The following is a 60,528-nucleotide window of genomic DNA, read 5'->3' on the forward strand; positions in this document are numbered from 1 at the left end:
GGTCCTAGGGTGATGCTATATCTCAGGGCCTCAGAAGGCTTTCCTCTGGGGAAGCCAAGCTAGGTGGTGTCAGAAACCCAGGCTGATGGCTGGGAAGTGGCAGTCTCCAGACATTACCTGAAGATGTCCTGGTGGGATAGGCTCTGCAGGTGGGGCTGGTCCCTGGGGGCTGTCTGCATGTCTGCTAACCGGTGGGCTTCCTGGGAGGAGCCTGGTTCTTTCTGGGGTCGGGGGTGGGGACAGGGATGGGGACATGCAGGGAAGCACAGTTTGGGGTCACCACTAGAATCCATTCTCTCACCAGACTCCTTGGTCTCCACCTAAGCTTTGCCCTTTAAACCACTGCCATCTTCTCCTGCTCTTGTCAGCACTTGGAAGACTCTGATTTCCACAAGGGCTCCCACTCTTGTCCTTGGCCAGTCAGGACCTATTTCCAGAACCTTCCAAAAGTGCTAGCCCACCCAGAGACCAGGGCTTCCCCGGGGGCTCCACAGTAAAGAACCCGCCTGCCAATGCAGGAGACGTGGGTTTGATCGCTGGGTGAGGAAAAATGCCCTGGAGGAGGAAATGGCAACCCCCTCCAGTATTGTTGCCTGGAAAATCTTATGGACAGGGGAGCCTGGCAGGCGACAGTCCATAGGGTCACAAGAGTCAGACACGACTGAGCAACTGGGCAGGAGCACCCAGAGACCAAAGAATGCCAAAGAATGTCAAAGAGTGTCAAAGAATGAAGGCATCTCCCTCTTTACCCACACCGTGGTCCCTGATTCTGTGATTATGTATTTACAGAAGCTTGGGGAGGTCCTGGGATGAATGCAAGGAGGAGGGGGGGCTCTGCACACATCATCCTACTGAGAAACAGGACCCAAATTTGCCTTATGCTCAGCTACTTCCTCACTCAGCTTCAGGGCTTTTTAGGAACAAGCAAATCCAGCCCCCTAAGCTCTAAGGGATGTTGTTGGGCAACAGGAAAGTGTGGTTGTTGTTAGGCAACAGGGAAGGATGGGGCTGGGTGCTGGGGAATCAATGGACTTGCGGGATAGCCAGACAGGAACTGCACAGCACACGGCAATATTTAGAGGAAGCCTCTTAGGAAGCAGGACGCCATCATCCTGATATTGGGCACAGTGGAGCTCCGGCTGGAGGGGAGCAAAGGTGCTTCTCAGTGGAGGGAAAGCTGCCAGAGTATCGGGGTCACTGTCCAGCCTTCTGTGGGTGAAGAGTCCCAGGGAGGAGCAGGAAGAGGGATCTTGAAGCTTCTACTGGAAATAGCCTTGGTCCTGAGGGATGGAATCAAGTCCCCTATCAGTAATCTTCCACTACAGCCTCAGTTAACCCCCTGACACTCCTCTGTACAAACCGCAGAAACCAAGGCAGTGAATAGCTTAATTAGGAATAGCTTAATATCACACAAAGAAACAAAGCTGTATAGAAATGGATTGTAGATATTTCACCCACCCCCATGCTTCCAACTAGTTCTGCTGGGCTTTATGATCTGCTTTTGTCTCTCGCAAAGCCCAAGGGTCTCCCTGCCAACCTCTGACTCTTTGACCTGGGATCTCACCTCAGACAAACAGGATATTACTCACTAAGAGGCTCTCTCCTCTCCTCCTTCCCCCAACCCATCCTCCTAGTACCCCACCCCCAACCCCTCCCATCCTGACCCACTCCTTCCCCGGCTCACTCAGTCTGACCCTCACTCTCACTCTTCTTCTCCCCGACACCACCCCACCCAGCCTTGGTCTTCCCTGACTCACCTCCAAGTCCCATTGACACAAACAAAAATTTCAGCACAACCCACTCCAACCGGTTTGGCTGAGGTGTGCAGCCTTCTGTGGAGACAGACACAGGTTACAAGCGGATGCTTGGACGCATTAGATGATGAACATCTGAAGTTAGACACAGAGAAAGCCCTGGGCATGGACATAGAGAGATGTGCAGGGAACGTGGGATGGAGGGATCTGGCGTGTTATTATGCATCTGTCTCTCCTAACTGAGGGCTCCTTGAGGCAGGGACCACGTGTATTGCACGTCTCTATCCTCTGCCTGCGGCCTGGCGTGAGGAGGTGCTCACTAAATGTCTGTTGAATGAACTCAGGCATGCAGGCATGCCTGCAGTGATGCCACTAGAACAATACACATGCTGAGAAGGCCACCTTGACTTGAATTATTCCCATTCTTAGGGCCCAGAATGTGGGTGGGAGGAGGGTAGGTAGTGAGGCATGAGGAGAATGGGGATTCAATGAGGGAGAGAGAACAGAACTCAAGAGACCACGCACTTGTTTGCAAAGTCTTCTCCAAAAAATATTTCCTTCTGGCCCTAACCCTGGAATTTGCCTGTTGCAAGCTTCATCCCAGAAGAGTGCAGGCAAGGCCTAAGAATGAGGGCGTGTTCCCCACGAGCATGGCCTATGTGAAATATACAGGACTGAGGGCACAGCGGGAAGAGGGACTTGGACTTGTTGGAGGAGGAGGAGAAAGATCCCTACCTCCAGCAGAGGCCTGAAATGACTTCCTGGCCCAGGTGCTCCCTTTCAGGCCCAGTGGTAGCCTCAGTCCTCCTTCCAAGGCCACCTCTGGTGTTTACTAGGACCTCAACATACCCATGAAAAAATATTTGGCACAGCCTGGCCTTGACAGCCCTGGTAAGTCCAGCGGGAGCCCAGTGTTCCATATGACTGGAACTGCAGGTGAGTGATTGAGGGTCCTAGACATCTTGACCGGCCACACCATGGATGCAGTGTGAATGGAAAAGGTGAAAGGGGTATAGGGACTGGGTACCCACCTTGTGATCATACTGCTTTCCCACCACTGTGCCTCAGTTTCTCCTGGGGTTTCCCGGACCAGGAGGGGTGCGTCCGTGGGAAGGAAAGGAGCTCCTCTGAAATCGTGCGATAGGATCCGAAGTGTGATAATTATAATTATAACACAGGGTGCTCCTCCCTCTTATTCCCCCCGGCTTTACCCCACCCCTGCCACTGTGGATCTCAAAGCAACATCGGGGTGGGGTTGCTCCCCTGGCACAGGTGAGTCCAGAAGAGGGGAAGGGGTTCACCCTGGCAGAGGTGGAGAGAAACAGGAGCTTTGGCATTCAGCCTGGTCCTCGTGGGAAACAGTTCTCTAAGAAGAGGTCACTGCCATGAACATTGTGAGATTTGGGATCTAGAGCCCCTAGCGTCATGGTCCAGAGTTGGGCTCATGGTCCAGAGGCAGGGTTAAAGTCTGGGTCGCTGATCAGGTTCAGGAGAGTCAGGATCTCCACTCCGTACCTGACCACCTTTTCTATCCATAATATCATGCCTTCAACAAAAGTGCATCCAGTCCCCGTTAAGCGCTGTGGACTGTGCTAGCATGGATGATTGAGGCAAGATTACAAAACAAGCCTGACTTTCCAGGAGTTCACAGACTACAGTTCTCATCCTGTCCCTCATTTAACACATTTACTGAATCCTTGGCACACAGCAGGCTTCAATCGATGCTTTTTGAATTGAAGCTTACAATTTAGTTAAGGAGATAAGATGTGCACAAATTATGAGTACGCAAGGTATAATAAAGGGACTAGCAGAGGCTGAGGAAGAACAGAAGGGAGAAAGATTAATTTTAGGTGGGAGGAACTGAGAAGGCTTCATGGAAAATGTGGCATCTGAGGTCAGCTTTGAAAGATGAGTAAGATTTTGACGGGTGGAATCAGGAGTGTGTGTGTGTATGTGTGTGTAAAATATTCTACATGAAATGACCCCCAATCCCGCACCTTGCTGTCCTTGACTCCTCCTGCCTGCCCCTTTCCAGACAAAAGGATCCTGCTGCAAGATTTTAACCCATATATATTTCCTCCTCTCTCCTGTCTATCTGTATATATATATATTTTTTAGCTCCAGTATGTCAATGATCTTGTGCCTCCCCTTCCCTTAGTTTTCAGGGAGTTGAGTTTGCCCCCTTCTCTGGCTATCCCAGATAGGTCAGTAAGGTTTCATGTAACTTGGCAGTTACATTATAGGCAACATGGAAATAGACGGACTGACCAGTAAGAGTATACTTATAGGAATACAAGGACAGAGTATTTGAAATCGATTGTCCTTGTGAAGTCCAGACATGTGGCTTTGTTCAGTAACCACGGGGTAAATTGTTAAAGCAACCACAGAGATTGTGGAAAGGGGCCCCTTTCCACTCAGGTGGTGCTGGTGCAGTGTGGGGACTCCTGACCAGTAGTGAGAAGGTGTTGATGCTGATGGAGAGTCCTGCTAGGGAGGCCAGCAATCTGTGGGGTTAATGCTTTGGTCAATCCCTTGGCTTCTATGTCAAGGGGGGAGGCTTGGGGGAGGGGGGTCACTTAAGTTCCTTCTGAGGGGTCTCTGGGGCTTTCCCCAGTGGCTCACACAGTAAAGAACTGCCTGCAATGCAGAAGACCTGGGTTTGATCCCTGAGGTGGAAAGAGCTCCTGAAGAAGGGAATGGCTACCAGTGTTCTTGCCTTTGATCTAACTCCCTACCTCAAAGGTAGAGATGTCTCATACTACCTAAGCGGTGTCCTCCAGCAAGCCCCTTCCCCACTCTGGGCCTTTGTTTTCTCATCTGGTGGATGAGGTATTTGGGCAGTACTGTCCTCTGTTCCGGTCTTCTCTGATTCTGGCTCCAAAGCTGAGCCCCTCTGGGAAGTTGGGGAACTCAGCAAAACCCAAGGGAAGGCAGCAAGACCGGCCAGGGTGAGGGACTACTGGCTTGCTTTCCACCCACAAGGGCCTTGCCCTGGTTCCTCCTGGCCAGGTGCCTCCCTCTTTGAGCCACCCTGGGCCTTTCCTACCCCTCCCCCCACCTGGCCCCTCCCATCACAGCCCCTTCCACACACTGCCAGGTAAAGCCTGCAGCTGATGATGGGATCCCACACCCCCCCCAGGTCCTTCCCTTATTCCCTCCCTCTCTGGCGCCCATTAGCCAGCCCGGGCCGTGGGGGCGGCGGCTGCCTAGTCTCCGTGCCAGGCCCAGCCCCCGGAGACGCACCTGTTCTGACCTGCTGAGCAGGTTCCCAAGTTTCTGCCTTCGTTGTTGGCCACGGCGTGGGAAGCAGCTCTGCGGGAGCTCGGCGCTCCCGATCACGGCTTCTCGGGGGGTAGCTACAGCTGGGTGGGTGGAAGGGGGCTGGATCCCCTAGCGGAGACCCCAGAGGGGCAGGCAGGTGCGTCCCTGCCCGAGGACTCTGTGACTGCCTACCGTCTGGGTCGATCCCTATCCAGCTCTCGAGCGGCTCCCAGGGAGAACTCGGTGGAACTTCAGAAACACTGGGCAGCTCTGCCTCCCGACCAATGCCTCTGTCCCTGGGAGCCGAGATGTGGGGTCCTGTGGCCTGGCTGCTGCTGCTGCTCCTGGCATCATTTACAGGTAGGACTTGCTTCAGGACCCTTGTTCCTGAGCCCAAGCCGACCAGGCACACACACACACACGCATCCACACGCATGCACACGCATGTACACATACATATTCCCTCTGAGCTGAGGAATCGGCCTCCCTCTCGCATCTCCAGCTGCTACCAGTGCCCTCAGGAGAGCCACCGGAGCTCCTCTGTTTCATGCCCCTTTCCAGCCCCAGGCCAGGTCTCTGGGTCTGGGCTCCCTGACCACCTTAGCCAAAAGGCTGGAGCTGCCTCTGGGGAAAGAGATGTGGTAATTCAGTACAGGTGGCCGGGGAGGTGGAACTGCTGGGGACCCTTTCACCCCAGGGTTTCGTAGAGATACCCTCGCCTACCCCCTGGGCTTCAGAATTGCTGACTGGGGCTGCAGCTGACTCAGGGCTGAGCTGGTTTCCCCAGTTATCAGGGTGTAGGAAGCCTGATGTCCAGAGAATGGACAGGGTCTTTCTCTCACCTCCTCTCTCCATGATGGCCTAGAATACCAGTACTGTGGCACCTGTTGGGGGACTATCGGGGAGCTGGAAGCTCTCTTCACTCCGGCCCCCCATCTCTGAGCACACTATGAGGGGTGCTGTTCCAAAGTGAGACGGCTACTTCCGTGAGTGGGGCGTCTAGAGTAGGGCACCTTCTAGAGAGGGCATGGTCCTCTTTTCTTTATCCCTTGTCCTATTTTCTCAAGTAGATGTCTTGTATCACTCCCATCTAGCACTATGTACAGAAGATTAGAAATTATAGGAACTTATAATCTTCAGAGTCGGGGAGAGTGTGTGTGTGTGTGTGTGTGTGTCTGTAAGGGTGCATAGGCACAATGAAACCAGGGTAGGATTCCTTAGGCTGTTCCCAAGGTAATGGACAACTGAGATATCTTCCTCCTTAGAAAGACAAGGCCTCACCTACATACAACAGTTTGATTCCAAGTCCCAGGAGCAGTGGTGACGGAGCCGCAGTTGTCCAGCAGTGATTTTCCCCAACCTCCATCCGCACCTAAAGCTGTCAGGAGGAGAGTCAGACCTAGATGTGTGGATGGGTGGGGGTCTGCTCTTGCTCTGATCTTCTAATAGAAGGGTCGTTGGCCCAGCCTCCAGCTGCAGGATACTGAGTTTCAAGCCCTGCCATCGCTCCCTCCTCCCCCCCACCCCCCATCTTAATTCCCATCTTCCAGACAACCCTTCTCACTTGCTTAGGCCAAGAGGGTGGGGCCTGGTTGCTGGGGCTAGGGAACTCGGCAGTCACTTTCCTGTAGGATCTACCCACACCTAAAGGATCTACCCACATCTAGAGAGTGGAGCCATGATGTCTCAGGACTCGGAAGGGATCAAAGAGATCCAACTCCCTCAGGGAAGTTTCCAGGGAAAACTGAAAGAAATAGAAAGGCCAGCGAGATCTCAAGATTACTCAGTGTTAGAAGCATAATCGGGGTTAGCGTCTTGGTCTTCCAACCCCTAATTCATCGGCGCAAAACACCTCTGAGTGCTCACTGGGGATAGCCAGGGCACTGGATGCTGGACACGCAACGCTTAGCAAGACATAGTCCCTGCCTTCTTTTTCCAGGACACAAAGCTGTTCTTTCTCAGAGAAGCCCATGGCAGGGAGAGGAGACCCCTTATAGTTAGGGCATCACCCCAACCTTGTCCAGTGCCTAATGGACGGGTGCCATGGCCAGGGAGGCAGCCTGGCTCCAGGGAAGCTGGCACCCAGGGAGCCACACTCAGCTGCTATAACCTGCACAGAGTGCTTGGAGGGCCAGAAGTCAGACCCCGGGTTCCCAGCCCGAGGAACAGGTGGGTCCACCTAACTGCCACCCCCATTCTGGCTCCCCCGTGGGCATCTCCTCAACGGCCCCCAGGAAACTGGAGTGTTCTTGTCTCTGAGAAAGCCTTGGACAGGAACCTTGGGAAATCAGGAGTTTGGGGTTCTGGCCCCATTTCTGCAGTTAATTTGTTGCATGACCTTGGGCAACTAAGAATCTAGACTGCAGGAGACCAAGAAGTAGGATCAGATGATCTTTATGGGCCTTCTAGCTCTGAGAGCCTATGGCTGCCTAAACGTCCAGCCCCTGACTGAAGGAGGGTGCTGGGTGCTGGAAGAGGCACTCCATCTGGCTGTGGCGACAGAAGGGGGAAAGGTCCTGACCCCCTTTCTCAGTGGGGACCAGGGGTGGCTTTACCCTAGATACTGCCTTCTGCCCCTGGACTGCTGCAGATTTGGGTCCCCACCAAGTCCTGGGTCATTAGTGCTCTGAGCCCCAGGGCCCTGCCCCACCCCTGTTAGGGAGAGGAGCCCAGGCTGGGGAGGCACCCCAACAACCACAGCTCTTTGTCTCTCCTTAATGGGATGAGTTTCCGGGTGAGGTCTCCTCCCTTCTCCTTCCCATCTCCTGCCCTGGGGCTGAGGGACCCAAATCTGTAGATACCCTGCCAATAGGGTCCTGGTTCCTAATCTTTGCGTCCAACTGAGTCCTGCAGGACCCCAGAGAACACGGGGTTCTCTGAATTCTGAAGTCTGGCTTCTGAGGGTTAGGATTAGCTTTCTGTCTGAAGTTAGTTTTCTAGAAAGGGAGGGACCCCATCCCTGCATCTCTACTCCTTTTTACAGAGGTGGGGGCAGGCCCTTTTCTGAAGGACCTACCCAAACCCTGGGGGAAGCCCAGAAAGGGAGGCAAGCATCCCTGCCCAAGGTAGGGAGCGCTAGGAGGATCCCAGGGAAGCCCTGTGGCCCCCAGTGACCTTGGTCCAACCCCAGTGTTTCAGGGAGCTGGGCCAAGGGGACCCCAGCCACAGAGATGGCAGTAAGGAATTCATAGTAGAGTCCACGGTCCCAGCCTCTAGACCTCAGCCTTGGGATCCTAGGGCCCTCCAGGCAAAGTGAAGGGAGGTCAGCCACGGTGGGAGCAAGCCTAGTGAAGAGAGAATGCCTGGGCTTTCTGAACCCCCAAACTTGCCCTTCTGCTGACCAAAGTCTAGGCAGAGAAAAGGGATGGGGTGGGGTGAGGAGCTGAGTCAGGAGGGAAGGGAGGAGAGAAGCCTAGGGGCTGAATCTGGGAGCAGAATCTAAACTGAGAAGGTCAAGCTCAGAACTGGGGTCCAGCCACAGAGCTGGAGGAGGAGGGCTCTGCCTGAGGGGGAGGGGACAAGATCACTCTTTCACTGGAGGGGAGCCTCAGGCTTCAGACGCTTTCCCCACAGTTCTCAGGCCACCCCCCCACACACCCCCTTGCCTTTAAAACTGGTTGGTTGTCCTGAGAGCTGGGTTGAGGCTGTGATTTGGGGTGGGGCAGAGCTGGCCACACTTGCAGAGGTGGGGGGAGGGGTGGCTGGCTGGCAGGATTGGGGAGGGGGTTAGGATCCCAGGGGTTTGGGAGAAGTTGAATTCTGGGTCTCCCACCCACAGTGTGGCTGTTGTGGTGACTCAGCCAGGCTCAGACTCTGGCTCCGGGGGGTTTAGGGGACTTATCTGTGCTGGGAGCCGTGTCTGGGCCGGAGCTGGGGCTGCCTCAAGGCCTGTCCTCCCCCATTGTTCTCACCTCCCTTTGTGATTGGTGTGGCCCCCCTCCCCAGACACTAATCTGTGGTGGGCGCTTTGCCCGGGTTGGGAAGCTCTCACTAAGCTGAGGGGCTTAGGACAATGGAGGGTAAGTGAGGGAGGTGGAGGAAGGCAGAGAGACAATCTGCTGGTTTTCAAAGTTCCTTAGCACTCCAAGGCCAAGGTTACAGGGGGAGAGGGACAGATGGAAAGAAAAAAAGTGGGGTTGTTTATATCACCTGTCCTGAATAAGGGGCTTCAGGGGTCCCTTCCCAGGTCCTTTCTTACCCCAAACTCACCCACTCATTCCAGCTCTTTCTTGGGGAGGCTGCTACTGTGGGGTGAGGGGAGGCAAGAGTTAACAAAGGAGAATGAGACCCTAGACAGCTCAGCCCCCTCCCCCTAGCCTCAGGCAGGATCCCCCTCCTCCTTCCCAGCAAACTTCCACCAGACAACCTTCACCCCAGGCCTGCAGCGAGAGCTGGTTTTTCTGGTGGCGGCAGCAGCAGAGACGTGACAGAGATTCCCAGGGAGAGGCCTCCTTGAGGGGCCAGAGGTGCTGGGGGGCGCTGAGAAAGGTGGGGGTCCTTCCAGTAGGAACCCGAGGAGCAAGGTAGAGAGAGCTTTTGTTTTGTTCTGTGGGGTGGTCCTTGATGAACAATTTCCCATCACCCCAGAGGGACAGTGACCTCATCTCTGGGTCCCTCTGCCTGAGATGAATCTGCCTCAAGTCTGGGGTGAGGAGGGGAGGGGTGCCTGGGCGACACTCCAGTGGGTGCAGAGACAGAGGCCCTGAGCCACACAGCACTGACCAAAGGCAGCTGAGACAGATAACTATGCGGAAGCTAAGAGAAACCAATATCAAAATATTTACTGTGTGTGCACATTCACAGACATGCCTTTCCATGGCTTGCTCTGATGCTGACCTGCACACATGCACTCCTGAAGAGAAAAAGCAGACACATGTCTGTGGGAAACACCCCCAGGTTCATGCAAAGAGGCAGCCTTTCCTGCAGGCGAGCCAGCACTGAGACACAGCAGGCCCTCACCCAAAGACGGGCACGCAGACACACGGAGCTCACACTGCCTCCCTTCCTCCTCCTCAGAGACCCACCTCCAGGACCCCATTGTGTGCCCCTAGACGCACTAGCAGTGGATGCTGACGGAGAAAGGCTCCGCAGAAAGAAAAGCCTCCTGCCTGAGAGATGCCATCATCTGCCACTGCCAGCCTCAGTCTCCCCTCCGGAGATCAGAGGCCAGGCCTCGTGCAGAGAGGAGAGTTGGGGCACAGGGTAGGGAGAAGGCAGCCAGCCCAGGCCGGGAACGGAGGGCCTGTCTGGGAGCAGGTGGGGTACACAGAGGGCAGGGCCCCAAAGAGGCCCGTGGGGGCCTGGCCAGGGGTGGGGGAGGACCAGGGCAGGGATCCCGTCCGGCCAGTCGGGCCTGTTCTCTGCCTTGCGCAAGGTGGTGGCTGGTGGCGGCTGTGGCTAGGCTGGCTGTGCAGCAGAGGCTGAATCACCAAGGTTCCTGACCAGCGTCCTGGTGCTCCCAGGAGGAGGGGAGGGGAGGGTCAGAGGGAGGGGTGCCCAGCCAGCAGAGTCCACCAGCCTCAGCAACTAGTCTGCAGCAGAAGGGTCCGTGGGCTTGGCCTGGCCACTACATGCCCGCAGGGTGACCTCACCAGGCAGGCGGTGTGTCTCCTTTGCTCTGGTGACATCATCATGCTGACGCCGGGCGGGCACTGGGTGGGGGAAAGAAGGAGGAGGCAGTCCTGGTCTGCCCTACCCTGGGAGTCTCAGCTTCTGGGTCTGCCTACTGGGCCCAAGTTCTCTTTTCCTTCTCTTGCAGCCTGTGTGTGTATATGTGTGTGTGTGTGTGTGTGTGTGTGTGTAAGTGAAGGAGGGTGTTGCTCAAGCTGAGATGCTCCCAGTAAATAGTGAATTGAGGACAATGGGGAGATGTGGGAGAGACCCAGAAGGGATTTTCCGGTTTAAGTGGGTTCCTCATCCTGCAAAGTTTGGGTTTATCACTTGGTATCATGAAGCCACAGGTAGGGATGTGGAGGATCGGACTCAGACACGTGCTAGGGACTCGATGCATGTTGTACGCTAAGAAGGTATTTTTGGTGGGGAAATGTGATTAGTGGTGGGGAAAGGCCAGTTGCTTGACAAGTATAGGAATGAGGATGCCATCGGACATTGTTCCAGAAATAGGCTTTGGAAGGGTTTGAGTGTCTCCCAGTGGAGCAGGGCTTGGATTCCCTGTGACCTGCTTGGACACTGGGATTAGAAGCAGAGGAAGTACCAGGGAGCCCCAGTCTCAAGCCCACCTTCAGCCCTTGGCAGCCCTGCTCCCTCTGGTGTCAGGAGGAGGTGCCTGGGAGGGGTGACAGGTGGTTAGCTGGACTCCTTGGCTGGGCTGGGTGGGACCAACATCAGCTTGGGCAGGTCAGGGCCCTGGTATCTGGCCCTGCAGGTCTGTCCTGTCCCATTTGGGCCCTCCCGGCTCCCAACAGCATCCTCCCTTCCTCTTCCCGTTTGCAGGGCTGTGGGATCCCCTTCCTCTGTCCCATGCTCTGCCTCACTGGGACCTCTGGCCACTCTGGTGGGGCTTCACTTTCGCCCCCCACGTCTGATTCCCTCCGCCCCCTACTTTCACCCTAGGTCTAGTCTGGAGGTACTCCCTTTGGCAGAGAACCCAGCTGGCCAGCCTATTGTGTCTCCACCCTAAGGTTGCCATGCTAACCCCCTCCCTGCCCAGCCCAACCAAAGACTGCACATTCCTCCTCGTTCTACCCTTTCCTTCTTCTGCCTGTCTCTCACATTCATTCATTCATCCACTCATTCACTCATTCAGTCAGTCAATAAATAATAATTGAGTACCAATTATATGCCAGGAATGCAGACCACTGAGCACTGAATCAGAAGCCATGTTTGCATATGTGATGTGAGATCCATTTTATACCCTTGAGGTTCTCAGTCTGGTGGAAGAGGCAGACGAGAAAACAGCAAATACAATCTGTGGTATCAACAAATGCAGTCTGTGATGGGTCAACGCAGGATGCTAGAGGGAGAACAGAGGAAGGGCACCTCACCCTGCCTCAGGTGGGGGTGGGGGAAGGGAGGACTCCGGGAGGAAGTGATGTCTAAGCAGAGTCTTTAAGGATGAGTAGGAGTTACCCAGACAGTGATGAGTAGGAGCTACCAGACATAGGGAGGAGGGCATTTCAGGCAGGATCACAGTATGAGCAAGGTGAAGGCCAGCAGGGTGTGTGAAATGCTGGCCAGAGGTAGGAGCTTTGAACTTTTGGGAATTACTGGACATGCATCCCCAGGCAAGGCGCTCTCACCATTCCAGAGAGCCTTCATTCTGCCCGCAGCCCTCTGCCCCCAGCCCTGTTTCATGCACTTTATTCCACAACTTCAAATCTCTTTCTTTCCAGCCTCGAGCTTCTCTAGCCCTCCCTCCCTCATAAGTTACTCATTCTAGAAACCTAGGAGTTGTCTTTGAGTCTTTCCTCTTTCTGGTCAGTGACCAGGTCCTGCCAAGCTTCCCCTGGAACTGTCCCCTCCTCTTGGCAGCACAGTGCCGGATGGCAGCAGGGTCCTAGTGTGTCTCCTGCCGCAGGCTCTGCTTTCCAGTCGGAGGGCACATGACCACAGGCTTAATGCTCTAGTGACTCCGTATTTCCCCTGGCCAAATCTGAATTCCTTTCCCTGGTGTGGAAGGTCCTGGATGATTTTCCTGTGACCAGATGTCCCACTCCCGCTCAACACACGCCCCTTGGCTTAGTTGTGTCCTCTCCTCTTGGCTTCCGGAACCAGCCAGACTCCACCTCCCTGGGGTTTGCCCACCTTGGGATCCTTACCTGGGATCCCTTTCCAGGTCTCACCCCCTCCTGATTCTACCCACCTCATGCATGAGGCCCTCCTACCTGAATCAGGACCACTGTGACTAGCCTATCCCATAACTAACGTGCAACACACCAGTAACCACTAAATAAGAAACCATCACACATATTTCCATAGATGTTTCCATACATATCTCTTTCCCAGAAGATCTCAGATTCTATAAGTGTGGGACATGCATCCTTCTTTGCTGATAAGGCTACATGATAGATCTCCCTGAGGGCTTCATACTGTTCTTTATCAATACACATAGCACTCACCTTTCAACACTGGTCCCCACCTTCAGTCCTCTGCTTCTGGTTCATGGTTCTAATCCTGTTATATATCTGTCCTGACCTTTCCTCTCTGGGCCTCTGACCCTGGGCCTTTCTATCTTCAGTGACTTGCTCATTCCTGTCTCTGAGTCGTGGTTCATGCCATTCCTCCCACATAGCATAACTTCTTCTCTCTGGGAACCCAGGTCTCTCATCCGCTTATCTTCAAACCATGAAAAGAATGTTCCAAAGGGCCTGTTGGGATGGACCCTTCCTACACCACATGCCGCATCCCAGACACCAACTCTTCTTAACCCTTGCCTTGGCTCCAGGTCGCTTTCTGAAAGCATTCTCTTTCCCTCTCTTGGTAGGTTAAGCCTTCTGTTAAAGTCTGTCCATGGCTTCCAGGTCTTTGTGGCATAAAATCCATTTCCCTGAGCTCCCAGAGGGCAGAGGCTGGGTCTCTTCTCCTGTTATAGCTGCCCACCTTACAATTGCTCAGGATAGGATCCAGGGCTGAGAGAGGGTGTGACTCTTCCATACACCATCTGTGTGGCCTTAGGCAAGTCACTTCCTCTCTCTGGGTCTCAGTTTCCTCATCTGTTAAAGGGCGATAATAACACCTACCTCTTGGGAATGGTTTGTGGATCTAATGAGGTAATGGACTGAACGCGCTTTGCAAGCAGAAAATGCTCCAGGAGTTCTGGGCTGCCTTTGCTGACATTATCATTATGAATAAGTGTTCCCCAGCTCTGGCAGCGCCCCTAGTCCTGGCTGCTTCTCTCTGCCCCCTGCAGGTCAGTGCCTTGCTGGTGAGCTGGAGACCTCGGACCTGGTGACCGTGGTGCTGGGCCAGGATGCCAGGCTGCCCTGCTTCTACCGAGGGGATCCGGGCGAGCAGGTGGAGCAGGTGGCATGGGCTCGCGTGGATGCGGGCGAGGGCGGCCGGGAACTGGCACTGCTGAACTCCAAATACGGGCTGCACGTGAGCTCAGCCTACGAGGGCCGCGTGGAACAGCCGCCGCCCCCACGGAACCCCCTGGATGGTGCGGTACTGCTGCGCAATGCGGTGCAGGCTGACGAGGGCGAGTACGAGTGTCGCGTCAGCACCTTCCCTGCTGGAAGCTTCCAGGCGCGGCTGCGGCTCCGCGTTCTGGGTAAGGCCAGTTGCCAGAGACGCCAGAACCTCAGGCCCTGGGTCTTGGAAGGCAGAGCCAGAAGCAGGGGAATGCAGAGATGAACGGGGTGGGGTCGAAACAGGAAAAGGTGGGGTCCTGTGGGACTGAGAGAGCTTCATTTAGCCCATCCAACCCCCACCCCAATCCAGAAATTCTTTTCAGGTGACCCCCAAAGCTTGATACAGCTTGATCAGCCTTGGGGAAGAATCCATTTATTAGGCTGGTCTTCCTTCTGTGGACCTGACATCTCCCTGTTGGTTACTCGCACCCTCTGCAGCGAGGTGACACAGCCTTCTCTCTTCTGCACAACAGCCTCTCCACTAGATGTGATGCTCTGTCATGCCTCACTCAAATCTCTTCTTCAAGCTAAATTTACTAGTTTCTGCAACAGTTCTACCAGACACACTCATTCAGAGCCTCCCTCATCCTCCTCGGCTCCATTTAAAATACTGGGCCTAGACATGGACACACAGGCCCAGCTCTGCCCAGAGTGGCTGTGCATGACCAGTGAGGCTCATGCCTGCCCTGATCCTGACCTTCAGTGAATGCGGTCCGGAGCCACAGTTGCCTTGTAAACCACCTCTTGGCACTGTGGACTCTCATGGTCAACGGATACCCTGGACTTGGACTTATGGTCAAGTCCAGTCTTTTCCATGCTGGGTTTGGACTGTTAATGTTATGAAGATAAAAATAAAGACCTTTATAGTTTTCCTTTATCTACATGGAATTTAGTAATACCAGCCATGGTAGAAAAACCTGAGTGTGAATCTTGGCTTCACTACCCCATAGCGAATGATCTGGAATGAATCATTTAACCTCCTTGAGCTTCAGTTTCTTCAACTATGAAATAAGGATAATAATACCTACTTCATGTTTGTTGACAGGATTAAAAGAAATAATGTTTGTAAAGTGTTGAGCACAGTACTGGGCCACATAGTCAGTGCTTTAAAAATAGTGGCTATTATTATTATTATTATTATATAGATGTTATCTGGTTAGTTTTTAAATTACCTCATTATTTTTATTAAAAAAATGACCCATACTCATTGTAAATAATTCAAACAGTGGACAAAGGTACAAAGTCAGCTGAAGTTCTACCACTCATTTGACATCTCTGTTGATAGTATAAAAGAAGAAAAAGCTAGACTGAACTGGGATGGGGTGGGACCTCCTAACGGGGGTTATGAAGATGGTGCTCTCTGCCTCCCCTCATCTGCAGTGCCTCCCTTGCCCTCGCTGAATCCTGGTCCAGCGCTAGAAGAGGGCCAGGGCCTGACACTGGCAGCCTCCTGCACAGCAGAGGGCAGCCCGGCCCCCAGCGTTACCTGGGACACAGAGGTCAAGGGCACAACATCCCAACGCTCCTTCACACACTCCCGCTCAGCTGCCGTCACTTCAGAATTCCATCTGGTGCCCAGCCGGAGCATGAATGGACAGCCACTTACCTGCGTGGTGTCCCACCCTGGCCTGCTGCAGGATCAACGGATCACCCACACCCTCCAAGTGGCCTGTGAGTACTTGGGTAGGGCACCCCCATGGGCTCCAGGAAGACGGGCGCGATCCTGAGAGACCCTGAGGCCCGCCAGTCTGGATCCTACAGCTCGTGCTGTGTGGCCAAGAGCACTAGTCCAAGGTGTAAGACCTGGAGCCCATCCCAGAGGACCTTGGCAAACCACTCCCTGACCTTCAGAGTCCTCCTGCTTACAAAGGAGCTTGCCCTGATTTTCAGGTTTCAGGGAGGTCAGATATAAATATGGAATTGAAAGGATTTTGTGAAATAGTTTAGGATTTGAAGACAGATGGACTTGGAATGCACCCTAGTTCTGCTATTTACCAGCCGTTATTCAGTCAAGATTCATTTTCTTCATTAGCAGAAGGAGAGTAATTATATCAACTTTACAGGGTTCTGATGGGAATTAGAAACGACAAATGCAAAGCCTCTCACACGGCACTTAGTGTGTGGATGGTACCAGGTCAATGGCAGATGTTGTTTTCCTGGCATTAGACTTCACGCCTCTGTGAGGGATGGCACTGGTTTCTACTCATACTAACACAGCATTTGGCACAAAGTAGGTCCTCAACAGATGTTTGTTAAAGAAATGAACGAGCTGGAAATTCCCTGGTCATCCAGTGGTTAGGACTGCACAATTTCCCTGCCGAGGACCTGGGTTCGATCCCTGATCTGGGATCCCCACAAGCCATGCTGCACAGTCAGGGAAAATAAAAAAGAAATCAAGGAACTAGGAGGATGGTTAAACCTTTGAAGAATCAGAGAGGGGTTTTGCTTAGCACCTGTTTTTTGACTGGCGCTATGCTAGGGCCCACAGGGGATTCAAAAGGTGTTGCCATGCTGCTATGCAGAGAAACACATAGGCTCGCTGCACAGGTGAACCAGCACGGACTCTGAATGCAGGGGATGGAGCTGTCAGCAGAGTGGGGCTGGTCTAGGTTGGGCTGCAGATGGGCAGGGAGAGGCCATTCCAGGCGGGGTGAGGCCTGGGACTGGGGGTCTTCGAGGAAGAGCATCTCTCCCATTCTCTCTCCTCCCACCTTTCATTCCAGTCCTTGCGGAAGCCTCTGTGAGGGGCCTTGAAGACCGAAAGCTGTGGCAGGTTGGCAGAGAAGGGGCTATGCTCAAGTGCTTGAGTGAAGGGCAGCCCCCGCCCTCGTACAACTGGACACGGTAAGGGCCAAGCTTGAGCCTGGGATCCTTCCCTCGGGACCAACACGTACTCATCACGAAATGGGACAATATACTCTGAGCCCCAAATAAACTGGGGCACATGTTCAGACCAATACAAGAATATGCATGGTCACCAAACATTATTATTGGCTTATACCTGGGAGTGTGGGATACAGGGTGATGCATAGGGAGTTAGCTAACATGTGCTTGGCTTTTTCCCTTAACTTTAAAATTATGAAATGTAATACGGTATTTAAATGTTAACACTTTTTACGTCAGTGCCTGAAGTGGATAAGACAAAAAGATACAGCTGACTGCGACTGTTGTTAAAGCAACACTTTTTATAGCCACTGTCGCATCGCCAGCACCTTAGAAGCAGCCTCCCATCTCTGCTAGTTCCCTGGCTTTTTTCCAGGGTCTGAGATGTCCAGAGAGTCAGGGAGGGGGTCAGGGGTACATGTGTGTGAGCCCATGACAGGCATGCTCTCACATATGAGCAGATGAGCCCTGTATGCGGCCTTGTGCCTGGGGCTCTGTTCATGAATCCTACCTTGCAATGTCGGGGGTATTGGGGCATGCAGTCACGTTTGCCAAGTACATCTGAGCCCAAATAGGAATGGAAAGTCCTGTGGTACGGACTTTATGCCATGTGGTCCTGGTGCTCAGTGCTGAGTGACGTGATGCCCACAGGAGCATGTGAGATGTTGTGCGTGTGGATCTTCCCTGTGCGTGTTGGGGTGCCCAGGTCAGGCTGGGCGGCAGGGAGCAGGGGCCTCTGCCTAGACCTGCCTAGAGGAGGGAGGGGCACCGTGGGAACAGCCGGTGGCTCTGGGTGACGTCATGGGGGAGGGAGGTGGAGAGCTGCCCGGGCACGTTGGATGGTGGCAGCCTCAGCCCGCCCATCAGCTTCCCTGTCCTCCAGGCTGGACGGGCCTCTGCCCAGTGGGGTACGAGCAGAAGGAGACACCCTGGGCTTCCCCACACTGACCACTGAGCACAGTGGCACATACGTCTGCCATGTTAGCAATGCACTCTCCTCAAGGGATTCTCAGGTGGTGGTGGACGTTCTTGGTAAGCACTGGGGCAAAGGCTGGGACCTGGGCCAGGGGCCTGGTGGGGGGCAACGGGAAGCCAGACAGGGAGTGAACTGGGAGAGTGTTTATTTGGAGGGGGCGGGACTGCATGTATTTTGCAGAGGGTCAGGCTGAGGGGGTGGTTTGGGAATGTGTTTTGAGAGGACAGCGTGGGGTGGGCCAGAGATCTGGACGTCTGCCTTAGACCTCGGCCTGCCCACAGCAGACCCCGAAGACGCCCCCGGGAAGCGGGTGGACCTCGTGTCGGCCTCCGTGGTAGTGGTGGGCGTAATTGCCGCACTCTTGTTCTGCCTTCTGGTGGTGGTCGTGGTGCTCATGTCCCGATACCATCGGCGCAAGGCCCAGCAGATGACCCAGAAATAGTGAGTACTGGCCCCTCCTGGGCGGGTGAGGGCAGCGGGGAGCAGAGAGGAGACAAGCAGGAGGTGGGCCAGGACTGAGGAGCGAGAGGAGGCTGGGTGGCCCCACGTCTGAGGAGCTTGTGGACCAGAGGTAGGCAGAGTCTCCTGGGAGGTGAGAAAGGCCTGGGGGCCTGGACCACAGCTGGGTGTGGGGAGCCACACTGCCCGAGTGCGGGCAGAGCCACATTCGAGGGTGTCACACGCACGGGCACATACATGGCACCAGGCACACACACTCTGCAGCCACACTGCCACCTGCAGCCACGCGCTCACACTTGCAGGGACGGCCCAGTGCCCACACCCTCCAGCCCCAGCTCATAGAGGCGCCGCCAGCCTAGGTTGGCCTTGGGAGGCTACCACTACCCTCAGCTCCTGACGAGGGGGTGTCTTCCCAGTGAGGAGGAGCTGACCCTGACCAGAGAGAACTCCATCCGGAGGCTGCATTCCCATCACTCGGACCCCAGAAACCAGGTGTGTGCTCCAGGGTCAGGGGTGTTCATGGGGCCGGGGCCCCTCTGCAGGTCAGGAGCATAGGAGGGTTGCACTGGGGGGAGGGGACAGGGTGGGGCAGCGTGGGGCGGCGCTTCTTTGGGCTGGCTCCTTTAGAAAGCCCTCTTCATCGCTGGCCTCAAGGTCGCTTGGGGAAGCCATGGTTAGCACTGGTTTCAGGGTGGGGTCAAGGTCAGGGTGGGGGAATGAGGATGTCTGTGGGGCGGGGGAAGGTGACTAGGGAGGCGCCTGAGCCCCGTCCTGACTCCTCCCCATGTCCGGGCCCTGCAGCCGGAGGAGAGTGTAGGGCTGAGAGCCGAGGGCCACCCCGATAGTCTCAAGGACAACAGTAGCTGCTCTGTGATGGTGAGGCCCCCGGCCCCACCGGTGTCCCCAGCACTCTGCTCAGGCCCCTCTCCCGGCCCCCGATGTGGTGCGTCAGCAGCCCCTCCACCAGCCCCCTTGCTGAGACTCACACTGCCCGCCTGCCTCCCCCGACACCCCCAGCTATGCCCTTACGCCTTCGTTCTCCAGTCCCCCCTTCCCCACACCTAACATTCACTCCTGCCTATCGCTGAGCTGCTGAGCAACTGTAACCCCTGCTTGTGCCTGACCTCTGGCCCCACCGTGCCCCAGCCAGCCCCTTCAAGCGTGGCCGCCCTGCCCAGGCTCCTGACTTGGCCCCTTCCCTTGGTCTCCAGAGTGAAGAGCCGGAGGGCCGCAGTTACTCCACGCTGACCACAGTGAGGGAGATTGAAACGCAGACCGAGCTGCCATCTCCAGGCCCTGGGCGGGCAGAGGAGGAGGAGGATCGGGATGAAGGCATCAAGCAGGCCATGAACCATTTTGTTCAGGAGAACGGGACCCTGCGGGCCAAGCCCACGGGCAATGGCATCTACATCAACGGGCGGGGGCATCTGGTCTGACCCAGGCTTGCCTCCGTCCCCTAAGCCTGGCTCCCTCTGCTGACAGGGAAGCCTTCAGCTCATCCCCAGGGGGCCTCCCTGTACACTCTTTGCTTGAGGAAGATGCTCCCCACGCCACTGACTGCTTGACCTTCAGTCCTTCCAGTCCTTCCGTTGGAAAACGGAAGGGCTCTGCTGGTTGAGTCTCTCCCACAGTGTGTGCCAGTCACTGTGTGTGCGTGTGTGCTTGAGTGTGTGCTGTGTGTGCGTGCAGGGGTGATTGTGCCTGTGGTGTGCGTCATGCTGTCACAAGTGAACTGTGGTACGTGTGTCAACCCGTTCAGTGGCAATGTGGAGTGTACGTCACAGGGATGTGCTTGTGTGTCGTGCAGCTGTGGGACCTTTGCCTGTAAAATGCAGGTGTTTTCCTCAGACCCCAGAGCAGTATTAATGACGCAGAGCTTCGAGGCGGGAGGTAGAGACTTGGGCCAGATCCAGGTGTGCGGGCATAGCTGGAGCTGGAATCTGGCCTCCTGAGTTGGGGAGCAGGGCTCCCACCACTTGGGACCCGTGGGGGCAAGTGTGAAGTGGTGGGCCGGGGTCCGCCAGAAGCTCAAACTGCCCTCTGGTGGCCTCTGGGCCTGCTGCATGTACATATTTTTCTGTAAATAAGCCTGCACAGGGGAGCTTCTTTAAGGAATATTGCCCCAAACTCATTAAGAGAAAAGACTTTTCAAAAAACTTTGGACTCATCTGGATGTTTATCGTTACGAGGATTGCTTAAAGAGTCATCAGCCTACACAGGAATCCAGCCAAGCTAGACCTTGCTCGGCCCGACCCCAGGAGGTTAATTCCTACGGTTCAAGGTGCTCCTTCTGAGGCATCTTAATCTGGAAAGCCTCATGGGAAGGAGACTAAGATCTGATGGAGTCTGAAGGAGGCGCGTGTGCCCCACAGTTACTGGTAACGGGAGGACAAGTAAGGTCCTTGGCCTCGCGGTTCCTCGGCTCTTCCCCTAGGCTCATGTTTTCTTGGTTGCGTGCACGGGTGTTTGTGGTCCCTTGGTGAGGGGGTCACTAGGACTTGGTGACAAGGCTGGTTTAGTCATGGTGTAAGGGAGAGAGAATAGTGATAATAGAACCAGGGAGGGTAGGAGTTCAAGTGAGGTGAAGGAGCTACTGGGAGCAAGAATATCCCCTTTTCCCCAGGGGTCTCAGGGTCACTAACTTGGGGTTCTTTCAGCAGTTTCGCTGGGTAGGGGCTGGGCTTAGATGAAGTCCATTTTTGCCTGCCTGACCCAAATACATTCAACCAGGATACCTAGATTTAGTACCAACCCTGCTCAGCCTGAACTCTACTGGATTTCTGACCAAAGGAGGGTCTCTCATCCCCTGCTCTGCAGCCAGCCAGGACTTTGCATGTGGAACCTGAAGATATGGAATTCTAGTATGTACATTTTGTGTAAATATGTGTATAGTTGTACATAAATGATATTCTGTTTTTAAATAAACAGATAAAACCTGTTCTTTCTGGTTCCTGTCTCGCTCCCTGAACTGTGTAAATCCTGAACCTCAATACTCTGCTGTCTAAGGACATCCCCGCTATGGTTCCAAGTTGGGGAGGAGCTAGGATGCCTGGAATTGGGAGGGACAGGGGGAGAGATATGATCTCCACAAGACCTTGAGCCATCTCTGAGAGTCCCCAGGTAGGACAGTGGAAGGGAAGACCCCTTCCAGGATAGGCAGTAACTCAGTTGGGCAGTATTTTATATCCTATCTTTTATTGGAGTCTTACTACAACAGGCCTGGAAAGTAAACAGCAGTGTAAAATATTTATGGTCAAAGAACCCAAAACTCAGATGGGTTCCACAGGATATTAGAGTTGGAAGGATTTACAGGCCATCTTAGTCTCCTCTTCATTTTTTCATGTGTGGAAACCGAGGTTTGGCGCGGTGATGTGGCTCGAATGACACTGCAGGCCTGTGAGAGTCGGAGGCTGGGTCTCCTGCCTCCTTGGTGTGCCCTGCAGAGCCCTGCGTTGCTCTGCTCCCAGGCAGTTCTGGGGTATCAACCTCAGACCCCAGGATTCTGGTCTCTAAGAGTGCCAGTCACCTGCTTGTGCCCCAGGCGCTACCACCCCACCCTAGGGCTCTGACATCACCTCCTCTTGACCAATGAGCAGAGGCCCAGCAATGGGTGAGGATGTGAATCCCGCTACCTCCCCCACCCCAGCCCTGTGGTTGCAAAGATGCTCTAACAGGAAGCGGGTTTAAGGAGCTGCACGGCTTCCTGCCGCCCCAGGGCTGAGCAGGGCGAGAAGGGCGAGTGCCCGTCTCGGCCACGAGACACAGCTTCTTGCCGGGGTCCTAGCAGCTTCCTCTTCCACAGCTACTTCCGTGTGGCCGGGGCCCCAGAGGCAGGAGCTGCTGCCCATTGCCCAGGCCACCCTCCACCCCCAGTTCTGAGCCCTGCCCCCCTGGGGCCAGGCCAAGCCCAGAGGCTGGCTTGGGATCCCATGGGGGACTAGTAGGGCAAAGGTCTTGGGGGACCGGGGTGGCTGGGCCAGGGCCCTGGGGCTCCGGCCATGAAGTCTCGGCAGAAAGGAAAGAAGAAGGGCAGCTCAAAGGAGCGGGTGTTTGGGTGTGACTTGCAGGAACACCTGCAGCACTCAGGCCAGGAGGGTAAGGAGGCCAGCCCGGAGCTGCTGTTGGGTGGACGGAGAGGCACGGGGCTTCTCCAGCCTGATCGAATTTGAGGGTACAGAAGCAGTTTTTCCGGGAGCTCGTGGAGAAGGGGCAGAGGCATGGGGTCACCCCCAGGAGGCTGATGCGCAGGCAGGGCAAGAAATGTGGCTCGGTGAAGAAGGCTGAGGAGCTCTTCTGTGGGACCGCCTAAGGTGAAGAGCCTGGGGATGAGAATGAGGACACTTGAGAGGGGAAGGTGGAAAGACTGGAAACCCAGGAGAGGGAGGAGAAGTAGCCGTGAGAAGATGACAGCTGTGGGACAGGAGGGGAAGGCGGAGGGGACAGGGTCAGAAAATGAGCGGCTGAGGAGCATGGACAGTCCTTGGGTCTGAATGAAAGAAGGCGTAGAAGGGCCCCTGGAGAGGGTGAGGGTGGTACATGGGAAGGATGGGGATTTCCTGGTTGGAGGAGAAGAGGTTACGGGCCTTTGGTCTCTTTGCAGCCTTGCTGGGCCACAGGTGAAGATGTGGGGTAGGGGTGGTCCCCTCCCCCAGTCTCTGTGATTCTCTGGTTCTCCCTGTATAAAGGAGAAGCAGGTTCAAAGTGGAGGGTAAGGCGAAAAGCTGCTAAAATGGAAACACCAGAAGAGTAAGAGGGATGGCCTGAGCCTGGTTTGAAGGTGGGGGTGGAGGGTACAAAGGAAGGTGGGCCTGAGGACTGCCCGGGGACAGCACCCTCCCTGGATTGCCTCGGAGGGGCTTGGGAACCAGCAGGGCCAGAACAACACTGGCCTCCGACTATGCCTGGTGTGGAGGAGACACTCAGAAACATTTCTGGATTTGACTTGGAATTGAATGCATATATTCTGACTTGCCCAGCCCAGCTTGTTTTTTGGTACTTTGAGCTCCTCCCAAAGAAGGACACGATTTCTATCGCGCCCCCCCCCAACCCCCCCCCAATCTGTCATTTCCTCTTTGTCCTCTTCTCTGCTCTGGGCTGTGGTGCCTGTAGTGGGTCCCAGCTCATTTCCTGCTCTTAGGCCCGCCCCTGTGTCTCCAGACGCCTCCTTCCCCTTTTCTCCTCCCCTAGAGGCCCCCATCCCCACAGGCCTCGCTTAAGGGAAAACCCGGGCCCCCAGGAAGGGTGTACAACACTGAAGTGGTTTCTCTGCACCTTTGTCTTCTCACGGGGCAGAGCCCAGCAGCCAGCGCAGGGCTAACAAGTGGAATCACAATCTTGAGAAAGATGGCTCTTGGCCAAGGGCCACATGCTTTAGCTGGGTCTGATGTTCTTCTAGTTCTCTGCAAACCCTCGGTTCAGCCCCCTCATCCTGGCACTGTGTCATCTCCTGTTGAAACACTGACCCCACAGCCAACCCAGATCCCACTCCTGTAACCTTCCTGGCCTCAGATGGTGCGGGGCATGTTCTCTGAAAGGGACAGACAGGTTGCTGGGTCCAGATCCTAATGAATCCCAGAGAGAGAGAGAAGCACCTCCTGCCCTTCACCAAAGCCACATCTGAATCTAAGAGTGGAGGAGAATCTTAGGCTGCAGGGCAGCAGGGCAGCCTTCCCCCCTCCCCCCAGCTCCTCCTAGCGCAGACTGGTGGAAAGTTGAAGGATAGAGAGAAGCCATAATCGGCTTCTCTCTTTAAGCTAAGACCCAGCAAAAGTGAAAGTCCAGGCCAGTGGAAAGCTGTGTTTCTGGTTAATTTATCCTGATTATCTTGGGTTCCCAAATCCTTGCTGCTCTGCTCCATTTCAGCAACCTCTCCCAGCTCTTTGCCTCAGATAGGTCTCTTCCTTCCTAAGCCCTTATGTGTGTTGAGTTCTTCCTTTTTCTAAACTTTAACCCTTTGAGATCTTGCTCAGGTTTCTGATTCTCCAGGTTTCTAAGCTTAAGGCCCTCCTCCCTGACCCACCCTTTGACTCTCTTTGACTCTACCACTCCAACTCTGAGTCTTTTATCTCTGACCCCATTTCTCTTATCTCTGTCTCCTTGACTCCTCCATCACTCTGATCCTATTATCTCCTCCCCCATCTCCTTGATCCATTTCCTCTATGGCTTTGACTCCTTAGGCTCTCGAATGTCTTCTTTCATGGCCTCCTCTGGAGGTTCAAAAATCAACAGAGAAGGATGGGGAAGACCTGACTTGGTTGCAGTTCATGTGAAAAGAGCTTGGGATTTAGGTGACAGCAAACTATTTATGAGTTAACAGAGTGATGGCTAAAAGAGCTGGGCTAGCATTAGAGTAGAGCGACAGCTTGAAAGAGGAGGGTCTGCCCCGTCTCTGCATTCAATGCTGGGAACCTGAGGCTGGGAGACCCTGGCAAATGGGCCCGGATCCTGAAGCGATGGATGTTGAACTGCAGGGCCAGGACTAAGATGAGGCAAGAGAAGTGACTAGGGCACAAAATTTAAGGAAGCTCTCACGCTCAGGGCCAGGCAAGTGCCCTAGGTGCCTCTTTCTTAAGGAGGCATTCACTCTCAAGATCATTTATGTGCACAGCTGGCTCTGGCATGACCCTAAGAGTGAGTGCTTCCTTAAATTTTGCAGCCTTCAAAAAAAATGTGCAGCCTTGGTGCTTTCCTTCTCCTACCCAAGTCCTCATTCTGGGGTGCACGAGGGTAAAGGGTGTGGACACCAGGTCATACAAGGAGGGTTTAAAATAGTGCTTGATGGATTTATTATTTTCTTCTGTATTTCTAACTTACTTAATTCCACAATGAGCTTGGGATGCATGACTTCCAAAACGCCAAATAAAAAGAATAAATGACTGAAGGAATTAAGTTGGAGGGAAAACAAGAAGGGTGAGCTCAGTGCCCAGAAATGCATTTCAAGTAGTTCCGTATGGTTCCAAGATATGGGCTTCCTGACAGTTAAAAAAAGGTAAACATAATCAGATATAAAATTCATAATGCCCACATGAAAAATATAGGTGGCTTAGGAGAAGCACATCTTTTTCTGACACACACAAGACAGGATTTTCTCTGCTGAGTCTCAGTTAATTGGGCCCAGTGTTTTGTCTTAGGCAATATTCTCTATTAAATCTCCAATTCATTGACTAATTCATTGAGTAATTTAATAAACATCTGTTGAGCACCTGCTCTCTTTCAACACTGTGCTAGATACTGGGGAGGATGTTGCTATTTGTCAGAAGGTATAGATACAAAATATACTAATCATAACAAAGTACAATAAGTACTATAGTACAGATAGAAACAAAGGACCGTGGGAACTATAATACAGATATCAGCAAAGAGTTCAGAACTGGAAGTGATGTCTGAGGTGTGTTTTGAGGAATGCATAGGGATTCACCAGGCAGAGACAGAGAGGAAGGCATTCCAAGCAAGGGAAATCATGAGTGATGGTACCAAGGCTTGTTCAAGGAACAGCAAAGGGCTGGACCATAGGATTTACTGGGGGCGGGGGGCGGCGGCGTGCGGAGAGGGGGCTGGCTGGAACTGGTAAGGCTGGATGGCAGTTGGATCTGGTTTGTGAAGGGTCTTATGCAGTATACCTGTTAGGAGTTTTTATTTTATTCTGTGTTTGTAAGCTAAGCATTGGAGATTGGGGTGGAGCAGAGTCTATATGTAGCAAAGGATTTCAAGCATGGAAGTACTTTAGAGAAATACCTTTGTGGCCTTGTGGAGATGAGATTCAATGCATGGTTTTTGAGGTTTTCCCATGATTGAGACACCATGACAGATAAAATGAGGGAAAGCAAGATGGGTCACACTTAGATCTTGTCCTTAAGGGGCTTAGAGTCCAGTAACTGGGGAAGGCTCCAAGGCAGGGGGAAATAACACAGTTTTTTGCATTCTTGGATTTGAATTCTGGCTCTATCAGTTTGATACTGGGCACTCATTACTTCTTTGATACTCTGTTTCCATGTCCAATGCACAGTGCTTGGCACATAGGTGCTTTTCTCCTGAAGGGACCAGTTTGAAGGTCTGTTACAATTTTGTGTACCTTCCTATGACAGATCTAACATCCATGCATTCACTAACCAGAGGAGGTGCTTCACAATAATGCCCACCAGCTCTGTTCCATCCTGGTTGGAAGAATTAATGCTCCTTTCACTTCTGTAGAGTGTTAGTAAATGCACTTTGAAGACCAGTTTTTTACCTCTTCCAACTGCATTGCTGTCCCTCTAAAATTTTTGTAGTAGCAACTAGTAATTACAGAGAGAGAAATTTCAGGTCAATAAAGGCAGAACATTCTAATGGGAATGGGAAGTCTGGGGAGGCAGTGATCTCACCCTCACTGGGGGAATTTATGCCAAGACTCTAGAACCAATGGGCAGAGAGATTATAACAGGTTGGCAGGCTGGAGCTGATATCCTGCAAGAATCTTTCTGACAAGTGTTTATTCCATGAGTTTTGCCTTCTATCTCCCCAACCCCCTTCCCTGGTGTGTCCATTTCTCAGACGCTCTGGGATCTCTGATCTCCCAGACCTTCTGATTTTTCTCTCCCCTTCTGTGTCCCCAGTGCCCCAGGTGCTAAGGAGCTGTGCAGAGTTTGTGGAGGAGTATGGAGTGGTGGACGGGATCTACCGCCTCTCAGGGGTCTCTTCCAACATCCAGAAGCTCCGGTGAGTCAGACAGTGAGGGGAGGGCTCTGCGGCCATGAGGCCAGCAAGCCAGAGGGGTGAGGGGAATTGGGGAGAAGGAAACACAGGTGATAGGTACTGTCCAAGGGAAGAGCTCTAGTCTCCTCAGGAAAGGCTGACACCATGCCCCACACTTCCCACAGGCTAGCCTGCACAGACGCACGTGTGTGCACACGCGCAGGCACACATACACCCACTCCTCCACTCCCACGTGTACCCCCCCAGCTTTAAAGACAGATTTAGATATAATTCACAGGCCATAAAATTTACCATTTGAAAACGTAAAATCCAATGGTTTTTAGTATATTTACAAGGCTGTGCAACCTCCACCACTGTCTAATTCCAGAGCATCAACTCCAAAGAAACCCTATACCCCCAGTCACTCCACATTTCCCTTCTCCCCCAGCCCTGAGTCTACTTTCTGTCTATGGAGTTGCCTATTCTGGACATTACACATAAATGAGATCATATAATGGGAACTTTCTATGGTTGGCTTTTTTTCACTTAGTATGTTTTCAGGGTTCATACATGTTGTCGCATGCACCAATACTTCATTTCTTTTTATGGCTGAAAAATATTCCATCGTGTGGTGTTATCACATCTTATTTACCCATTTATCAGTTGATGGCTATTTGGGTTGTTTTTACCTTTTGGCTGTTATGATTAATGCTGCTATAAACGTTTTGTGTACGAGTATTTGTGTGGACACATGGTTTCAATTCTCTTGAGTATACACCTAAAAGTGGAATTGCTGGGTCCTATGGTAACTCTATGTTGAACTTTTAAAGAAACTGTCAAACTATTTTCCACAGCAGTTGCATCATTTTACATTCCTACCAGCAATGTATGAGGGTTCCAATTTCTCCACATCCCTGTCAACATTTGTTACTGTGTATCTTTTTGATTATAGCCACCATAATGGTGTGAAGTGATATTTCATCTATATTTGCATATTCCTAATAGCTAATGATGTCAAATACTTTCTGTGTGCTTATTAGTCATTTGTGTATCTTCCTTGGAGAAATGTCTATTCATAAACTTTGTTCATTAAAAAAAATAGGTTATTTGTCTGTTTTGAGTTGTAGGAGTTCTTTATGAATTCTGAATATTAGATACTGACTAAATCTATGACTTGCAAGTATGTTCTCCCGTTCTGTGGGTTTTCTTCATTTTCTTGATAGTGTCCTTTCTCACACAATACTTTGTAACTTTGATGTTAAATTTATCTATTTTTTTCCTTGGTTGCTTGTGCTTTTGGTGTCATATCCAAGAAACTGTTGCCTAGGTCCAAGGTCATGAAGATTTACACTTACCTTTCCTTCTAAGACTTAGTTGCAACCATCTTTGCATGTAGCCAGAAACACACATTTTAGGCTCATTCCTGCACTTCTACTGACTCCTACATACCCCTATGCTGCCGCTCACACCTTCTCTACATCCTGACATGTATCCCTGTTCATGCATAGGTCCACTCACCCACCTCACATCCACTCTGCATGTTGACAAGAACAATGCCTTAAGCTTGCTGCCTCATGCATATACATGCCCCAAGCTCTTCCTTCCAAGTTTCATACACACTGGCCCTCGACCCTGCCTGGAGCCCATCTCTATAGCTCCCCCTCTCCCCAGATTGCCCCAGAACCCCGCCACTCCTGACTACTCTGCACCTCCCCAGGCAGGAATTTGAGGCTGAACGGAAGCCAGACCTGCGGCGAGATGTTTACCTTCAGGACATTCACTGTGTCTCCTCCCTGTGCAAGGCCTACTTCAGAGAGCTGCCAGACCCCCTGCTCACTTACCGGCTCTATGACAAGTTTGCTGTGAGTTGAATGGAAGAGAAGGCTGAGGGTGGCTGCTCTGATGGGACATCCCAGATGAGTCTAATGCCAGACAGAGTCCTAGGGACCCCGCATGATGGAGACCACATGGAAACGACAAGACCCTTCCCTACAAGTCTCCCGGTCCTGCCATCTCCGCCCTCCCCCGTCCCTCCTTTCCCCAAGGCCTGCAAACCGCACACAGTGCAGGGGGAGACGGGGAGAGCAGACACTGGAAAGTCCTTGGAAATCACCTAGACCAGAGCTTCCCTACATTTCAGAGAATGAGAACAGTTTCAGGAAGCCAAATGTTTTTCAAATGTGCCCTTCTGTGAACTGTGATTTGTGTGTTGAACATCTTGTGAATAAAAAAATACATGACAGGACTTCCCTGGTGGGCCAGTGGCTAGGGCTCCTGCTCCCAATGCAGGGGGCCAGGGTTCAATCCCTGGTCAAGGAACTAGATCCCACATGCCACAGCTAAGACCCGGCACAGCCAAATACATAAATAATGTTTTAAAGGGAAAGAAAATACATGGCAGAAGCGCTATCTTAAACTGAGTAACATTTTTACTTATATTTTTTAAAGTATTTATTTATTTATTGGTTGCACCTTTTAGCTTATGGGATTTTCGTTTCCTGACCAGTGATTGAAATGGGGCCCTTGACTGTGAGAGCTTCCTAACCACTGCAGGGAACTGCCTTGAGTAATGCTTTTAAATTAAGTTGCATTTTATTGAGCATGACATCATTTAGAAATCCTGAACAGCCAGGGCATGCCATTCAGCCCAAATAGACCAGGCTGAGTGGGCATAGGCCTTCCCGGACACCCTGAAATAAACCATGGCCCCTGGCACTCCCACAGGATGAAACCCCGAATGTTTTCCAGTACCAGAGCACTGCTGATGAGGGCGCTCAGGCGGAGAGGTGGCAGGGAGCTGCTCAGGGTCACAAAGCCCTAAGTGGCATAGCCAAGAGGCAGTGGCAGGCCTCTGTGGGACCCAAGTTCTGGTTGGGGCACGGCGTGGTTGGGGCACGGCGTGGGGTTGAGCAGATTGTTTCTGAGAATTTGGCTCAGAGCTCTGGGGAGGACGCTGGGGCAGCACCGGGCCACCGACTCCTGCCCCTTGCTCCCAACCAGGAGGCTGTGGCAGTACAACTGGAACCTGAGCGCTTGGTCAAGATTCTAGAGGTGCTTCAAGAACTTCCGAGCCCCAACTACAGGTGTGTGGGGCTCCCCCCACTAAGCCCAGGCTCTCTCTTTACCTGGGGCCTTGACTCGTCGCTTCTCTTCTGGCCCTGACCCTGTGTGAGCTCTGTCCCATGACGCCTCCTTTCTGCAGGACCCTGGAGTTCCTCATGAGGCACTTGGTGCACATGGCCTCATTCAGCGCCCAGACCAATATGCACGCGCGCAACCTGGCCATCGTGTGGGCCCCCAACCTGCTGAGGTGGGTGCCTGTGTGGGTGTCCTGGTGGAGCCTAGCCGCTGGGGAGCCGCTTGAGGATGGAGTGTGGCTGTGTGGTACTGGAGAGGGCTCTCACCCAGCGAGAACAGGAAGGCTCAGGATTACACTGGAGCTCACCTATGGGAGCCCTTTCTCTGAGCTTGAGTAAAGTCCCTAAGGACGGGGCCTTTGTGTTTTATTTTTGACCACACTGAGTAGCATGTAGGGTCTTTGTTCCCTGTCCAGGGATCAAATCTGTGCCCTCTGCAGTGGAAGGGTAGAATCCTAACCACAGGAGCACCAGGGAATTTCTGGGCCTTTATGTTTTCTTATACTGTGGTCATTTAGCTCAGGGGCTGGAGCAGGACAGGAGGTGGGGCGGTGCAGAGTGTGGGAGCTGTGGGGGGTTGGGGGGAGGTGGGGGTGCAATGGACCTTGTCAAATGTTTGTTGAGCAAACATCTTGGAGAAGTGGCCTGCATGTCACCCCCTGTGGTGCACAGTAGACTGTAAGTCCTGAGATTTGTTATACACAGGCACCCTGGTGGGCAGAGGAGGTAGAGACTAATATCCTGAGGAGGGTGTCCAAGAAAGCTTCCTGGAGGAAATGGCCATTTGAGACTTGAATCATGCATGTAGATTAAAAGATGGAATGGGTTTAATGGCATTCAGAGGAAAGGGTATAACGTATTTTTAGGGAGAATCTGAATGGGGAAATGCAGTAGGGCTGCAGGGCGTAACTCCACACCTCCGCAGGTCTAAGGACATAGAGGCCTCAGGCTTCAATGGGACGGCAGCCTTCATGGAGGTGCGTGTGCAGTCCATCGTCGTCGAGTTCATCCTCACGCATGTGGACCAGCTTTTTGGGGGTGCTGCTCTCTCTGGTCAGTGTCCTTCCCACCCCTCACATCACCACTCTCTGCCTGGGGAGTCACATCAGAGTTAGAGAGTTACCCTACCTTGCTAGTTAGTGAGTGGGAGGATGCAGTGAGGAGGTGGGTACCTGAAGCCCTCTTTCTGTTCCGGGCTGGCCAATTCCTCTTTCTTTTCCTAGGTAGTGAAGTGGAAAGTGGATGGCGATCACTTCCAGGGGTCCGGGTGTCAGGCAGCCCTGAGGACCTTATGCCACGGTCCCTGCCCTATAATCTGCCTAGCATCCTGCAGGCTGGTGACGGACCCCCCCAGATACGGCCCTACCACACTATCATAGAGATTGCAGAGCACAAGTAAGGCCTTCTTCCTGGGCTCTTCTTCCCTGCATTGGCCGTCAGGCTCCACCTGCAGTGATTTCTCCATTCCCTCCAGGAGGAAGGGGTCTCTGAAGGTCAGGAAGTGGAGATCCATCTTCAACCTGGGTCGCTCTGGCCATGAGACCAAACGCAAACTTCCACGGGGGGCTGAGGACAGGGGTAAGTCTGCGGAGATATAGGGGGAGTTCTGCTGAGGGTGCACTACGTCCTGGCTCTATGCACATGCCTGTCTTGCAGAGGACAAATCTGATAAGGGGACTCTGCGGCCAGCCAAGAGCATGGACTCCCTGAGTGCTGTGGCTGGGGTTAGTGACGGTGAGTATAGGTGTGCACTCGTGTGTGTGTCGGTGGGGGGATGGGTAGGGATGGCCAGTGACTCCATCTCCAGGGAGGGGAGGGCGTTTCTAAGTATGTGTTGGTGGGGCGATCTCTGCTCAGCTGGTTGTGAAGGGTTGGCAGTGGTGGCTAAGGGAAGCTGCTCCTGGTGCCTTCCAGGCTATAGACAAAACAGAGGGCATTCTCTAGAGCCTTTCTGAGGTGTGTCCAGGCCTCTTGTGGCTGAGGTTATGGCCTACCTTTCTCTCCCCTACAGAACCAGAGGGGCTGGTCGGATCCAACAGTCCTCGGCCAGGCCCACTGCTGACAGAAAGCCTGGAGAATGAGTCCATGGAAGCGGCAGAGTGTGAGCAGGAGCCCGACCCAGAGGTGCTGGGTGGCACGAGCTCTGAGCCCGGCACACCACGACCTGGGCGGTCAGCAGTCCGTGCTGGGGGCAACAGCCATGCAGAGCGCCGTGCTGGCGTCCATATCTCAGAGCCCTACGATGTCAACCTCCCAGCACACATCAGCAGTATGCTCAACATATCCCCAAACATCTTGGCGGGGCTTGCCCGTGGTCTTGAACGCCCTGCCCCACAGCCTCGGCCAAGCCCTGCCTCTGGCCCCGGTCCTGGCCCCGGCCTTGGCCCTGGCCCCCCAGGTGAGGACCCAAGGATTGCCCAGGACTGGGAGAAGGGACTAGAACTCTAGGCTGAGGCTCTGAAGCTGGGAATCTGCCCTGGACTGTGGGTGGTTATCTTTAGCTGCCTTTTCAAATTTAAGATTGAGGGAATCCAGTAATATTATTAGGTTGTATGAGCTTCACGTAGAAAGGCTCTCTGGCAGCCTTAGATCACTGACACACCCAAGAATGGGGATTTGTGTCAGATATATACAGTAGGGATTACTAAGTACAAAGTAGGAAGATATAATAGTTGGCTATCCAGGTAGCTCCGTGGAAAAGAATCTGCCTGCCAATGCGGGAGAGGCAAGAGAACTGGGTTCGATCCCTGGGTTGGGAAGATCCTCTGGAGAAGGAAATGGCAACCCACTCCAGTATTCTTGTTGGGAAAATGCCATGGGCAGGGGAGCCCGGAAGGCTACAGTCCATTGGGTTGCAGAGTTGGACGACTGAGCACAGACACATTAACAGGTGACACGGGTTCAATCCGTGCTCCAGAACGATTCTACATGTTCAGGGAAACTAAGCCCATGCATCACAAAAATAATAATAACAACATGAATAAGAATAGCTAACATTAGTTGAGAGCTTATGATACGCTTTGTTAAGGTCTTTGAAGGCATTAGCTTGTTTCATTTTCTCATAGTGTTGACTCAGGTATTGTTATTGTCCTTACATTACAGCAGTGGAACCTGAGACTTATGTTAAGCAGTTTGGTAGGAGGTGGCACAGCTGGAATCTAATCTGTGCTCTGACTCCAGTTCCTAAGTGTCAATAATGAGAAGTACCGAGGCAGCACTGGGTAGTGGGTAAGGATATCGACTGCAGAGTAAAGCAGACTGGGGTTCAAATCTGGGCTGTGCCACTTGTTTGTGTGACCTGGGACACATTTCTCTGAGTCTCAACTTCCTCATATATATAATGGGGATACATACCTGACATTATAAAGTTGTCTTGTGGAGAAAATAAAGCAATGCATCATAAAACATACAGCACAGTGCTTGGCGCCTGGCAGGAGCTCTAAAAGGCGGCCATAAGCCAATAGTTAGGGATACCGGTCAGAGAGGACTAGCCACAGGAAGCATCTATGCTGGGAATGTTGGGCCCATACTGTAAGCAGTGCTAGGAAGACTGACCTTGGAAAGGGTCAGAGCTGGTCTTGACCTTAGTATTCCTGGGACTCTCTCTCGCCCAACAGATGAGAAGTTGGAGGCAAGTCCAGCCCCAGGTCCCTTGGCTGATTCGTGCCCGGTGGACGCGGCCCCTGCCCTGGAGGACTGCCTGTCCCAGGAGGTGCAGGATTCCTTCTCCTTCCTAGAGGACTCAAGCAGCTCAGAACCTGAGTGGGTGGGGGCGGAGCACGGGGAGGTGGCCAAGGCGGGACCAGAAGGACCAGCCTTCCCCCCTGGGGAGGAAGACCCTGGGATGGGCTACCTGGAGGAGCTCCTGGGAGCTGGGCCTCAGGTAAGGAGGCGCTGTGCTGGGTTTGGGGGTGTTAAGGAACCCAGAGCGTGGACAGGGCCACCGAGTCCTGAGCCATGATGCTGTATTTACAGGTGGAGGAGTTCTCTGTGGAGCCGCCCCTGGATGACCTGTCCCTGGATGAGGCACAGTTTGTCCTGGCTCCCAGCTGCTGTTCCCTGGACTCTCCTGGCCCCAGGCCTGAAACAGAGGAGGAAAGCGGGGAGGAAGTCTTCCTGAGTGCCTATGATGACCTAAGTCCCCTTCTGGAGCCCAAACTCCCAAGCTGGGAGGGTCCAGGCAGTGAAGAGGAAAAGGTGGCAGGGTCTGGAAGACAGGAGGCTTCAGGACAGGCTGAGGGCGAGCAAGCCTCGTGTGAAGGTGGAGAGGACGAGGGGGAGCCTGGAAGCAGACAGGACACCAGCGAGGAGGCTGAGGGGAGGCCAGAGAGTGGCGTGGAGGGTAGAGAGGCCACTGAGGAAGGAGCAGAGGCTGAGGGGAGCCAGAAGGTGACTGACAGTTTGAAAGAAGGATATGGGGAAGAGACAGAGGAGACAGAGACCACGGTAGAGGAGTCCAAAGGTCAGCAGGAGGGTGAGAGAACGGAAGAAGCTAAGGGTGTGGGAGAAACTGGAGGAGAGCAGGCTGAAGACAAGGGGAAGGAAGGAAAGACGGAGAGAAAGGAAGGTGCTGAGGAAGGAGACGAAGCCCAGGTAGCAGCTGGAAAAGACTCAGAGCCTGAGGCCCAGGAAAACCAAATTGCTGAAGACAGCTGGGAAGTTGTACCCAAACAAGAGGCTGAAGGAGGCAGAGAAGATGAGGTCAAAGGACAAAGGGGAGATGAGGGTCAAGAGGCAGGAGAAGACCAAGGAGATGGCGAAGATAGCAGGATCCCAGAAGCAGCAGCTGAAGGAGGAGCAGGGGAGGTCAGCAAGGAACGGGAGTGTGGACACAGAGACGCTGAGGGAGACCAGAGAGCTGGAGGTGAATGTGGAGAAGAGGGTTCCCTCTCTGAAGGGCCACAGGTCGAGTCCCTGGAGGTTGACAGTGCCAAAGAGGGCAACTCCCAGTCCTCTGAGACAGAACAGGCAGCCCCACAGCCACCTCGGCCAGAGGAGATGGATCCTGAGGGGCAGCCCAATCCCCTTGGCTCAGCTGGCAGTGTGGGCATGCGCCTGGCTTCCACCCTCGTTCAGGTCCAACAGGTCCGCTCTGTGCCCGTGGTGCCCCCCAAACCACAGTTTGCCAAGATGCCCAGTGCAATGTGTGGCAAGATCCACGTGGCACCAGCAAACCCATGCCCAAAGCCTGGCCGGCTCGATGGGGACAGGGCCTGGGGCTCCCGAGCCTCCCGCTCCTCTTGGAGGAATGGGGGTAGTCTTTCCTTTGATGCTGCTGTGGCCCTGGCCCGGGACCGCCAGAGGACTGAAGCTCAGGCAGTTCGGCGGACCCAGACTTGTACTGGTGCTGGGGACTACAGCCTCATCCCCAAAACCTCCCCCTATAGCTTGATCCCTGCCTACACTCCCCGGCCCCTTAGCTGCCTGGAGATCCCAGCTGAGGGCACAGATAGGTCTGGACCCCGGAGTCGGTTTAGCCTGCCCCCCAGAGAACCCCAACCTCCTGAACCCCTTATGTCCCCCCAGCGACGATCGTATGCATTCGAAACACAGGCTAACTCTGGGAAAGGTGAGGGACTGTAATTAGGACAAGAGCACTGGGCATAGGGACAGTAGCTGCCTCCAGGGTCTTGGACTGTTTCATTTGCAGCCTGAGCAGCTGTAGTGCCCAACTCTATAGGTTTTGACCCTCCAGCTTCTCTTTTTGACTGTGGGAAGCACTGTCTTGGTCTGTTTACCTGAGCTTGTCTCAGATACAAAGCACTTATCCCTTAGGAGATTCCTGAGAAAGTCACCAAGTTCCTGTCCCCAGAGAGAGGGGTCACTGGCCAAAGGGAACAAAGAGTAGGTGGAAAACTTAACTGTTTCTCAAAGTGAAGAATGAAGGGGGAACTCCAGCTGAGGTCCTGCCTTCCTCTGAAGCAATGAACTCTTCATGGAAGTCCAGAGTAGAAGCGGAGTCAGGGCCAGGTTGGAGCCTATTATACACAAACACTTTTAGAGGTTACCTATCCTTGTCCTACTCTTGGTCCCTTGGATACCTCCTGCTCCTATTAACTCCAGATTAGGAGAAAAAATGTCCAGGAAACTCTTTGAATACACAGTATTTGTTGGTGGGACTAGTTCCCTTCCCAGCTCCCCAACCCTCTGCCTCCCTGGATCTCTAGGAACCGAGGTCTTATATAGATCTCTCTGGCCTCTTTCTCCTTTGGAATAACTTCCTATTTTAGGGAAGAGGGATGGCATCACTCAGGCTCTGGGATTGCTTCTCTGGACAGGTTGGGGCCACAGGTCCCAAGGGGCAATATCTCAGAATAAATGCTGTATTTTTACACATAAATAGTGTGGTTTCTTTTTCCTCTTACTAAAGTCTTGAATGACAGATACCATATCTTCCAAGGTGGTGCTAGTACTAAAGAACCCACCTAGCAATGCAGGATACGTAAGAGATGGGGGTTCCATCCCTGGGTTGGAAGATCCCCTGCAGGAGGAAATGGCAAACCACTCCAGTATTTCTGCCTGGCGAATCCAACAGACTAAAGCCTGGCAGGCTATAGTCCACAGGGTCACAAAGTCAGACACGACTGAGGTGACTTAGCACGCATAGTTATATTTTCATGTTTGGTCAAACGTTGCGTTCGAATCCGTTTTTATTGTCTGGGTGTTCTTCCTCAATTGTCCTGGTGGAGACCTACAGCTAGAAACTAGAGCTGGGTTCATGGTGGTCAGGAAATGAGGAAAGGAAACTTATATTTACATAATGCTCTTTATATGCCAGTAATGCTAGGTATCTTACGTGCATAGAATCTACACTCTTAATTTTTAGTCCACCTAATAATTCTATAAGGTTGGTATTGGTATCTCCGTTAAAAAAAATGTTTTATTTGGCTGCACTGGGTCTTAATTGAAGCATGTGGGATATTCTATCTTAGTTGCAGCACGTGGGCTTTTGTTGTTGTTGCTGCCTGCGAACGCATCCTTGTGGCATGTGGGAGATGGAACCTGGCATCCCCTGCATTGGGAGCACAAAGTGTTAGCCACTGGACCACCAGGGAAGTCTCTAGTATCTCATTTTGCAGCCGAGGAAACAAAAGTTAATTAGGTCAAAATGTTTGCCAAAGGTTTCATAACTAACACGTGGTAGAGGTAGGTCTGAGACCCAGAATTGTCTGGCTCAGGGTCTGAACTCATTCCCTTACACCACACTACTTCAAATCCATTAAGGGTAGGTCCTGACTGAAAAGAATGGGAATTAAGACACTTTTCACAGAAACTGAGACACAAAAACTAGACGCCTTCGGGGTCCTGACTGACTACAAAGGCTAATGTTGCTGTTTAGTCGCTAAGTCCTGTCAACTCTTTGAGACCCCACGGACTGTAGCCCGTCAGGCTCCTCTGTCCATGGGATTTCCCAAGCAAGAACACTGGCTTGGGTTGCCATTTTCTTCTCCAGGGGATTTTTCTCAACCATGGGATGGAACTTACGTCTCCTGTACTGGCAGGAGGATTCATTACCACTGAGCCACTAGGGAAGCCCGGCTAACACTAATACACATGAGCATATCCAGATTTATGTATGTCCAGATATGTCCCAATAGCCAATAGGAAACTTCAAATAGGTGGCCTGATTCAAGATGCCCTCCCAAATAGCTCTTTTTAAAGACGGCGCCTCTGCCTCCATCTGATGTCCCTCTTTTGATATAAGCTCACTTCTGGAACTAAAAACTCCCTGGCCAGCAGATAAATGGTAGCACCAAGTTAATCGTCCTTCTCCCGTTCTTGCCTAAAGCCACTTGGACTTCAGTGTCCTTCTCCCAGGACCCCAAAGGGTTGTTTCTTCCCAGTACCAGCACCGCCCTATACAAGCCCGCATCCAAACCCTCAGCAACATGGAGGGAGCGGAAGTCGGGCGGCTCGGAGGCCGAGAGGGCTGGGTGGGTCGAGAGAGACACTTCCGCCCCTCACCAACATGGCGGCGGGCCGGGAGTGCGCATGATCAGCTGTCCCTGGAGATACCCGAGTCCGGAGAGGGAGAGCGCGGTCGGGGGAGATCGGCGGCTGCGGCGGCTTTGGCCGGTGAGTGCAGGACATAGCGGGAGTCTGGAGACCGGGTGAGCCAGCGACGCATAGCAGCTTCGATTTTGTTTCCGTTTTTTAGGTTCAGAAACTCCTGGGGCGGAAGTCTTTGTTTTGAGGGAGGGGCCGTGCCCAGTTCTTTATCTCCTACCCGCTTTGTGGGCCGAACTCACTCCCCGCCCCCGGGCGCGCACATCCCCGCCCTCCTGCGCTGCCAGCCGCGGGCCGCTGGGCTGGAAACCGCAGGGCTAGCTGAGCCCCCGGCGTCCTTCCCTACCTCTGAGGAGCCGCGCGGGCTGGGGGTGAGCCCGGCAGGGCTAGCCGGGTCACCGCGCGGGCCCTTGGGCTCGCGCCTGGCCGTAGCTCAGCTGCTGAGCGCCTGCTGTTTGGTGGGCCCGCAGGGAGACGCCGCATTCTCAGGCGAGGTCTAGGTGCTTGACTTCTTTGCGGACTTGATTTTTCCCTTTGTGTCCAGACTTAGCTAAGCTCTTTCAAGGCCCTCCTTCCCGGAGCGTGCACGCCACAACATCCTAGCTCACTTTCCGTGTTGCATACCCCTAAAGCTCAGGAAATGCTTCCGGATGTCCAACTAAGATTTGAATAAGTAGCCTGACCCCGGTGCTGATTGTCCTCAGAGGCTGCTCCTGGCTGACAGCTGTGGCATAGAGACGCCTCTTGTACCCTGCCCTCTGTTTGACTGCTTCCTTTTGCTGTCAGTGCTGCAAGCTTAACAGGGGCATTTCCTCCGCAGGTTTGAGGATGGAGCGGTAGGTGGTCTTGAAACACTGGTCCTACTTCCCCCTTAGGGACTGGGATCTCCTTGCAGCGCTACTTCCTCTGGACGGTTTCACTTTCAGTTCCTTTTTTTGGGGGTTAACACTTTGGATACAAGCTTTCCATGACTCATCCGCTGAAGATAAAGGTTTGGGGGACCTTATGGGTAGAGAATTTACAAAAACCTTACCCCTTTCCTGTCGAGATTATTTTATTGCTTTACACTGTATAGCTGTTTCCTTCTGGAGGCGCCTTCCTTTGTTTTTCCTGCCCACCTCCCGCCGCCCTCCAGCCGTCTCCCCCCACCCCTAGCCCGTCCCCCCAGCCCCCGTCCCCCCATCCCCGTTAGGGCCTTAAGGCAGGCACCTTGTTGATGGATTCCTCCCCCATTGTCTCCTCTTTCCGAACCCTGGAGTTTTCTCCGTTCTTGCTGGGTTCAGTAGATTTGGAGTTGTCATGGCAACATTTGAGCAACTATGTTGTTCTACAGGAAGGCTTGGGGAATAAAATAGTAGGGGCTTGAAGATGATACACTAGGGCTTTAAGGTCTTTTTAATGAATGACATATATCTGGACTTCCCCAAACAACAGCCAGATCAGTAGAATGGGGCCCAAGGGCCAAGTCTGGCCTTTATGGTTCTGGAGGTTTTCTGTTCCTAGATCTGAGGACAGGAATTTCTTGGTGTTCAGTATATGTGCCTGAGAAACTGGAATAAGCATCAGGGTCTATGGTCCTGTATTTTTTGATAGCTGTGGTCTAAACATGGCCCTTCCTAATCCCGATATGGCAGATCATAATAGCTTTCATAATGATCCATCCAGAAATATGTTGTTTTTCAGTCTTTCAGTATAATTATCCCCTCTCCATCAGAAGATGGAGTGAGAATTGGAGAAGCAAGGAACACTATTTGTAGAATTGCTTTTTCAGTCATTGTAGGCAGCCTTCAGCATCCGAATGGAGAAAGCTGGTTGTCCCCTGCAGAAGATTGGTTATGTTCCTGGATGTGTGTTCATGGAGCCTAGGTTCTAGAAATAGGAGAGCTTTCAGTTTCCTAGACTCACTAGACTCCCTGATTTCTACCAGGACTTAGCACTCAGGCCTGTGAGGCAGGAGATACGAAGATTTCCAGAGAAGGACCAGTTCCTCGGATGTGCCCCCTCACAGAGAGATGAAGGGGTGAGTGAAGAAGAGGTAGGGCCTGGAATGGGAGATGGGAGGCCTGGGAGAATGCAGAATGGCTAGGAGCACTGGCTCTGGAGTCAGGGAGACCTCAGTTTAGGTCCCAGCTATATCACCTAGCTATGTGATCTGGTTTTCTGTTTATAAAATGCAAGCAGTGCTTCCTACTCATAATTGCTGTTCTTAGTACTAAATACGGAGAAGGCAATGGCACCCCACTCCAGTACTCTTGCCTGGAAAATCCCATGGACAGAGGAGCCTGGTAGGCTGCAGTCCATTGGGTCGCTGAGGGTCGGACACGACTGAGCGACTTCACTTTCACTTTTCACTTTCATGCATTAGAGAAGGAAATGGCAACCCACTCCAGTGTTCTTGCCTGGAAAATCCCAGGGACAGGGGAGCCTGGTGGGCTGCCGTCTGTGGGGTCGCACAGAGTCGGATACGACTGAAGCAACTTAGCAGCAGCAGCAGCAGCAGCAGTACTAAATGAGATATTGCCTGTTAAATGCTTGGCTCAGTGCTAAGTAAATACCAGCTCTGGTTATTCTAACCTCCCCTAGCATCTGTTGGGAATGCCAATGAGTTTGGGAGCCATATGTTACTGGGCCAGTGAGCTTTTCATTCACTTTTTCCCTTATTCTTCCTCTTGTCCCTTCACAAACAGGCAGCAGAAAACAGCAGAAACCGAAGAGGGGACAGTGCAGATTCAGGAAGGTGAGTGGGAGAAACAGAACTGAGCTGAGGCACTTGCCCCGCCACCCATGGGCCTATCACCTGTGTACCCTTTTCCTTTTAAATGACACGCAAGTGCAACAGAGGGAGAAAAGCAGTAACTCACAGACTTTTTCCTTTTAATTCAGGTGCAGTGGCAACTGGGGAGGACCCCACCAGTGTGGCTATAGCTAGCATCCAGTCAGCTGCCACTTTCCCTGACCCCAACGTCAAGTACGTCTTCCGAACTGAAAATGGGGGCCAGGTAAGGGAGGGGGCCAGGTGGCTGCAAGTGTTCCCTGGGGTTGGGATTGAGGGAGGTGATTGAACCGGTCATGGGGAGACTTGGTTTGGAGGACGAGGTGAAGATGTGGACTGATTGGAGGGTGGGAGTTGGAACGTGAGATTTACAGGAGAGATTGGTATGGGGTGGGGCCTATGCGGAAACCACTATATGGGAAAAGGATGGGGAATGGCTAAGTCTGCGTCTCTGAAGGATTCTTTCGGGGGGGGCCCTATCCAAGAGAAGCTTTATGAGGGGCTCTGGAGTCCCTAGCACTTATTCTCTTGTTCTTTCTTCCCCTCCTCCTTTCTTCTCTGAATCTAGGTGATGTACAGGGTGATCCAGGTGTCTGAAGGGCAACTGGATGGCCAGACTGAGGGGACTGGTGCCATCAGTGGCTATCCTGCCACTCAATCCATGACCCAGGTACAGGGGTATGGGCGGCAGAGGGGACTTGAGCTCTGAGTAGTAAGATGAAGAAGGGAAGAAATAGGATGGGTGTGGCTTGGGATAGTGCGACAAGGGGCTGGGGCTGGGGCTGCCTTGACCCAAAGCACTAGATTCTTCTTCTCTGGATGTTTCTCCCTGTCTCCTCACAAGAGATAGAGCTGCAGAGTAGTTCATGGGAAGTATCTGACTGTCACTTGTCTCTGTTCTCTTGCTCCCCTTCCCAGGCCGTGATCCAGGGTGCGTTCACGAGTGATGATGCAGTTGACACAGAGGGGACAGCTGCTGAGACGCACTATACTTACTTCCCCAGCACTGCAGTGGGAGATGGGGCAGGGGGTACCACATCGGGGAGTACAGCAGCTGTTGTTACTACCCAGGGCTCAGAGGCACTACTGGGGCAGGCGACCCCTCCTGGCACTGGTGAGATATTATGTGAGGATGCTGGCTGGAGGGGCTAGGTTAGGCTGTGGGACATGGCTGGTGGGCAGTGGGCCTTTACTCGTGATCCCTTAATGATTGCTAAGACCTGGGCAGTCAGTGTCTGGGGCTGCCCTTCCAGCAGGAGGCAGTGTGTCTTGTTTTAGAGGAGGAGCCCAGGGCCTTGTCCTTAGAGCTTGGTGAGGGTCCTCGTCTTGTGTCCTGACGGAACCTCCCTTGCATCTTCACAGGTCAGTTCTTTGTGATGATGTCACCACAGGAAGTGTTGCAGGGAGGAAGCCAGCGCTCTATTGCCCCCAGGACCCACCCTTATTCCCCGTGAGTAACCCTTGTTTTTTCTCAGTTACCAGGAATAGTCTTGATTCTTTCCAAAGATTTCGTGCAGGTCCTCACCCGAGACTCCAATCTCAGTTTTTGACCTTGCCTCACTCTGGCCACCCTGGGCTCTATTGTTAGGAAGTCAGAAGCTCCCCGGACAACTCGGGATGAGAAACGCAGGGCTCAGCATAATGAAGGTAGGCACGATCCACATGTGAAGCTTGGTGCTGTCTGGTGGGATTGGGGACCTCGCTAATGTTGAAGGGAGAGGTTAGGTGATTTTACCCTGGGGCCTTTGGTGAATTCTCCTCAAGTCACCTTGTCCTCTACTTGCCCCACAGTGGAGCGCCGCCGCCGAGACAAGATTAACAACTGGATCGTACAGCTGTCCAAGATCATCCCAGACTGCTCCATGGAGAGCACCAAGTCTGGCCAGGTCATGGAAAGACCCTGGTAGTGGCAGGATGCCTGAATTCTGTCTCCTGGTGTTGCTTCCAGAAATGGTAGACAGTGGGCACACATGGCGGTAGCTCTTTCCTGTCTGTCTCTGAGGTTCCCTGAATCCCTGGGAGATGTTATTCCACCATCCTTTAAGGGAAAACAAGGCCCAGAATGTGAACATGCTTTTGGAAAGCAAGCCAGGTATTTTTATATCCTAGTACTTATTGTGTTGGCTTTTTCTTAACAGAGTAAAGGTGGAATTCTATCCAAAGCCTGTGATTATATCCAGGAACTTCGGCAGAGTAACCACCGGTTGTCTGAAGAACTGCAGGGGCTTGACCAACTACAGCTGGACAACGATGTGCTTCGACAGCAGGTCAGACCGCCGCCCCCACCTCAGGACAGCTGTCCTCGACCTCCCTAGCCACCAACCCAGCTCGGGACTCCCTATTTTGTTTTCCATAGAGAGAGCTTTCTCTTTACCTCGGCACTGGTGGGTGTCTGCATAAGTTCAGAGACTTGGGTGTGCTAACTTTTCTACCTATTTCCCTTACTGCTCTTTCCCACGTCCAGGTAGAAGATCTTAAGAACAAGAATCTGCTGCTACGAGCTCAGCTGCGGCACCACGGAGTAGAGGTTGTCATCAAGAGTGACAGCAACTAACTCTGGGGACTCGGGCTCTAAGCTCTACAGCCCCTTTCCAAGAACTTCAGATAGCCCAGGAGCCACAGGCTAATAACCCCGTGCCCCTTTCCTTCACTGCCCACATTTGGCATGGGACTGGGGGGAGTTCAGAAGGCGTATCTTTGAATTAAGGCCCTGTGATCTAGCAGCCTGCAGTGGTGTGAAACACACACGTGGGTGTGCACCGACAGTCTCGCCCAACCAACCCTACCATGCAGCCCTGGGCCCTTGTGCTCCTCTTGCACAGTGCATGTGCTGTCTCCATGCTGGACACTGGACACACTAAACTGGGGGGCTTGCCCTGTGCTTGCTTAAAGTGCCAGCAGAGGGTCTGCTGACAAGCAGTGTTCTGGCTTGCCCCAGGACTGGCACTTCCCACTGGTTCTTCCTTTCCCTGGAGCTCAAATGTGCTCCTCAGGACTCTGGGGAACAGGCTTTAGCAGGAAGTGGGGATCGGAGGCTTAGCAGTGGTTGCTGCCCCAGGAAGAGGAGATTGGCCAGCAAGCAGTTGAGGCCTATACAGGTTTCTGGCACCAGGGAGAACAGGAGGCAGGGCCCACTGGGGGCCTTACCCCATTGTGGGGACGGTTTTTTTTTTTTTTTTTTCCTTTTCTTTTTTTTTTTTTAAGATAAAATGTTCAGAGCCATGACTGTCTCTGGGTCTTCCTCCCTTTGTGGGCTCCAGGCTGGGAGGGAGGGAACACACTGCTTTGACCAGTAAGGGTTGGGTCCAGTTGGGTGAGGTATTGGAGCTCCTGTAGTTATGACAATGAGTCCTACTACTTGGGCCAGGCCAACGTGTCATTGGCCGTACACGCCCGCAATCGCGAGGATTTCTCTAGCGAGCGTGTTAGGAGCACCGGGAACAGGTGCCGCCGGAGCTGTGCGGGAGGCGGTGCCTTTGCTTCCGGTTCCGGTCGGTCTCAGCTCAGCTGCAGCTTCGGGAGGGCGGGGGAGATGCTGCCCGCTCCCAGGGGACGGGCTGGGGCCAAGTTCCTGATACTCAAATTTGCGGTGCGCACCATGGCTGGAGGTACCTGTAGGGGAGACCTGGGATCCGGTCTGGGGCATGTTGTGGCCTTAGGAGCTCTCGGAACGCCCCCGGTGGAGGTGTACGCGGAGGGAGGCGCTAAGGGGAGTGGCGGAGGGGTCCTCACGCATCCCCCGCCAGGTTGGGGCGCTGCCAGGTGAGGGGGCCCCGGCGGCAGGCGAGCTGGCGGCAGTCCTGCTTCCGTCAAAGCCCGCGTGCCCCTTCCTCAGAGCCTACGGTCTCGCTCCCTGAACTCCGTTCGCTCCTGGCCTCCGGCCGGGCCCGGCTCTTTGACGTGAGATCCCGGGAGGAGGCGGCGGCTGGAACCATCCCTGGGGCTCTCAACATCCCGGGTACGGGATTGAAGGGGTGGGGAGGTGGGGGGGTGGGGGAAAGCCCTGGTGGTGGATTGGAGACAGTTTAGGAGGGTCTTAGCCAATAGGACCTCATTTAGGATGATGTGGGAAGGCACTGGTTACAGGGGTCTGGTATTCCTGTGGCTCCCGCCCCCCAAACTTCCCTTAAGAAGGGTTGATGGGAGGCGGATCCTGGCAACGGAACTGGCCCTTCCAGTTTGAGGGGGTAACAGGCAATGAGGAAGGGGCAGGCCAGATTCACACACATGACCTCCCCAAAGCTGGATGCCTGAGTTTGCCCGCGCCTCCTCACAAACTAGGGAAGTGGCTTCCATTCAGAGTTGATTTGGCTGACCAGTGCAGGTAGGACGTATCCTGTCCTCGATGTGGATGGGGGCGGGGGAGGAGTTCTCACCATGTCTTGTTTTGGGCCCCCTTGGAGATAATGTTCGACCACAGGACCGGTCCTTCCAGACCCAACCGCTGAACCTGCGATTGCCCAACTGCCGGCTTTCCATTGTATCCTCTTGACTCCTCCCAGTGTCAGAGTTGGAAAGCGCCCTGCAGATGGAGCCAGCTGCTTTCAAGGCTTTGTACTCCGTTGAGAAGCCAAAGCTGGAAGAGAATCTCATTTTCTTCTGTCAGATGGGCAAGCGGGGCTTGCAGGCCACGCAGTTGGCCCAGAGACTTGGATACAAAGGGTATGGGCTTGGTAACTGCGCGGGGCGGTGGTGACTAGGGCTGCCTCCTGGGCCCTGTCCTTCCCTCACCCCGATTTTTCTTCACAGGGCTCGGAACTATGAAGGGGCCTATAGAGAATGGCTCCAGAAAGAAGGTTAGGTAGAATGTGGCATACTGGATGCTCCCTCCCCGCTGCCAGTGGCTGCCTTAACTAAGAGTGATGAAGGGGCTGACTTGTTGGGTTGAGCAACTTCTTATAGCGCTGTGCACGAAAAGCAGCAAATAAAGAGCATTTAATCAAAGTATTGGAAGCCCTTAATTTGTCAGGTGAACTGAAAACAGTTCTAATCATAATCAATTCAGCCCTAGGTCCTTCTTCCAGCATTCATCTGCCTCCCCCCACAACCAAAACCAAAACACCCAGAAGTTTGCTGAAAGACTAATCCAGAATCACCTGGTAGTTTAAAAAAAAAACAAACTTGGGCCTCATCTCAGATTTGGTGGGTTTTTACCTGGTTTTACAAGGTCCACGACTGAGCGACTTTACTTTCACTTTTCACTTTCCTGCATTGGAGAAGGAAATGGCAACCCACTCCAGTGTTCTTGCCTGGAGATCCCAGGGACAGGGGAGCCTGATGGGCTGCTGTCTATGGGATTGCACAGAGTCGGACACGACTGAAGCGACTTAGCAGCAGCAGCAAGTAATTCTAATATGCGGTCAGGAGCCAGAACTAGACCAGAGGTCAGTAAACTATGGCCTCACTTGGTCTTGCTACCATGACCATTTGTTTACACATTGTCTGTGACTACTTCTGTGCCAAAATGGGAGAATAGTTGCAACAGAAACTATATGTTCTTTGAAGTATCTAGTCCTTTATAGGAAGTTTGTGTACCCTTGCTCTAGGTCTTCAGGTCCCCAGCCCCAACCTCACTTCCCTCAGACTTTGTCACTGGATTGAGGAAATGAAATGGTTCTCCCAGGCAGTTGGATGAAGGAATGGATGCCACCCCTAATCCCAAGCATAGATCACAGGTATGAGGAGCTCCTCCTGTGCCACCAGAAAGAGGTCTGAGTTTTTACCAGCACAGTTCCTTGATCCCACAGTAGATTTAACAAAATTTAATTGGTTTAAAAGAAAAACAGAAACAGCACATACTCACTGAGGCAGAATGCAACACTATACAGTAGGTATATAATTTCCCTCTGTCATGGTTCATGGTTTAATGCATCTTTTCAGACCTATTAAATATTTCAATGTCAGAGTTTTTTTTTTTTTTTTTAAATTATTTGGCTGTACTGAATCTTTATTGAGGCATGCAGGATCTTTAATTGAAGCATGCAAACTCTTAATTAGTACATGTGGGATCTAGTTCCCTAACCAAGGATCAAACCCAAACCCCCTGCATTGGGAGCCAGGAGTCTTAGCCACTGAATCACCAGAGAAGTCCCTCAGTTCTGATGTGTTAAGTCTGATTATAGAAAATTTTACTTCTTAATTTGTGGAAGAGAAGGTTGAGTCAGAGATGGACCCAGTTTTCTGCTTTTTCAAGTTTCTGAAGAAATTCCTTGGAGGCATTTCCTGTTTTCCTTGCCTTCCTCTCACCTTTTCCTCTCCTCCTTTTGCTTTTGGGACTGTACTCAGCCCTTATACATCTTTTACCTCACAGTCTACAGTGCACACTGTATAAAACCTTCCATCCATCTGAGCTCTCCACCTCCTTTCACAAACCTGTCTCATTCTCCTGGACTAGTCACAGTACTGAGTTTAGCTGGACATTGTTGGGTTTGGAGATAAACTTGAAATATGTGAAAGAGTCTAGTCTAGGGTCTGGCAAATAAAAGATGTCAGTTACTCTTTGCTCAAGTACCAAAATTCCTTTGGTTCTCAAACTGGTTGGGAAATTTTTCCTGGGCTTTAATTTCCCTCTTTTAAAAAAATTTTGTTTATTCATTTTTGGCTGTGCTGGGTCTTCATTGCTTTCCAGGGGCTTTCTTTAGTTGCGGTGAGCAGGGACTACTCTCTTTTGCAGTGTTTGGGCTTTTCTTGGTGGTGGCTTCTCTTGCAGAGCACCGGCTCTGGAGTGCTCGAGTTTCGGTAGTTGTGTCATATGGGCTCAGTTGCCCTTTGGCATGTGGGATCTTTCCAGCATGCGTTGTGTCATATGGGCTCAGTTGCCCTTTGGCATGTGGGGTCTTTCCAGCATGCCTGTGTGCTAAGTCGCCTGTACTGTCCAACTCTTTGTGACCCCATGGACTGTAGCCCACCAGGCTCTTCTGTCCGTGGGGATTCTCCAGGCAAGAATACTGGGGTGGGTTGCTGTGCCCTCTTCAAGGGGATCTTCGCAGCCCAGAGATAGACTCTGCGTCTCTTATGTCTTTTGCATTGGCAGGTGGGTTCTTTACCACTAGTATCACCTGGGAAGCCTGGGGTCTTCCCGGATCAAACTCGTGTACCCTGCATTGGCAGGCAGATTCTCAACCACTAGACTACCAGGGAAGTCCCAAATTTCCCTTGTTGAGTCTCAACTATTCTAGTCTTCTTTTATCCCTTCTCAAACTTTATAATTTGATTATAGCCTTTCTTTTTTAGTGAAGCATAATTTACTTACAATAAAATGCTTTTTTTTGGCATGGCATGTGGGATTTTGGCTTCCCAACTAGGGATCCAAACTGTGGTCTCTGCAGCAGAAGCATGGAGTCCCAACCACTGGATTGCCCTGGGATTCCCTAAAATGCAGTGTTCTTAAGTGTTCACTTCATTGAGTTTTGACAGTTATACACTTACTCGAAGCAAGCATCCTAACCAAGATATAGAACACTGAAATCTCCAAAATTTCTTTGGGACCAGTCAGTTCCATCCTTAATCTCTTTTTAGGCAACCATTTTCTATCTTCTGCCACCTAAACTAGTTTTCTAGCTTCCTTCCTAGCCTACCAACCTACAATACTTGCTTTCTTCAGTTCAGCTGGTGAGGGTTAGAGAGAATCCTGGAAGTAATCTGAGCTGACTCACTACCTGACCATGCCCTCTGGCTTGATCATTGTTAAAAGAACATTCCTCTTTCCCCATCATTAACTGTGTGGGTCGTAACCTTGTTGGGCTCTGCCAACCTTGCCCTTTAACGTTCTCTTTCCCTCTCCTCATAGCTAACCATGTCACCAGGTGAGGCTGAGGAGCTGAGTGTGCCAGCTGTCTTCCCTTGCCTTCTCTCCCCACGCTACATCAGACTCCTCTCTCTCATCATGCTTTATCTACCCTAGGTTTGTGCTGAGTGTGTCATCGTATCTATTGCATTACATTTTGCTTGTTTCTCTCTCAACTGATTATGAATTCCTCAAAGGCAGGAACCAGCTTTCGTTTCCTTATCTCCACTGCGTGGGAGGGACTCAAGTTCTCAGTAGGTGTTTGTAGAGCTTTACTAGCCTCCCGACTTTCAGAATCTCCTAATTTCAGTCTTTCTGAAACGTTGCTGCCTGAACAACCTTAAAATAACATTTTAATCTTATCAGTCAGAGTTGATCATTTACAATAGGTCCTTGTTGCCTAGTGGCTCAAGCATGTGTCTTGACCTGGCATTCCGAGCAGTCTTTAGTCTGGATCTGGCAGCACCCTGACTTTTCAAACACATCTTTCAGTGCCAGCTCCCATCAGGCTAGTTTCTTTAGTGGCCTAAGTAGATCCTCCTCCCTTCTGACCCTGGCCTTTACTCACCATTTACCCTGTTTGGGAAGCTTCCAGCCTCTTCTGTGCCACTCTCAATTTCACAAAAATTAGAAGAATGTATTTGGCAGGATGCTTGCTATCTTCATCCAGAAGGCTTTTAAACTGAAGGAAAAGGAAGAAAAATAACCTGATAAAATTATGTAACTGATTCATGAAGGTCAGAGGGATCAGAAGAATGGTGGAGAAGGTACACGCTTCTGTGTAGCAGTTATCACACTGTATTATAATCTATGTGGTTCTTCCCCTTGGACCTAGCTCTTTTTTCCTTTTTTTTGGCTACGCTGGGTCTTTGTTGCTGCGCGCAGGCTTTTTCTAGTTGGGGTGAGCAGAGGCTACTTTCTTGTTGCGGTTCATGGGCTTCTCTTGCTGCAGAGCGTGGTCTCTAGGGCTCACAAGTTCAGTAGTTGTGGTGCACAGGCTTAGTTGCCCTGAGGCATGTGGGATCTTCCTGGACCGGAGATGGAAACTATGTCCCTTGCTTTGACAGGTGGACTCTTAGCCACCGGACCACGAGGGAAGTCCTAGACTGAGATTTTTAAGGGGAGGGACTGTTTATTTCATTTCTGTATGGCCAACAATGAAACCAGAACTGCCTAAAGGAGGTACTCAATAGATGCTGAATTTTTTACTGAGGTGTTTAATAATCCAAGGGGAGAAAGTTGGGAATAATACTCACGAATGGTATTACAGCATGTTATGTAAAGAACCAAGGCTCTGAATCAGAGTTCTAAGTTCCAGTTCTGACTCAGCACTACTTAGTGGTCACTGTATGTTACTTTCCAGTTTTCACTTTCCTCATCTATAAAAGGGGGGTTAAAAGACTCATCTGTTTGGGTGGTTCTGAAAGTTTACTGGAATAGCATATGTAAACATATGAAAAGTACCTGCCATTCAAAATGTGTAGATTTAGAGATGTATGTGTCAGTAAACACAAGAAAGTAAATAAAATAGCATCGATATAACTGAAACTTGATGGAAGGGAATTTATGACTGCCAGTGGAAAGGTTTTTTTTTTTTTTAATATTTTTAATGCAAGAGTCAGATAAAATAAATGTGCAACTTGATGACTTTTTACATACTCATTTAACCACTGCTTCTGCTCAGAAAACATATACTGAGATTTGAATCATTTAAACCATGTTGAAACTTGCTTTATAGCCAAGTGTGTGGTTGATTTTTGCATATGTTCCATGAACACTTGAAAAGATATATTTTACAGTTTTGAGGTGCAGTGTTCTATATATTAAATATCAGTCCCAGTTTATTAATTATTTTGTTCAGATCTATAGCTTCTGCTGATTTTTCTTTTTTTGCCTGCTTATTCTATTAGCTACTTACAGAGATATGTTTAAATCTTTCATCATGATTTGGATTTGTCTTTTCTCTCTTTTTTCTGGCATTTTTATGTATATATTTGGAGATGATGTTATTAGATGTTCCAGATTTAGAATTGCTGTGCTTCCTCCAGAATGGATCCTTTTCTTATTACATCCTTGTTTATCTCTGATGATGCTTTCTACCTTAAAGTCTATTTTATCTGCTGTTATTACAACTACACCAGCTTCATTTCAGTTAATGTTCAGTTAATGGTAATAACAGGCCATGTCTCCTGGAATTCATATTAACAAAAGAAGAAAACACTAAGAACAACTAGACACAAGAAATGGACTATAGGGAAGCAAATTTTTTAAGTTAAAAGAAAAATATCAGTTAAATAGCTGAAGACTCTAAGGAGAGTAGGAGTCAGGAAAGCTGAAAGTCTAAAGAACCTAGACTTGATAGTATTTCCCAGTGGGAAGTCCTTCCAGCTCATTCATTCCCTCACTTTTTCCAGTGCTAATCATATTCCTCAACCTGTCAAGTCCTCCAATTAATAGACCTTACCTCAGTTTCACTATTATTTTCCTCATGCCCTTATTTTCCTCCTAATCCAGTTGACCCCATGTGTGTCTATCATTATCATCATTATTCTGCATAATTGGGGCTAAACTTACAAAGAAAATTCAAAACATATAGAAGAAAATGAAAACCTTAAAAGAAGACCTGTATGAAAGAAAAAACAAAAGATTCTCGGATAGGAAGACTCAACTCCATAAATGTATCAGTTTAGTTGAAATTAAGAATTGCCAAAAAAAAAAAAAAAAAGAACATGAGTGGGAGCAAGTTTAACCAGCTATTACAGGATATAATAAAGTGGTTGTTTGCAATTAGATACAGGGGTTCCAAACTGCACAATCTATACCAAGATAAGTTTCAAATTGATAAAAAATTTAAAGTAAAAATGGAAACTATCAAGAAGAAGTATTTCATTATCTAAAAGTGGGGAACCTCAATGTTCATTGCAACACTTTACAACAGTCAGGACGTGGAAGTAACCTAATGTCCATCAACAGAGGAATGGATAAAGATGTGGCAAATATATACAATGGAATATTACTCAGCCATAAAAAGGGAATGAAGTTGTGCCATTTGTGGAGATGTGGATGGACCTACAGACTGTCAGACAGAGTGGAGTAAGGCAGAAAGAGAAAAAAATCATAGACTATCACTTATATGTGGAATCTAGAAAAATGGTACAGATGAACTTATCTGCAAAGCAGAAAATAGAGACACAGGTATAGAGAACAAATGTATGGATACCAAAGGGAGGGAGGGAGGTGGGATGACCTGGGAGATCGGGACTGACACATATACACTACTATGTTTAAAATAGATAACTAATGAGAACCTACTTATAGCACAGGGAACACTAGTCACTGCTCTCTGGTGACCTAAATGGGAAGGAAATCTAAAAAAGAGAGGATATAGGTATATAGATAGCTGTTTCACTTTGATGCACAGCAGAAACTAACACAACATTGTTCAGTTCAGTTCAGTTCAGTCGCTCAGTCGTGTCCGACTCTTGCGACCCCATGAATCGCAGCATGCCAGGCCTCCCTGTCCATCACCATCTCCCGGAGTTCACTCAGACTCATGTCCATCAAGTCCGTGATGCCATCCAGCCATCTCATCCTCTGTCGTCCCCGTCTCCTCCTGCCCCCAATTCCTCCCAGCATCAAAGTCTTTTCCAATGAGTCAACTCTTCACATGAGGTGGCCAAAGTACTGGAGCTTCAGCTTTAGCATCATTCCTTCCAAAGAAATCCCAGGGCTGATCTTCAGAATGGACTGGTTGGATCTCCTTCCAGTCCAAGGGACTCTCAAGAGCCTTCTCCAACACCACAGTTCAAAAGCATCAATTCTTCGGCGCTCAGCTTTCTTCACAGTCCAACTCTCACATCCATACATGACCACTGGAAAAACCATAGTGTTGACTAGATGGACCTTTGTTGGCAAAGAAATGTCTCTGCTTTTGAATATGCTATCTAGGTTGGTCATAACTTTCCTTCCAAGGAGTAATCGTCTTTTAATTTCATGGCTGCAGTCACCATCTGCAACATTGTAAAACAACTCTATTCCAAAAAAAAATAATTTAAAGAAAGTGATGAGAACTAGTGTACAGCATGGTGACTCTTAGTTAATAATATTGTACTGTGTATGTGAGAGTTGCTGAGAGAATACATAGTAAAGGTTTTCATTATAAGAAAGCAAATTGCATAAATCAAAGTGAGGAAGATCTCTAACTCTTGAGTCAAAATTTAGAACCCATGAAAGAAAAGACTGATAATATAAAAAACAATACAAAACAAGCAAGCTTATGGGTGGCAAAAACAAATAGGGACTTCCCCATTAGTCGACTGCAGGGGGTGCAGTTTTTATCCCTGGTCTGGTAACAGATCCTGCCTGCTGTGTGTCACAGCCAAAAAAGAAAAACAAAGTGCAGAACAAAAGGAAAAAAGCCCCTCAAACAAACAAACATCACACAAGCCAAAAGACAGAGTAAAGGGAAAATTGAAGTCATAGCATATGCAAAGGGCTAATTCCTGGACTGTATAAAGAGCTCTTAGAAGTGTAGAGTGTTAGTCGCTCAGTCGTGTCTGATTCTTTGCAATCCCATGGACTGGAGCCTGCCAAACTCTCCATGGGATTCTCCAGGTAAGAATACTGGAGTGGGTTGCTATTTCCTTCTCCAGGGGATCTTCCCAACCCAAGGATCAAAGCCGGGTCTCCTGCATTGCAACAGATTCTTCACTGTCTGAGCCACCAGGGAAGCTTATAAATAGAATATTACACAACTGTAAAAAATAATGAGGAAACAATTCATTTGAGAAGTGCATTCTCCGAGACATATTTTCAGGTGGAAAAAAAAAAATGTATGCTATCTTTTGTGTAAAAAAGAAAAAAGCAAAATAATAAAGTAAAAGTAAAATAATATACATATATGTTTATATTTGCTTATATTAGCAAAAACAAACAAAAACAAAAAAAGTCTGGGAAAACACAGAATTAAGTAAACTGCCACTCCCTTAAATACCACTTTAACATCCTTGATGCTGTCTCCATCCATTTGTTTAGGAAAATCCCAACTATGGTCACATCCAACTAACTACTTACTGTTTTTCTATAGTCAAAGAGCTGGAGTAAAAGTCACACCAGCTTGACTGGTCTCACTTCAGATTTATGTCTAAAATATCTTGAAGGCACTTATTGCTCAGTCCGAATACACTTCCCTAGTACATACAGTTTCTGTCTCTACTTCTCCCCACTCTTCAATCTCCTAAACTTTCCTTTTTCCTCTGTACTTTTGGCTAATGATTTTACTTCACACTCCAGAGAACAAAAGTTAGACTGAATTTTTATCATCGTCCCACCACAAATGTTCCAATGGTCCCATGCACTTCCTGCTAGTCATAGTGGTTATCTCTGCTCTCTTTTGAGCCTCAGCTTGTGGATTCCATCTCCTCTCTCCTCAAGAACATAGTACTGCAACTACCCCCTTTTATACAGCATTTCTTTCTACTGGACCATTGCCATTAGCAAACAATCCTTTCCATGTAAACAAAATACCTACTCTGCCTTCACCCAGCACCCTTCCAGCTGCCGCTTCTTTTTTCTGCTGCTCTTCTCAGCAACACCTCTCTTGAACTGTCTGTGGTCATAGTCTATATTTTCTCAGTTTACATTCTCTCCTCAGCCTACTCCATACAGGTTTTATTGCCTATTCCACTACTCTGTCGAAACGTTTTTCAAGGTGACCCAGGAACGATATACAGGAATTCGAGTAGATATAGGTTGCCCTGGGAAGAGCCTTCCTTGGTGGCTCAGTTGGTAAAGAATCCACTTGCTATGCAGGAGACCTGGGTTCCATCCCTGGGTTGGGAAGATGCCCTGGAAAAAGAAATGGCAACCCACTCCAGTATTCTTGCCTGGGAAATCCCATTGACAGAAGAGCCTGGCAGGCTACAGTCCCTGGGGTTGAAAGAGCTGGACAAGACTCCACCACCACCACCACCCTGGGAAGAGGGCACACCTTTGTGTGATTCTATCAGGTGGAAGTAGTTCCCAAAGAGGCCAACAGCTGGGGAAATCATCCTTCATTTCTCAAGAGGAGTCTGACTAGCACATCACAGCATCACTACATCATGTTTGTATGTATAGAAAACCCTATATTCCAAAAAGGATAGAACGGGAAGGAAATCTCAGGGCAAAGAGAAAATTAAATAACATAGGCAGATGAAGTCAGGGTAAAGTCAGAAGAAACGAGGAATGCAAGTCAATATTTAAATTTGGATTGCAAATCTGGGCTTGCTCTTCCTAGAGATTAAAGCAAAATGACTAACAAGATCAGTTGTAAAATGTAAGGTGTATCTATACAATCAATATGCAACAGAAGCACAGCATTTTTCAACAGGAACCTCTGGAAATATCAATAGCTAGAGTGCTATCAGTGTACTCTGCCAGCTTGGAAAGAGGTCACATAAGGATTCTGTTTTCAACTCTGTCTTTGGCCGTATTTTTTAAAAAACTTTTTGAACTGGGTCAGAGACAGCAGGCTTATGAAACTGGCATATAGTACAGATTCAGGTTCAACTGCTAATATACTGGATGACAGAATCAAGATTTATATTTAATATTTTCTTCTGGAATTTTCCACTTTGCAAACAAACTCACCAATCTGAAGTTTACAAAATCTATTTTTTCTTCAAAGACTACAGAAAACAAATGTTAATGATTAGAAAACTTTAAAATTTATTATTTATTTCATCAATTTAAGGGAAAAAGAACCTGGTGAATATCAAATTATTTGGGACTTCTCTGGTGGTAACACTGAAGAAGCTGAAGTTGAATGGTTCTATGAAGACCTACAAGACCTTCTAGAACTAACACCCCCAAAAGATGTCCTTTTCATTATAGGGGACTGGAATGCAAAAGTAGGAAGTCAAGAAACACCTGGAGTAACAGGCAAATTTAGCCTTGGAATGCAGAATGAAGCAGGGCAAAGGCTAATAGAGTTTTGACGAGAGAATGCACTGGTCATAGCAAACACCCTCTTCCAACAACACAAGAGAAGATTCTACACATGGACATCACCAGATGGGCAACACCGAAATCATATTGATTATATTCTTTGCATCCAAAGATGGAGAAGCTCTATACAGTCAGCAAAAGCAAGGTTGGGAGCTGACTGTGGCTCAGATCATGAACTCCTTATGGTCAAATTAAGACTTAAATTGAAGAAAGTGGGGAAAACCACTAGACCATTCAGGTATGACCTAAATCAAATTCTTTATGACTATACAGTGGAAGTGAGAAATAGATTTTAGGGACTAGATCTGATTGACAGAGTGCCAGATGGATTATGGACGGAGGTTCATGACATTGTACAGGAGGCAGGGATCAAGACCATCCCCAAGAAAAAGAAATGCAAAAAAGCAAAATGGCTGTCTGAGGAGGCCTTACAGATAGCCGAGAGAAGAAGAGAAGCCAAAAGCAAAGCAGAAAAGGAAAGATACCCATTTGAATGCAGAGTTCCAAATAGCAAGGAAAGATAAAAAGCCTCCCTCAGCGATCAATGCAAAGATATAGAGGAAAACAATAGAATGGGAAAGATCAGAGATCTCTTCAAGAAAATTAGAGATACCAAGGGAAAATTTATTGCAAAGATAGGCTCAATAAAGGACAGAAATGGTATAGACCTAATAGAAGCAGAATATATTAAGAAGAGGTGGCAAGAATACACAGAACTGTACAAAAAAGATCTTCACGACCCAGATAATCACGATGGTATGATCACTCACACTCACCTAGAGCCAGACATCTTGGAATGTGAAGTTAAGTGGGGCTTAGAAAGCATCACTACGAACAAAGCTAGTGGAGGTGATGGAATTCCAGTTGAGCTATTTCAAATCCTGAAAGATGATGCTGTGAAAGTGCTGCACTCAATATGTCAGCAAATTTGGAAAGCTCAGCAGTGACTACAGGACTGGAAAAGGTCAGTTTTCATCCCAATCCCAAAGAAAGGCAACACCAAAGAATGTTTAAACTACTGCACAATTGCACTCATCTCACACGCTAGTAAAGTAATGCTCAAAATTCTCCAAGCCAGGCTTCAGCAATATGTGAACTGTGAACTTCCAGATGTTCAAGCTGGTTTTATAAAAGGCAGAGGAACCAGAGATCAATTGCCAACATCCGCTGGATCATGGAAAAAGTAAGAGAGTTCCAGAAAAACATCTATTTCTGCTTTATTGACTATGCCAAAGCCTTTGACTATGTGGATCACAATAAACTGGAAAATTCTGAAAGAGATGGGAATACCAGACCACCTGACCTGCCTTTTGAGAAACCTGTATGCAGGTCAGGAAGCATTAGTTAGAACTGGACATGGAACAACAGACTGCTTCCAAATTGGGAAAGGAGTGCATCAAGGCTGTATATTGTCACCCTGCCTATTTAACTTATATGCAGAGTATATCATGAGAAATGCTGGGCTGGAAGAAGCACAAGCAGGAATCAAGATTGCTGGGAGAAATGTCAATAGCCTCAGATATAGAGATGACACCACCCTTATGGCAGAAAGTGAAGAAGAACTAAAGAGCCTCTTGATGAAAGTGAAAGAAGAGAGTGAAAAAGTTGGCTTAAAACTCAACATTCAGAAAATGAAGATCATGGCATCCGGTCCCATCACTTCATGGCAAGTAGATGGGGAAACAGTGGAAACAGTGGCTGACTTTATTTTTCTGGGCTCCAAAATCACTGCAGCCATGAAATTAAAAGACACTTACTCCTTGGAAGGAAAGTTATGACCAACCTAGATAGCATATTAAAAAGCAGAGACATTACTTTGCCAACAAAGGTCTGTCTAGTCAAGGCTATGGTTTTTCCAGTGGTCATGTATGGATGTGAGAATTGGACTATAAAGAAAGCTGAGCACTGATGAATTGATGCTTTTGAACTGTGGTGTTGGAGAAGACTCTTGAGAGTCCCTTGGACTGCAAGGAGATCCAGTTGGCCCATTCTAAAGGAGATCAGTCCTGGGTGTTCTTTGGAAGGACTGATGTTGAAGCTGAAACTCCAATACTTTGGCCACCTGATGCGAAGAGCTGACTCATTTGAAAAGACCCTGATGCTGGGAAAGATTGAGGGCAGGAAGAGAAGGGGAAGACAGAGGATGAGATGGTGGATGGCATCACCGACTCAATGGATATGGGTTTGGGTGGACTCCGGGAGTTGGTAATGGACAGGGAGGCCTGGTGTACGGTGGTTCATGGGGTCGCAAAGAGTCGGATGCGACGGAGCGACTGAACTGAACTGAACTGAACTGGACGTGAGTCTGAGTGAACTCCGGGAGATGGTGATGGACAGGGAGGCCTGGCGTGCTGCGATTCATGGGGTCGCAAAGAGTCAGACACGACTGAGCCACTGAAGTGAACTGACCTGAATACTTAGTGACGTTGAGTATCTTCTCATGTGCTTATTAGCCATGTGTATGTCTTCTTTGGAAGGCTGTCTGTCTGGGCTGTTTTAAAACCCAGTTGTAGGGAGCTCAACCTGGTGCTCTGTGACAACCTAGAGGGGTGGGATGGTGGATTAGGGAGGGAGGTTCAAGAGGGAGGGGATGTATACATACCTATGGCTGATTCACATTGTTGTATGGCAGAAACCAACACAACATTTTAAAGCAATTACCCTCCAATTAAAAATAAGTAAAATAGGGACTTTTTTGGTGGTCCAGTGGTTAAGAATCAGCCTTTCAAAGCAGGGGACATGGGTTCAGTCCCTGGTGGAGCAGCTAAGACCCAATGTGCCAGGGGCAACTAAGCCTACATGCTTCCCAGTGCAGACAAAAAATAAATAAAACTGGGTTGTTTATTGATATTAAATTATATGAGGTGTTTATATATTTTGGATATTAACCCCTTATTGATCATATCATCAGCAAGTATTTCTCTCATTCAGTAGATTGTCTTTTACTTTGCTGTGCAAAGGCTTTTAAGTTTAGTTAGGTCCCGTTTGTTTATTTTTGTTTTTACTTCTTTTGCCTTAGGAGACTGATCTAAAATATATTGCTATGATTTACATCAAAAAGTTTTCTGCCTATGTTCTCTTCTAGGTCTAATATTTAGGTCTTTAATCCATTTTTAGTTTATTCTTGAATATGGTGTGAGGAAATGTTTTAATTTTATGTGTAGCTGTCCAGTTTTCTCTATACTATTTATTGAAGAGATTGTCTTTTCTCCATCATGTATTCTTGCCTCCTTTGTTGTAGATTAACTGACATAAGTATGGGGTTGCAAATGCATTCTTAGACTGAAAATAACAGTGATGAAAAATAACTACCATTGCAGTTCTTAAAATGTACCAGGCTCTGTGCTAAGTAAGCATAGTACCTCTATTATATTATTTAATTCTTATTTTGCCATTGTTGTTTTTCAGTTGCTCAGCTGTGTCTGATTCTTTGCAACCCCATGGACTGCAGCATGCCAGCTTCCCTGTCCTAAGGTAAATCATATTGTTAGGTAGTTAGAACAGAAAAAGGATAATATTGCCGTCATCATAACTGCCTTCTGAATGGAGAAAATTTCAGAGAAATGTGAGGTGGCCAAGGACAGATAGTTAGATTGGGGAACTCTGGGTTTTAACTGAGATCTGTCTATCCCTTAGAGAGACAGTTTCTCTAGCGCCTGGTTCAGTTCTTGGTAAAATAATAAACAAGGGGTTATCCAGAGGAGTGAGATTAATTGGGCATATGGATCTGTGCCATTTTGTAAGCAGATTAGTTAGGGGAATCACTGGAGAAAGAGAACAATTAATGGCTTTCTTGTTATCAGAGAAGTCATTTTGGCCTAAGACATTTTGTGATCTAAGCCTGGAGCTATGCTTACCCTTGAACAGGTCTCAGTAATTAATCATCTTAAGGAACAAAGAAATGCACTAACAGAGAAAAGACAAATAATAGTACAGTGAAAGAGCAGAGTCCTAGTTCGTCCTCAAGGGATATACAGAATACTAGGTCCTGTGTGGAACTAACACCTCCACACAGGTGGAGGATGGAATGATGCTGCTGACCCTTTTGACTCCAATCGGCTAAAGTTTGGACTCTGTCAACATTTGCCCCAGTTTTATGCTAAGTTCTCTCCTTAAGCCCCTTCCTGAATATATGTGTATTTTTAGCTTAAAAGTTCCCCAATTTTGCTTTTCAGGGAGATGCTACTTTGGGAAAAATCCCTGGTGCTCTCCTTACTTACTGCTAGTGATAATAAATTCTTCCTTCTCCTGATCATTGGCTTTGCTGTCTATTGTGGGATAACAATATGAAGACTATCTGAAATGAAACAGGAGGGAAGGGAGCAGGGAACAACCTTTAAAAGAATGATATAGACGTCGGCCCTGACAAAAACTGATTAGGACCCACAAGGTCCAAGATGGAAAACTTCCAGTGGACCTTGAGCCCCATTACAGACAGACAGTGCTCAGTCATTCATTCATCTCCGACTCTTTGTGGCCTCATGGACTGTAGTTCCCCAGGCTCCTCTGTTAATGGGATTTCCCAGGCAAGAATTCTGGAGTGGGGCGCCATTTTCTACTCCAGGGGATCTTCCCGACCCAGGGATGGAACTTGCATCTCTTGTGTCTCCTCATTGGCAGGCGGATTCTTTACTGCTAGCACCACCTGGGAAAGATTGAAGGCAGGAGAAGGGGATGACAGAGGATAAGATGGTTGGATTGAAGGAGGAAACAGAACAGGTTCTATCTTGAAAGCAGGACTCCAGC

The 60,528-nt window shown here is 50.3% G+C and overlaps 4 protein-coding genes and 1 long non-coding RNA gene across 17 annotated transcripts; 4 read left to right on the forward strand and 1 right to left on the reverse strand.

Moving 5' to 3' along the window:
• The first annotated feature begins 5,036 nt into the window (after positions 1 to 5,036).
• Positions 5,037 to 21,363, forward strand: NECTIN4 (nectin cell adhesion molecule 4). 5 transcript variants are annotated; one of them, XM_040230071.1, is made up of 9 exons: positions 5,037 to 5,375; positions 13,885 to 14,244; positions 15,485 to 15,775; positions 16,828 to 16,948; positions 17,871 to 18,019; positions 18,245 to 18,404; positions 18,839 to 18,914; positions 19,224 to 19,298; positions 19,634 to 21,363. In XM_040230071.1, exons 1-9 carry the CDS (start codon positions 5,300 to 5,302, stop codon positions 19,856 to 19,858), a joined length of 1,533 nt encoding a protein of 510 aa, XP_040086005.1. In that variant the 5' UTR covers positions 5,037 to 5,299; the 3' UTR covers positions 19,859 to 21,363. The 5 variants fall into 5 exon arrangements, with proteins under 5 accessions (XP_040086005.1, XP_040086006.1, XP_040086010.1 ...); XM_040230072.1 differs by having other exon boundaries at positions 18,248 to 18,404; XM_040230076.1 differs by having other exon boundaries at positions 19,224 to 19,365; positions 19,634 to 19,725.
• Positions 21,364 to 22,105: 742 nt separating this feature from the next.
• ARHGAP30 (Rho GTPase activating protein 30) lies at positions 22,106 to 45,953 on the forward strand. Of its 4 annotated transcripts, XM_040230079.1 has the most exons (23): positions 22,106 to 22,517; positions 27,014 to 27,116; positions 28,810 to 28,954; positions 30,093 to 30,175; positions 30,295 to 30,402; positions 31,155 to 31,282; positions 31,453 to 31,624; positions 31,704 to 31,807; positions 31,886 to 31,963; positions 32,241 to 32,627; positions 33,847 to 34,112; positions 34,205 to 38,305; positions 40,164 to 40,256; positions 40,924 to 40,973; positions 41,120 to 41,204; positions 41,578 to 41,679; positions 41,928 to 42,123; positions 42,372 to 42,459; positions 42,598 to 42,656; positions 42,801 to 43,276; positions 43,474 to 44,617; positions 45,512 to 45,671; positions 45,759 to 45,953. In XM_040230079.1, exons 1-12 carry the CDS (start codon positions 22,421 to 22,423, stop codon positions 35,810 to 35,812), a joined length of 3,279 nt encoding a protein of 1,092 aa, XP_040086013.1. In that variant the 5' UTR covers positions 22,106 to 22,420; the 3' UTR covers positions 35,813 to 38,305; positions 40,164 to 40,256; positions 40,924 to 40,973; positions 41,120 to 41,204; positions 41,578 to 41,679; positions 41,928 to 42,123; positions 42,372 to 42,459; positions 42,598 to 42,656; positions 42,801 to 43,276; positions 43,474 to 44,617; positions 45,512 to 45,671; positions 45,759 to 45,953. The 4 variants fall into 4 exon arrangements, with proteins under 4 accessions (XP_040086013.1, XP_040086011.1, XP_040086012.1 ...); XM_040230077.1 differs by lacking the exons at positions 43,474 to 44,617; positions 45,512 to 45,671; positions 45,759 to 45,953 and having other exon boundaries at positions 34,205 to 38,340; positions 42,801 to 42,892; XM_040230080.1 differs by lacking the exons at positions 22,106 to 22,517; positions 43,474 to 44,617; positions 45,512 to 45,671; positions 45,759 to 45,953 and having other exon boundaries at positions 27,043 to 27,116; positions 28,814 to 28,954; positions 42,801 to 42,892.
• Positions 31,037 to 31,477, reverse strand: LOC120855562. Its single transcript, XR_005719273.1, has 2 exons — positions 31,402 to 31,477; positions 31,037 to 31,321 (listed from the first exon to the last, which is right to left on the reverse strand). It is a non-coding gene; the product is annotated as an uncharacterized LOC120855562 (long non-coding RNA).
• USF1 (upstream transcription factor 1) lies at positions 38,172 to 44,231 on the forward strand. 6 transcript variants are annotated; one of them, XM_040230081.1, is made up of 11 exons: positions 38,172 to 38,305; positions 40,164 to 40,256; positions 40,924 to 40,973; positions 41,120 to 41,235; positions 41,578 to 41,679; positions 41,928 to 42,123; positions 42,372 to 42,459; positions 42,598 to 42,656; positions 42,801 to 42,895; positions 43,148 to 43,276; positions 43,474 to 44,231. In XM_040230081.1, exons 2-11 carry the CDS (start codon positions 40,249 to 40,251, stop codon positions 43,561 to 43,563), a joined length of 933 nt encoding a protein of 310 aa, XP_040086015.1. In that variant the 5' UTR covers positions 38,172 to 38,305; positions 40,164 to 40,248; the 3' UTR covers positions 43,564 to 44,231. The 6 variants fall into 6 exon arrangements, with proteins under 6 accessions (XP_040086015.1, XP_040086018.1, XP_040086016.1 ...); XM_040230084.1 differs by having other exon boundaries at positions 38,193 to 38,305; positions 41,120 to 41,204; XM_040230082.1 differs by having other exon boundaries at positions 38,248 to 38,340.
• TSTD1 (thiosulfate sulfurtransferase like domain containing 1) lies at positions 43,564 to 45,953 on the forward strand. The gene is made up of 4 exons (XM_040230087.1): positions 43,564 to 44,617; positions 44,845 to 44,967; positions 45,512 to 45,671; positions 45,759 to 45,953. The coding sequence occupies exons 1-4, from the start codon at positions 44,542 to 44,544 to the stop codon at positions 45,808 to 45,810; spliced, it is 411 nt and encodes a 136-aa protein (XP_040086021.1). The 5' UTR covers positions 43,564 to 44,541; the 3' UTR covers positions 45,811 to 45,953.
• Positions 45,954 to 60,528: the final 14,575 nt, after the last annotated feature.

The sequence above is a fragment of the Oryx dammah genome, unplaced genomic scaffold, assembly GCF_014754425.2.
Source record: "Oryx dammah isolate SB20612 unplaced genomic scaffold, SCBI_Odam_1.1 HiC_scaffold_28, whole genome shotgun sequence".
NCBI classification, from domain to species: Eukaryota; Metazoa; Chordata; class Mammalia; order Artiodactyla; family Bovidae; genus Oryx; species Oryx dammah.

Coding starts and splice junctions, on each gene's coding strand:
- NECTIN4 (XM_040230071.1), top strand. CDS start 5,300: ATGCCTCTGTCCCTGGGAGCCGAGATGTGGGGTCCTGTGGCCTGGCTG. Junction 16,949..17,870: donor CCCTCGTACAACTGGACACG/GTAAGGGCCAAG, acceptor CCTGTCCTCCAG/GCTGGACGGGCCTCTGCCCA. Junction 19,299..19,633: donor ACAGTAGCTGCTCTGTGATG/GTGAGGCCCCCG, acceptor CTTGGTCTCCAG/AGTGAAGAGCCGGAGGGCCG.
- ARHGAP30 (XM_040230079.1), top strand. CDS start 22,421: ATGAAGTCTCGGCAGAAAGGAAAGAAGAAGGGCAGCTCAAAGGAGCGG. Junction 30,403..31,154: donor TGGGCCCCCAACCTGCTGAG/GTGGGTGCCTGT, acceptor ACACCTCCGCAG/GTCTAAGGACATAGAGGCCT. Junction 32,628..33,846: donor CCTTGGCCCTGGCCCCCCAG/GTGAGGACCCAA, acceptor CTCGCCCAACAG/ATGAGAAGTTGGAGGCAAGT.
- USF1 (XM_040230081.1), top strand. Junction 42,124..42,371: donor GGCGACCCCTCCTGGCACTG/GTGAGATATTAT, acceptor GCATCTTCACAG/GTCAGTTCTTTGTGATGATG. Junction 42,896..43,147: donor AGAGCACCAAGTCTGGCCAG/GTCATGGAAAGA, acceptor TTTTCTTAACAG/AGTAAAGGTGGAATTCTATC.
- TSTD1 (XM_040230087.1), top strand. CDS start 44,542: ATGCTGCCCGCTCCCAGGGGACGGGCTGGGGCCAAGTTCCTGATACTC. Junction 44,618..44,844: donor GGTGCGCACCATGGCTGGAG/GTACCTGTAGGG, acceptor CCCCTTCCTCAG/AGCCTACGGTCTCGCTCCCT. Junction 45,672..45,758: donor CAGAGACTTGGATACAAAGG/GTATGGGCTTGG, acceptor TTTTCTTCACAG/GGCTCGGAACTATGAAGGGG.